Source organism: Lactuca virosa, chromosome 6, assembly GCF_052849685.1.
Source record: "Lactuca virosa cultivar CGN04683 chromosome 6, Lactuca_virosa_CGN04683_v6, whole genome shotgun sequence".
Classification (NCBI taxonomy): domain Eukaryota; kingdom Viridiplantae; phylum Streptophyta; class Magnoliopsida; order Asterales; family Asteraceae; genus Lactuca; species Lactuca virosa.
The window spans coordinates 120239052-120311140 of record NC_136431.1 but is presented as its reverse complement, the minus strand read 5'-3'; the positions used below and the strand labels follow the sequence as shown (position 1 = coordinate 120311140).

General features: G+C 36.8%; 1 protein-coding gene and 1 pseudogene across 1 annotated transcript; both read right to left on the bottom strand.

Moving 5' to 3' along the window:
* Positions 1–28513: 28513 nt before the first annotated feature.
* On the bottom strand, positions 28514–33978 carry LOC145119311 (uncharacterized). The gene is made up of 18 exons (XM_079054948.1): positions 33293–33978; positions 33082–33192; positions 32940–32996; positions 32765–32838; positions 32565–32664; positions 32314–32387; positions 32111–32211; positions 31900–32003; positions 31763–31816; positions 31605–31660; positions 31459–31497; positions 31219–31360; positions 30949–31133; positions 30788–30855; positions 30608–30680; positions 30431–30492; positions 29115–30309; positions 28514–29043 (listed from the first exon to the last, which is right to left on the bottom strand). The coding sequence occupies exons 1-18, from the start codon at positions 33371–33373 to the stop codon at positions 28782–28784; spliced, it is 2838 nt and encodes a 945-aa protein (XP_078911074.1). The 5' UTR covers positions 33374–33978; the 3' UTR covers positions 28514–28781.
* Positions 33979–47451: 13473 nt separating this feature from the next.
* On the bottom strand, positions 47452–47985 carry LOC145121906 (secreted RxLR effector protein 161 pseudogene; annotated as a pseudogene).
* Positions 47986–72089: the final 24104 nt, after the last annotated feature.

Genomic DNA, 72089 nt, shown 5'->3' with positions numbered 1-72089 from the left:
CTATGTCGTCATCTGTGAAGACGAGTGGTCAGAGGTACTTTGGATGGACAATCGCCGATCGAGAGAAAGAGAAAAAGTTCTTGGTGCGGCGCTGCAACTGAGAGGGGTCGAACGAAGCAGATGAGTTAAAACCCTATGCCGACAACATGTTGTCGGTATACAGTTAAGTCACATGACTTCGTTTACTCTTTTCGTAAATTAAAAGTAAAATAAATAAGAAATATATTTACCGACGACATGTCGTCGAGTCGACACGGAGTATCACACGGATCGCTATCATTCTATACTGACGTCTGGATAGCCCACAAAAACCGCATAAATACTTTTCTTTCCTGCCTAAGGTATACCGACGACTTAATGTCTCTATATATTATATATATTCTCAGGTCAAATACTTTTAGTGAACTCTATACGACGACATGTCGTCGGATACAATACCGATGTCGTCTACATAGGCCTTATTTCTTGTAGTGTCTGGAATGCAGGAGCACTCATTTTAACTTAGAACGAACATGACATCGCCATATTACTGCAGAACCAGGGTCATATAGATTTCCTCGGGTCATATAGATTTCCTCATTCGTTTACTTTTGACATTTGCTTTGTACGATCGAATAAATACACATAGAATACATATATGGGATAACTTTTGCCATAATTCACATTTGCTTTGTACGATCGAATAAATACACATAGAATACATATATGGGATAACTTATAAATAATACGTACATAATATATATTATACATATGTCGGCTAACATCTCCCCACAGTAGGAACGGAAGGTCACGAGCTAACGTTTATATTGGATCTGAAATCGGGAAATAGAGCTGAGTAAACTCCCTTGGTTAAAATGTAGGCATATTGTAAAGACGATGGAACATGGAGAAAATGAAAACGACAGATAACCACCATTAAAATTTATGATAATTACAAGTATGCCATCTTTCATCTAGACCATTAAAATTTTTGATCTAACGTTCCACTTTTAGCTCTCGGGTTATCGGGAACTAAAAGCGGAACGTTTTTAGTGGGTAAAACAAAATCTACGTACAACTCTAAAATTCCCAATATTATATGCTAACTTGGGTATTTTGGTTGGTAGTGGGTAACTAACTATGGAGTATACTAACATACTAACCAAAATACATTTAGGAGTAGAAGCCCCGGGTTCGAAGATCAAGGAGATTCTAACAAGGAGTATATTAACATACTAACCAACTAATCCGTTGTCCAAAACAGGAGCAACAAAGATTTGGCGAACAGGAGCAACAAAGATTTGGCGAGATACAGAAAGATTACAGTTTTAAATTGGTTGAAAAGTAACAACCATATATTGGAATGTATTAAGTCCACTTCTCGCTAGCTTTTATTTAGTTAAAAGTCTTGGTGTTCCAAAAAAAAATTTGTTCGTTAAAACAGTTACAATAAAAGGGATACATTATAATTATATGACTTTTACATGTTCAATGAAAAAAACACTATAGTTACTGATCAATACAAGGATAAGAGAAAATGTTGTAAAAAAGTTATGACGTGAATTAAAGTGAAGGATCATTTACTTCCAAGAAATAAGAACAAAATAATTTTTATACATGAAAAGGTGAAACGACGACTTGTCACCAACATAATTCTCAACACACAATCTCGTACAATGTAAAACCAGATGTAATGATCAAGTCATATAGCTTGAGTTAGGCACACTGGAAGCCACTTGGGACTTGGTTGCCACAAGCTTTAAGTAGCAAGCTGAGAGACAGTGGTACATCGAGATTGATACCTAACACGTTGGCTTTGATGGCAGTGCAAAGGCAGAGAGCAGCCTCAAGGTCGATAAGTCCTTGGATAAGAGAGCAGCAAGGCTTTACTGGTGGCGAACCCGCCTCAACACTAACCAACCCCCCAAGAAGATTGGCACACACTCCTAGTTTCAAGGCGTCTCTAGGGCATGTCGCCCATGGTGGGTTAATGTTTGTCGATGGGTTTGCATTGGAGGGGTTGGGAGTGGGGTTAAAATTGGGGGAGGAACTGGGATTGGAATCGGAGCTGGAACTAGGGTTGGAATCGTGGTTAGGGTTAGGATTATAGTAAGGGTTCATATTGGGGTTTGGATTTGGGTTTACGTTACTTTTGGAGGTAGGGGTAGTTTCACAACCATTAACTATGGTAAACAATAGAAGGTTGTTATCCAGAAAAAGAACTAATAAAACACTGCATTTTGATGCCATATCTAATTGATTGTCCAAGGGAGAATATGATGGTGAGTGTTGAGTGCTTAGAATGAGGATATTGTGGGTTTTTATAGGTGCCAATGGAGGGTGATATGCTTTATAAATGTTGACTGCAGGAATAAAAGTAAAATACTGCTTCATCATAACTGCTCAAAAACTACACGGATCTTAGCTCCAACTTTTTTTTTTTTTTTTAAAGATTAAGGAAACATTAACTTCATTAAAGCCAAATTAGAATCTAATTATATACCAGTAATTCTTTGATCTATTTATATCAAAAAGTTGTATAGTAGTTTTCATTACATAAATTTAACATGTAAGTTATGTTTATGTCTATGTTGTCAGTTTATCTAGTTTTTTTTACTTGTATGTGTATGCCATCTATTTATAACCATATACTGTAATACATATCTATACATTACAACATTCAATCCCCGGGTTATTGCTAGCTAAATGCTTTGTAATTGATGTTCATCACACAATCATTCCTGTGTTTCCATATCTCCCACAAGGGTAGAAACAAATAGATTTATCTTTTAACAGCCAGAAAGTACTTCTAAATTTTAATTAATATATAGCAAATAGGAGGAGAATAACAACAAAAGTTCACCAAAATTGAGAAGCCACGTGTTTGTTTTTCACAATTTTTTTTGTCAAATGACAATCATGCTATTATAAAGTAACCAGAGAATCATGATGCCACGATACAAGGATAAGAATCTCTAAAATAGATTATATGCATCAATAACCCTTTAATAAAATGTATACCCAAAAAATGCGTTGAAAAAATCTATATAATTAATATACAATATTCCATAGTGTTTTTTAAGATGTTAATATACAATATTTTAATGTCTGATTTATATATTATGTATTTCACATGATATGTGACATTCTATGTTTTTTAGGGACGCCAGTCTCAATTATAAAAAAGAGAACCATCAGGTGGGTGAAGTACACATAGTGATGTGTAAAAGAAAATCAACACTGTCCAGAAAAATCTGTAAAAGCATGAACTTGGAACCGATAAGAAAACAACGTCACCATCAAAGTCATCACTAAGTATCATATAAAGCAACTCATGTTTATGTAACTTCTCCTAAAGTCTCAACTCACATACTCTCACCACAAGGAGACCTATAAGGACGACACTTTCAACAACTATGCCGATGACATGTCATCGTAAAAACCTATACCGAAGACTTGTCGTCTGTACAAAGTCGTCGGTATAACCCCGTCGGTAAAAGTGGAAAATGTCGTCGGGATAGATGTCGTCGGTACAGAGCCACCAATGTCGACGCCATGTCATCTTCAAAAGGTCGCCAAAACTTATTTTCGAGGAAAAAAATTGTTATTATAAACCTATTCCGACGACCTACCATTGGTATATAGGTCACCTTTACCGACGACATGTCGTTATGACAGGGTGGTGCGGTGGTCGGAAGTCGCAATAAACATCGTAGGCATTTTCAAAGAATTATAACATGAAATCAATAACATATATCAAATTTTACATTTTCATACAACAATTTTCCAATAAAAAAAATTTACCTTCTCTGTGGCGGTGGGTGGTGTGATGGCCGGAAGTAGTAAGTCGGTAGTGGCTGGAAGTCGGAAGTCGACGTAATGACCGGTGTTCACCGGAAAACAACCGGTATTTGGGGAAAAATAACTGAAAAATCAAAAAACCTTACCTGGAATGGATACTCTGGTGGCCGGACATCGCAATAAACGTCGTTGCAGGTGGTCAAACCCTCCGGTGACAACCCTATGGAGACACAAATAAAAAAAAACCCAAAATCTCAAAATCGAACCGGAAAAAGAGGGAAATTGGAGAAGAAGGTGTGAACTACGTCACATGACGTCATTTACTCTTTTCGTAAATTAAAAACAAATTAAATCCGAAATATATTTACCGATGACATGTCGTCGTGATAGCCCACAAAAACCGACGTCGTTTCTATTTTCTTCAAAATGGAATATAAATAAATAAAAACTATATTTGGCGTAAGCTATACAGACGGCTTATGGTCTGCAAAAGTTTTGAGGAAACCGCATAAATACTTTTCTTTCCTGCCTAAGGTATACCGACGACTTAATGTCTCTATATATTCTATATATTTTCAGGTCAAAAACTTTTAGTCAACTCTATACCGACGACATGTCGTCGGATACAGTACCGATGACAGATGTCTTCTGCATAGGCCTTATTTCTTGTCGTGTCTTGAATGCAAGACCGCTCATTTTTAATTACAACGAACATGACATCGCCATACTACTACAAAACAAGGGTCATATAGATTTCCTCATGCATTTACTTTTAACCCAATCAAAAGCTAAGATCTAGTTACTCCAAGGATATCTTCCCAGAATTCACATTTGCCTTGTACGATCGAATAAATACACATAGAATACATATATGGGATAACTTTTAAATAATACATACGGAATATATATTATACATATGTCGGCTAACATCTCCCCACAGTAGGAACAGAAGGTCACGAGCTAACGTGTATATTGGATCTGAAATCGGGAAATAGAGCCGAGGAAACTCCCTTGGTTAAAATCAGGCATATTGTAAAGACAATGGAACATGGAGAAAATGAAAACGACAGATAACTACCATTATAATTTTTGATAATTACAAGTATGCAATCTTTCATCTTGACCATTAAAATTTTTGATCTAACGTTCCAATTTTAGTTCTCGAGTTATCGGGAACTAAATGCGGAACGTTGTTAATGGGTAAAACAAATGCTACGTATAACTCTAAAATTCCCAATAGTATATGCTAAGCGGGGTATTTTGGTTGGTAGTGGGTAATACCTCATGGAGTACAAGCCTCATTTTCGAACCTGACCAACTAACTATGGAGTATAAAGCAACTCATGTTTATGTAACTTCTCCCAAAGTCATCACTAAGTATCATATAAAGCAACTCATGTTTATGTAACTTTTCCCAAAGTCTTAACTCACATATTCTCACCACAAGGAGACCTATAACGACGACACTTTCAGAAACTATGTTGATGACATGTCATCGTAAAAGCCCATACCGACGACTTGTCATCTGCACAAAGTCATCGGTATAACCCCGTCGGAAAAAGTGGAAAATGTCGTCGGGCTAGATGTCAATGCTGACGACATGTCATCTTCTAAAGGTCGTTAGAACTAATTTCCGAGGAAAAAAAGTGTTATTATAAACCTATTCCGACGTCTTATCGTCAATATAAAGATCACCTTTACCGACGACAAGTCGTCGGGACAGGTTGGTGTGGTGGCATTTTCAATAGACGTGTGGTGGCGCCAGAAGTCGCAATAGACTTCGTAGGCATTTTCAATGAATTACAAACATGAAATCAAACAACATATATCAAATTTTACATTTTCATACAACAATATCCAATAAAAAAATTACCTTTTCTGTGGCGGTGGGTGGTGTGATGGCCGGAAGTAGTAAGTCGGTGGTGGCCGGAAGTGGGAAGTCGACGTGGTGGCTGGTGTTCACCGGTAAACTATCGTTATTAGGGGAAAAAACTGACAAATCAAAAAACCTTACTTGGAACGGATGCTGTGGTGGCCGAACGTCGCAATAGACGTCGTGACAGGTGGTCAAACCTCCGGTGACAATCCTATGGAGACACAAAAAAAAACCCCCCAAAATCTCGAAATCGAATCGGAAAATGAGGGAAATCAGAGAAGAAGAAGTGAACTACAGCATACCTATGTCGTCGTCGGTGAAGACGAGTGGCCGGAGGTACTTTGGACGAAAATTCGGCGATCGAGAGAAAGAGAAAACGTTTTTGATGCGGCATTGCAACTGAGAGCGGTCGAACGAAGGAGATGAGTTAAAACCCTATACCGACAACATGTCGTCGGTATTGAGTTAAGTCACATGACTTCATTTACTCTTTTCGTAAATTAAAAGTAAAATAAATAAGAAATATATTTACCGACGACATGTCGTCGAGTCGACACGGAGTATCACACGGATCGCTATCATTATATACTGACGACTTGTCGTCTGGATAGCCCACAAAAACCGCATAAATACTTTTCTTTCCTGCCTAAGGTATACCGACGATTTAATGTCTCTATATATTCTCAGGTCAAGTACTTTTAGTGAACTGTACACCGACGACATGTCGTCGGATACAGTACTGATTTCGTCTACATAGGCCTTATTTCTTGTAGTGTCTGGAATGCAGGAGCACTCATTTTAACTTAGAACGAACATGACATCGCCATATTACTGCAGAACCAGGGTCATATAGATTTCCTCGGTTCATATAGATTTCCTCATGCATTTACTTTTGACCCAATCAAAAGCTAAGGTCTAGTTACTCGAAGAATGTCTTCCCATAATTCACATTTGCCTTGTACGATCGAATAAATACACATAGAATACATATATGGGATAACTTATAAATAATACGTACAGAATATATATTATACATATCTCGGCTAACATCTCCCCACAGTAGGAACGGAAGGTCACGAGCTAACGTTTATATTGGATCTGAAATCGGGAAATAGAGCTGAGTAAACTCCCTTGGTTAAAATATAGGCATATTGTAAAGACGATGGAACATGGAGAAAATGAAAACGACAGATAACCACCATTAAATTTTTTTATAATTACAAGTATGTCATCTTTCATCTAGACCATTAAAATTTTTGATCTAACGTTCCACTTTTAGCTCTCGGGTTATCGGGAACTAAAAGCGGAACGTTTTTAGTGGGTAAAACAAAATATACGTACAACTTTAAAATTCCCAATATTATATGCTAACCGGGTTATTTTGGTTGGTAGTGGGTAATACCTCATGGAGTAGAAGCCTCATGTTTGAACCTGGGCAACTAACTATGGAGTATACTAACATACTAACCAAAATACATATAGGAGTAGAAGCCCCGGGTTCGAAGATCAAGGAGATTCTAACAAGGAGTATACTAACGTACTAACCACCTAATCCGTTTTCCAAAACAGGAGCAACAGAGATTTGGCGAGATACAGAAAGATTACAGTTTTAAATTGGTTCAAAAGTAACAACCATATATTGGAATGTATTAAGTCCACTTCTCGCTAGCTTTTATTTAGTTAAAAGTCTTGGTGTTCCAAAAAAAAAATTGTTCGTTAAAACATTTACAATAAAAGGGATACAATATAATTATATGACATTTACATGTTCAATGAAAAAAACACTATAGTTACTGATCAATACAAGGATAAGAGAAAATGTTTTAAAAAAGTTATGACGTGAATTAAGGTGAAGGATCATTTACTTCCAAGAAATAAGAACAAAAGTAAATTTTATATATGAAAAGGTGAAAGGACTGACTTGTCACCAACATAATTCTCAACACACAATCTCGTACAATGTAAAACCAGATGTAATGATCAAGTCATATAGCTTGAGTTAGGCACACTGGAAGCCACTTGGGACTTGGTTGCCACAAGCATTAATTAGCAAGCTGAGAGACAGTGGTACATCGAGATTGATACCCAACACGTTGGCTTTGATGGCAGTGCAAAGGCAGAGAGCAGCCTCAAGGTCGATAAGTCCTTTTGATAAGAGAGCAGCAAGGCTTTACTGGTGGCGAACCCACCTCAACACTAACCAACCCCCCCAAGAAGATTGGCACACACTCCTAGTTTCAAGGCGTCTCTAGGGCATGTCGCCCATGGTGGGTTAATGTTTGTCGATGGGTTTTGGTTTGGGTTTGCATTGGAGGGGTTGGGAGTGGGGTTAGAATTGGGGGAGGAACTGGGATTGGAATCGGAGGTGGAACTAGGGTTGGAATCGTGGTTAGGGTTAGGATTATAGTAAGGGTTCATATTGGAGTTTGGATTTGGGTTTACGTTACTTTTGGAGGTAGAGGTAGTTTCACAACCATTAACTATGGTAAACAACAATAGAAGGTTGTTATCCAGAAAAAGAACTAATAAAACACTGCATTTTGATGCCATATCTAATTGATTGTCCAAGGGAGAATATGATGGTGAGTGGTGAGTGCTTAGAATGAGGGTATTGTGGGTTTTTATAGGTGCCAATGGAGGGTGATGTGTTTTATAAATGTTGACTGCAGGAATAAAAGTAAAATACTGCTTCATCATAACTGTTCAAAAACATCACGGATCATAGCTCCAACTTTTTTTTTTTTTTTAAGGAAACAGTAACTTCATTAAAGCCAAATTAGAATCTAATTATATACCAGTAATTCTTTAATCTATTTATATCAAAGTTGTATAGTAGTTTTCATTACATAAATTTAACATGTAAGTTATTTGTTTATGTCTATGCCGTCAGTTTATCTAGTTTTTTTACTTGTATGTGTATGCCATCTATTTATAACCGTATATACTGTAATACATATCTATACATTACAACATTCACTCCCTGGGTTATTGCTAGCTAAATGCTTTGTAATTGATGTTCACCACACAATCATTCCTGTGTTTCCATATCTCCAACAAGGGTAGAAACAAATAGATTTATCTTTTAAAAGCCAGAAAGTACTTCTAAATTTTAATTAATATATAGCAAATCGGAGGAGAATAACAACAAAAGTTCACCAAAATTGAGAAGCCACGTTTTTGTTTTTCACAATTTTTTTATCAAATGACAATCATGCTTTTATAAAGCAACCAGAGAATCATGATCCCAAGATACAAGGATAAGAATCTCTAAAATAGATTATATGCATCAATAACACTTTAATAAAATGTCAACTCTTTACCGACAACATGTCGTCGGATACAGTACCGATGACAGATGTCTTCTGTATAGGCCTTATTTCTTGTAGTGTCTGGAATGCAAGAGCACTCATTTTTTAATTAGAACGAACATGACATCGCCATACTACTACAAAACAAGGGTCATATAAATTTCCTCATGCATTTACTCTTGACCCGATCAAAAGCTAAGGTCTAGTTACTCCAAGGATATCTTCCCATAATTCACATTTGCCTTGTACGATCGAATAAATACACATAGAATACATACATTGGATAACTTTTAAATAATACATAAGGAATATATATTATACATATGTCGGCCAACATCTCCCCACAGTATGAACAGAAGGTCACGAGCTAACGTTTATATTGGATCTGAAATTGGGAAATAGAGCCAAGGAAACTCCCTTGGTTAAAATCAGGCATATTGTAAATACGATGGAACATGGAGAAAATGAAAATGACAGATAACTACCATTAAAATTTTTGATAATTACAAGTATGTAATCTTTCATCTAGACCATTAAAATTTTTGATCTAACGTTCCAATTTTAGTTCTCGAGTTATCAGGCACTAAACGCGGAACGTTGTTAGTGGGTAAAACAAATGCTACGTACAACTCTAATATTCCCAATAGTATATGCTAATCGGGGTATTTTGGTTGGTAGTGGGTAATACCTCATGGAGTACAAGCCTCATTTTCGAACCTGGCCAACTAACTATGGAGTATAAAGAAACTCATGTTTATGTAACTTTTCCCAATAGTATATGCTAACCGAGGTATTTTGGTTGGTAGTGGGTAATACATCATGGAGTACAAGCCTCGTTTTCGAACCTGACCAACTAACTATGGAGTATAAAGCAACTCATGTTTATGTAACTTCTCCCAAAGTTGGTGTGGTGGCCGGAAGTCGCAATAGACGTCGTAGGTATTTTCAATGAATTACAAACATGAAATCAAACATAATATATCAAATTTTACATTTTCATACAACAATATCCAATAAAAAAATTACATTTTCTATGCCGGTGGGTGGTGTGATGGCCGGAAGTATTAAGTCGGTGGTGGCCGGAAGTGGGAAGTCGACGTGGTGGCTGGTGTTCACCGGTAAACTATCGTTATTAGGGGAAAAAACTGAAAAATCAAAAACCTTACCTGGAATGGATACTGTTGTGGCCGGACGTCGCAATACACGTCGTCGCAGGTGGTCAAACCTCCGGTGACACTCCTATGGAGACACGAATAAAAAATACCACAAAATCTCAAAATCGAACCGGAAAAAGAGGGAAATCGGAGAAGGAGTGAACTACAGCATACCTATGTTGTCATCGGTGAAGACGTGTGGCCAGAGGTACTTTGGACGGACAATCGTTGATCGAGAGAAAGAGAAAAAGTTTTTGGTGCGGCGTTGCAACTGAGAGGGGTCGAACGAAGCAGATGAGTTAAAACCCTATGCCGACAACATGTTGTCGGTATACAGTTAAGTCACATGACTTCGTTTACTCTTTTCGTAAATTAAAAGTAAAATAAATAAGAAATATATTTACCGACGACATGTCGTCGAGTCGACACGGAGTATCACACGGATCGCTATCATTCTATACTGACGACTTGTCGTCTGGATAGCCCACAAAAACCGCATAAATACTTTTCTTTCCTGCCTAAGGTATACCGACGACTTAATGTCTCTATATATTCTATATATTCTCAGGTCAAATACTTTTAGTGAACTCTTTACGACGACATGTCGTCGTATACAGTACCGATGTCGTCTACATAGCCCTTTTTTCTTGTAGTGTCTGGAATGTAGGAGCACTCATTTTAACTTAAAACGAACATGACATCGCCATATTACTGCAGAACCAGGGTCATATAGATTTCTTTGGGTCATATAGATTTCCTCATGCATTTACTTTTGACCCAATCAAAAGCTAAGGTCTAGTTGCTCGAAGGATATCTTCCCATAATTCGCATTTGCCTTGTACGATCGAATAAATACACATAGAATACATACATGGGATAACTTTTAAATAATACATACGGAATATAAATTATACATATGTCGGCTAACATCTCCCCACAGTAGGAACAAAAGGTCACGAGCTAACGTTTATATTGGATCTGAAATCGGGAAATAGAGCCGAGGAAACTCCCTTGGTTAAAATCAGGCATATTGTAAAGACGATGGAACATGGAGAAAATGAAAACGACAGATAACTACCATTAAAATTTCTGATAATTACAAGTATGCCATCTTTCATCTTGACCATTAAAATTTTTGATCTAACGTTCCAATTTTAGTTCTCGAGTTATCGGGAACTAAACGCGGAACGTTGTTAGTGGGTAAAACAAATGCTACGTATAACTCTAATATTCCCAATAGTATATGCTAAACGGGGTATTTTGGTTGGTAGTGGGTAATACCTCATGGAGTACAAGCCTTATTTTCGAACTTGCCCAACTAACTATGGAGTATAAAGAAACTCATGTTTATGTAACTTCTCCCAAAGTCATCACTAAGTATCATATAAAGCAACTCATGTTTATGTAACTTCTCCCAAAGTCTCGACTCACATATTCTCACCACAAGAAGACCTATAATGACGACACTTTCAGAAACTATGTTGATGACATGTTATCGTAAAAGCCCATACCGACGACTTCTCATCTGCACAAAGTCATCGGTATAACCCCGTCGGTAAAAGTGGAAAATGTCGTCGGCCTAGATGTCAATGCCGACGACATTTCATCTTCTAAAGGTCATTAGAACTTATTTCCGACGAAAAAAAGTGTTATTATAAACCTATTCTGACGACCTATCGTCGGTATAAAGGTCACCTTTACCGACGACAAGTCGTCGGGACAGGTTGGTGTGGTGGACGGAAGTCGCAATAGACGCCGTAGGCATTTTCAATGAATTACAAACATGAAATCAAACAACATATATCAAATTTTACATTTTCATACAACAATATCCAATAAAAAAATTACCTTTTCTGTGGCGGTGGGTGGTGTGATGGCCGGAAGTAGTAAGTCGGTGGTGGCCGGAAGTGGGAAGTCGACGTGGTGGCTGATGTTCACCGGTAAACTATCGGTATCAGGGGAAAAAACTGAAAAATCAAAAAACCTTACTTGGAACGGATACTGTGGTGGCCGAACGTCGCAATAGACGTCGTCATAGGTGGTCAAACCTCCGGTGTCAATCCTATGGAGACACAAATAAAAAAAACCCCAAAATCTCAAAATCGAACCGAAAAAAGAGGGAAATCGGATAAGCAGTGAACTACAACATACATGTGTCGTCGTCGGTGAAGACGAGTGGCTGGAGGTACTTTGGAAGGACAATCGTCGATCGAGAGAAAGAGAAAAAGTTTTTGGTGCGGCGTTGCAACTGAGAGAGGTCGAACGATGCAGATGAGTTAAAACCCTATACCGACAACATATCGTCGGTATTGAGTTAAGTCACATGACTTCGTTTACTCTTTTCGTAAATTAAAAGTAAAATAAATAAGAAATATATTTCCCAGACGACATGTCGTCGAGTCGACACGGAGTATCACACGGATCGCTATCGTTCTATACTGACGACCTGTATAGCCCACAAAAACCGCATAAATACTTTTCTTTCCTGCCTAACGTATACCGACGACTTAATGTCTCTATCTATTCTATATATTCTCAGCTCAAGAAATAAGGCCTATGTAGATGAAATGTCTCTATATATTTTATATATTCTCAGGTCAAAAACTTTTAGTCAACTCTATACCGACGACGTCATCGGATACAATACGGATGACAGATGTCTTCTGCATAGGCCTTATTTCTTGTAGTGTCTTGAATGCAAGAGCACTCATTTTTAATTACAACGAACATGACATCGCCATACTACTACAAAACAAGGGTCATATATATTTCCTCATGCGTTTACTTTTAACCCAATCAAAAGCTAAGGTCTACTTACTCGAAGGATATCTTCCCATAATTCACATTTGCCTTGTACGATCGAATAAATACTCATAGAATACATACATGGGATAACTTTTAAATAATACATACGGAATATATATTATACATATGTCGGCTAACATCTCCCCACGGTAGGAGCAGAAGGTAACGAGCTAACGTTTATATTGGATCTGAAATCGGGAAATAGAGCCGAGGAAACTCCCTTGGTTAAAATCAGGCATATTGTAAAGACGATGGAACATGTAGAAAATGAAAACGACAGATAACTACCATTAAAATTTCTGATAATTACAAGTCTGTCATCTTTCAACTTGACCATTAAAATTTTTGATCTAACGTTCCAATTTTAGTTCTCGAGTTATCGGGAACTAAACGTGGAACGTTGTTAGTGGGTAAAACAAATGCTACGTATAACTCTAAAATTCCCAATAGTATATGCTAAATGGGGTATTTTGGTTGGTAGTGGGTAATACCTCATGGAGTACAAGCCTCATTTTCGAACTTGCCCAACTAACTATGGAGTATAAAGAAACTCATGTTTATGTAACTTCTCCCAAAGTCATCACTAAGTATCATATAAAGCAACTCATGTTTATGTAGCTTCTCCCAAAGTCTCAACTCACATATTCTCACCACAAGGAGACCTATAACGACGACACTTTCAAAAACTATGTTGATGACATGTCATCGTAAAAGCCCATACCAACGACTTGTCATCTGCACAAAGTCATCGGTATAACCCCGTCGGTAAAAGTGGAAAATGTCGTCGGGCTAGATGTCAATGCCGACGACATGTCATCTTCTAAAGGTCGTTAGAACTGATTTCCGAGGAAAAAAAAGTGTTATTATAAACCTATTCCAACGACCTATCATCGGTATAAAGGTCACCTTTACCGACGACAAGTCGTCGGGACAGGTTGATGTGGTGGCCGGAAGTCGCAATTGACGCCGTAGGCATTTTCAATGAATTACAAACATGAAATCAAACAACATATATAAAATTTTACATTTTCATACAACAATATCCAATAAAAATTACCTTTTCTGTGGCGGTGGGTGGTGTGATGGCCGGAAGTAGTAAGTCGGTGGTGGCCGGAAGTGGGAAGTCGACGTGGTGGCTGGTGTTCACCGGTAAACTATCGGTATTAAGGGAAAAACTGAAAAATCAAAAAACCTTACTTGGAACGGATACTGTGGTGGCCGAACGTCTCAATAGACATTGTCACAAGTGGTCAAACCTCAGGTGTCAATCCTATGGAGACACAAATAAAAAAAAACCCCAAAATCTCAACATCGAACCTGAAAAAGAGGGAAATCGGAGAAGGAGTGAACTACATCATACCTATGTCGTCGTCGGTGAAGACGAGTGGCCGCAAGTACTTTGGAAGGACAATCGCCGATCGAGAGAAAGAGAAAAAGTTTTTGGTGCGGTGTTGCAACTGAGAGGGGTCGAACGAAGCAGATGAGTTAAAACCCTACACTGACAACATGTCGTCGGTATTGAGTTAAGTCACATGACTTCGTTTACTCTTTTCGTAAATTAAAAGTAAAATAAATAAGAAATATATTTACCGAAGACATGTCGTCGAGTCGACACGGAGTATCACAAGGATCGCTATCATTCTATGCTGACGACTTATCGTCTGGATAGCCCACAAAAACCGCATAAATACTTTTCTTTTTAATGTCTCTATATATTCTATTTATTCTCAGCTCAAGAAATAAGGCCTATGTAGACGAAATGTCTCTATATATTTTATATATTCTAAGATCAAAAACTTTTAGTCAACTCTATACCGACGACATGTCATCGGATACAGTACCGATGACAGATGTTTTCTGCATAGGCCTTATTTCTTGTAGTGTCTTGAATGCAAGAGCACTCATTTTTAATTACAATGAACATGACATCGCCATACTACTACAAAACCAGGGTCATATAGATTTCCTCATGCGTTTACTTTTGACCTAATCAAAAGCTAAGGTCTAGTTACTGGAAGGATATCTTCCCATAATTCACATTTGCCTTGTACGATCGAATAAATGCACATAGAATACATACATGGGACAAATTTTAAATAATACATACGGAATATATATTATACATATGTCGACTAACATCTCCCCATAGTAGGAACAGAAGGTCACAAGCTAACGTTTATATTGGATCTGAAATCGGGAAATAGAGCCGAGGAAACTCCCTTGGTTAAAATCAGGAATATTTTAAAGACGATGGAACATGGAGAAAATGAAAACGACAGATAACTACCATTAAAATTTTTGATAATTATAAGTATGTCATCTTTCATCTTGACCATTAAAATTTTTGATCTAACGTTCCAATTTTAGTTCTCGAGTTATCGGGAACTAAACGCGGAACGTTGTTAATGGGTAAAACAAATGCCATGTATAACTCTAAAATTCCCAATAGTATATGCTAACCGGGGTATTTTGGTTGGTAGTGGGTAATACCTCATGGAGTACAAGCCTCATTTTCGAACCTGGCCAACTAACTATGGAGTATAAAGCAACTCATGTTTATGTAACTTCTCCCAAAGTCATCACTAAGTATCATATAAACCAACTCAGGTTTATGTAGCTTCTCCCAAAGTCTCAACTCACATATTCTCACCACAAGGAGACCTATAACGACGACACTTTCAGAAACTATGTTGATGACATGTCATCGTAAAAGCCCATACCGACGACTTGTCATCTGCACAAAGTCATCGGTATAACCCCGTCGGAAAAAGTGGAAAATGTTGTCGGGCTAGATGTCAATGCTGACGACATGTCATCTTCTAAAGGTCGTTAGAACTGATTTCCGAGGAAAAAAAAGTGTTATTATAAACCTATTCCGACGACCTATCGTCGGTACAAAGGTCACCTTTACCGACGACAAGTCGTCGGGACAGGTTGGTGTGGTGGCCGGAAGTCGCAATTGACGCCGTAGGCATTTTCAATGAATTTCAAACATGAAATCAAACAACATATATAAAATTTTACATTTTCATACAACAATATCCAATAAAAAAAATTACCTTTTCTGTGGCGGTGGGTGGTGTGATGGCCGGAAGTAGTAAGTCGGTGGTGGCCGAAAGTGGGAAGTCGACGTGATGGCTGGTGTTCACCGGTAAACTATCGGTATTAGGGGGAAAACTGAAAAATCAAAAAACATTACTTGGAATGGATACTGTGGTGGCCGAACGACGCAATAGACATCGTCACAGGTGGTCAAACCTCTGGTGTCAATCCTATGGAGACACAAATAAAAAAAAACCCCAAAATTTCAAAAACGAACCGGAAAAATTGGGAAATCGGAGAAGAAGGAGTGAACTACAGCATACCTATGTCGTCGTCGGTGAGGACGAGTGGCCGGAGGTACTTTGGACGGACAATCGCCAATCGACAGAAAGAGAAAAAGTTTTTTGTGCGGATTTGCAACTGAAAGGGGTCGAACGAAGCAGATGAGTTAAACCCCTATACCGACAACATGTCGTCGGTATTGAGTTAAGTCACATGACTTCGTTTACTCTTTTCGTAAATTAAAAGTAAAATAAATAAGAAATATAGTTACCGACAACATGTCGTCGAGTCGACACGGAGTATCACACGGATCGCTATCATTCTATACTGACGACTTGTCATCTGGATAGCCCACAAAAACAGCATAAATACTTTTCTTTCCTGCCTACGGTATACCGACGACTTAATGTCTCTATATATTCTATATTCTCAGCTCAAGAAATAAGGCCTATGTAGACGAAATATCTCTATATATTCTATATATTCTCAGGTCAAAAAAATTTAGTCAACTCTATACTGACGAGATGTCGTCGGATACAGCACCGAGTACCGATGACAGATGTCTTCTGCATAGGCCATATTTCTTGTAGTGTCTTGAATGCAAGAGCACTCATTTTTAATTACAACAAACATGACATCGCCATATTACTACAAAACAAGGGCCATATAGATTTCCTCATCCGTTTACTTTTGACCCAATCAAAAGCTAAGGTCTAGTTACTCCAAGGATATCTTCCCATAATTCGCATTTGCCTTCTACGATCGAATAAATACACATAGAATACATACATGGGATAACTTTTAAATAATACATACGGAATATATATTATACATATGTCGGCTAACATCTCCCCACAGTAGGAACAGAAGGTCACGCGCTAACGTTTATATTGGATCTGAAATCGGGAAATAGAGCCGAGGAAACTCCCTTGGTTAAAATCCGGAATATTGTATAGATCTATACGGGGGTGACTCCCCCACACCTGAGCTGTTCGCTACAGTTAGACTCGGCCAGTCTAGGGTGACAAAATCTTGATCAAAACCGGCATTTAGAACAAATGCCAAGACAGGCGAAATAGTCATTATCATGCATGGTTATAACGACTCACATAGAGATCCGTTATCGTATCGTCATTTTTGGGAAAGCAACTTCATACATGGTGGCCATACAAAGTGATTTATGCGATAATACAAAACTATCATACTATTTAAATCGGAAAACATCGGGTTTTCCGGGGAACGACATTATTCACTTCCAACATACAACAACTACAATACTAGAAACAATTATAAAAGTCATTCACTTTTACATGTTCTGAAATCACATACATATACACTCATGGGATCATCACATCTTTTTCGTAAACAGTTTTTGTTACAGAAAATATCGGATTTTCTGAGTTTTACAAACAATACAAACTATTTTTATATCAAACATGCTTATGAACTCACCAAAATTATATATGTTGACCGTTTTCAAAATAACTTGTATTCTCAGGTAACCGTTAGAATGAAGAATCATCAAGCGTGTTTCTGAAATTTCTTTTGTGCAATGTCAATCGTTAAACAATTTATGTTCTGTGATGTTGTAATGTAAACAATATACTTGATGTGAACAAGGTCAGTTGTAATGTATTAATGCATGGTGATGTTTATGTTATGTTTCATGTATATTCATTGTGATGATATTTCAATTTAAGTCACATGAGCCCTCGGACTTTTCCGCCGTCTGGTTCGGGGGTGTGACAGGTTGGTATCAGAGCTTTGTTTATAGTGAACTAGCATATCTAACCATACATGATATGCAACTATAAACATAATGGGAATAAATAACTCTGAACAAAAATAAAATTTCATACTTATGTGCTTATATTAAAAACAACAATATAACAACATTTAAAAGTCTTTGGAGGATTCGAAGATTTTCGATTGTGCTCGGACAGTTATGAAGCCATATTGGGGGCAAATGTAGCCTGATCAACTACATTCACCCAAGGTACGACTGTCATGTGCCCGGGTGTGATTGTAATGATCGATAAAACAAAAACTTAATACCCAGAAGGAGAAAATTTCAATTCTACAAAATTTACCCTCTTTAAGCGTTCCTCATCACAAATTTCCCGCACAGTCACCATGGAGGAGGAGCATAAAGGCATTCAGTTTCACTAGGCCCTGGTGGCCCACGGAATGATTGAAGACGACCCCGAGGAAGGACAAGGGGCAGCACCCGGCATTGAGCCTGACGAGTACACTGATACGGACTACGAGTTTGATGGGACTGATGAAGACATGGAGGAGGAAAGAGACACAGATGAAGCCCCCATCAAACCACCTACCGACGAGGCACACCAGGACCACCCTGCTCCACCAGGGAATCCCGTTGGTGAGGATCGTTCTCTAGAGGCAGAGGTTGCCACACTTCGGCAACAGCTATTTGCCATGGAGGCACGAGCCGTGCAGGCTGAGCAGGAAAGGGATGAGGTCATCAGGGAAATGACCGAGATGGATCAGTTATTGGCACAACATTTTGGGATATGATTTCGCTACCACCGTTAGACACCTCCTAGTGTGTTTAGAATCAGTAGACTTCCCTAGTAATATTATATTTCTTTTATGTACTCTATGTTATGTACTACCGACTCTATGTTTAAGTGATCACACTACTCATAGAGTCGTCATGTTGCCACTACTCAAACTCCTTCCACACCACATGCTCCATCCTCATCAACACCCAATGATCCCCGACAATACACATGAAATCTCCCAAAATGCAACAAATGCAATTTCCATCACCACGGGGAATGTAAGGAGATGCATTGTACCAGTTGCAACCGAAAAGGTCATACGGCAAGATACTGTAGGACCTACCCTCCCCAGAACTAGCAACATGGAAACAACAACAACAACAACAACCGCAACAACAACAACAACAACAACAACAACAACAACAACAACAACAACAACAACAACAACAAAAACAACAGCAACAACGTCGGGGCCAGTCACACCTGCTATGGGTGTGGGAAGACTGGCATATCCGGCGAAACTGCCCCAATGTCAATAATAAAGGGAACGGAGGATCGGGAAGAATGTTGACCATGGGACAAGGAGAAGTTGTTCAGGACCCGACTGTCGTCACCGGTATGTTCCTCCTTAACAACGCATACGCATGCATCTTATTCGATAGTGGAGCGGAGCGAAGCTTCGTTAGTAACAAGTTTAAACACTTACTAAATCAACAACCTCAGAAGCTCAATGAAGCCTTCACGGTGGAAATGGCTAATGGGAAAACAGAATCAACTAGGGATATCTATCTAGGGTGCACGTTAACATTTAACGACCACATTTTCCAAATAAATTTGATGCCCGCAAATATTAGGAGTTTCGATGTGATCGTCGGCATGGATTGGTTGAGCCCCCATCATGCTGATATTATGTGCCACGAGAAGGTCGTTCTCCTTCACCTTCCTAACCACGAAACCCTAATCATCTATGGAGATAAACCTGGCGTCAACCTTTGTCTTATGTCATGCATTAAGGCACAGAAGTGCCTGCATAAGAAGAACTGCGCATTCCTTGCTCACATCATGGATAAGTCCAAGGAAGAAATAAACATTCGAGATATCCCAGTGGCATGTGACTTTCCAGAAGTATTTCCCAAGGATCTTCCGGGAATACCCCCCGATAGACAGGTCGAATTTAGGATTGACCTTGTACCAGGAGCTACTCCAATCGCCAAATCACCCTATAGGTTGGCTCCTGCGGAGATGCAGGAATTTTCAAGCCAATTAAGTGAACTCTTGAACAAAGGATTCATCAGACCCAACTTCTCGCCATGGGGAGCTCCGATTCTTTTCGTTAAGAAGAAAGACGGATCCTTCAGGATATGCATCGACTATAGAGAGCTGAATAAGCTCACTATCAAAAATCGCTACCCACTTCCACGGATCGACGATCTATTCGACCAATTGCAAGGGGCCAGTTACTTTTCAAAGATAGATTTGAGATCTGGCTATCATCAACTCAAAGTCCGAGAAGAGGATATTTCCAAGACCGCTTTCCGGACTCGCTACGGCCATTACGAATTTGTTGTGATGCCTTTCCGTCTAAGAAATGCTCCCGCCGCATTTATGGACTTGATGAATCGAGTTTGTCGTCCATTCCTCAATAATTTTGTGATCATTTTCATCAATGATATCCTGGTCTATTCTCTAAGCGAAGAAGAACATAACCGACATCTCCGCCAAATTTTGGAAACACTGCGAGCTGAAAAGTTGTATGCGAAACTCTCCAAATGTGAGTTCTGGCTCCGCAGTGTGAACTTTCTGGTCCATGTAGTCAGCCAGGAAGGGATTCATGTAGATCTTTCTAAGATCAAGGCCATCAAAGGCTGGGCAATTCCAAAAACCCCGACCGATATCCACCAATTTTTAGGACTCGCAGGCTATTATAGAAGATTCATCCAGAACTTCTCCAGGATAGCCAAGCCTCTTACCACGCTTACACAAAAAGGCATACCATTCAAATGGATAGAGAAGCAAGAAGTTGCCTTCCAAACCCTGAAGAAAGCCCTATGTAGTGCACCTGTGCTATCCTTACCAGAAGGAACCGAAGACTTTATAGTCTACTGTGATGCCTTAAACCAAGGTTTGGGATGTGTACTTATGCAACGAGGAAAGGTGATAGCCTATGCATCCAGACAACTGAAAACGCACGAAGTGCACCATCTTCACCGACCATAAAAGCCTCTGGCACATCCTGAATCAGAAAGAATTAAATATGAGGCAGCGGAGATGGGTCGAGCTGCTAAACGGTTATGAGTGCGAAATCAAGTATCATCCGGGCAAAGCTAACGTGGTGGCTGATGCCCTGAGCCGAAAAGAATATTCAAGTCGTCGCGTGAAAACTCTCTCGATAACCATTCGATCTCACCTAATCTCGCAGATCAAAGAAGCCCAGTTGGATGCATTGAAACCCGAGAACACTACAAGTGAATCATTACGCGGGATAGAGAAGAACCTTGAAGTCAAAGAGGATGGAGCATACTATTTCATGGATAGAATCTGGGTTCCTTAAATTTGGGGGATTCAGAGAAGTAGTCATGAATGAAGCTCAGAAGACACGATACTCCATCCATCCGGGATCAGATAAAATGTACCTAGATATTAAACAACATTATTGGTGGCCAAACATGAAGGCAGAAATCGCCACTTACGTGGGCAAGTGCCTCACTTGCGCCAAAGTAAAAGTGGAATATCAGAAGCCCTCGGGGTTATTACAATAGCCTGTAATACTCGAGTGGAAATGGGAAAGGATTACCATGGATTTCGTGACTAAATTACCCAAGATAGCGGACGGGTTGGATGCTATATGGGTAATCGTCAATAGATTAACAAAATCTGCCCATTTCCTGCCAATAAAGGAATCTTATAAGATGGAAAGATTGACCCGAATCTACATCAAGGAGATCGTGAGACTCCATGGGGTGCCAGTATCTATTATCTCGGACCGAGACAGTAGATTTACTTCATGATTTTGGCAGTCGTTGCAGAAGGCAATGGGAACACATTTAGACATGAGCACTGCCTACCACCCTAAAACGGACGGACAAAGCAAGCGCACCATCCAGACGCTTGAGGACATGCTTATAGCCTGTGTGATCGACTTCGGCAAGTCTTGGGACACCCACTTGCCTCTGATTGAATTCTCATACAATTACAGTTATCACACGAGCATCAAGGTTGCTCCTTTCAAAGCGTTATACAGTCGCAAATGCAGGTCACCTCTATGCTAGGCTGAGGAGGGTGACTCTCAGCTAGAAAAGGGGCAGGCATCGAGCAGTACTCTAACAGGACCAGAGATCATCCGTGAAACAACTGAGAAGATAGTTCAAATCAAAGCTCGACTTCAAGCATCGCGAGACCGACAGAAGAGCTACGCTGATAAACGGCGAAAGCCTCTGGAATTTCAAGTCGGAGATAGGGTGATATTAAAAGTCTCTCACTGGAAAGGGATGATTCATTTCGGGAAACGAGGGAAACTAAACCCACGATACATTGGACCATTCGAGATTCTTTCCCGAATCGGTCCAGTGGCTTATAGGTTGCAGCTACCTGCGGAGCTCAGCAACATACACCCCGTGTTCCATATTTCCAATTTGAAAAAGTGCTTATTCAAAGAAACTCTTTTTGTTCCCTTGGAAGAAATCGAAATCAACGAGAATCTCATGTTCATTGAAGAACCAGTTGAAATCATGGATGGGGAAGTGAAGCGTACTAAGCAAAGTCGAATTCCGATTATGAAGGTTCGATGGAGCGCAAAGCGTGGACCGGAATTCACATGGGAACGCGAAGACCAAATGAAGCTGAAGTACCCTCACTTATTCTCACATTCTCAAATCAAATTCTAAAAAGAATTTCGGGACGAAATTCCCTCTAACGGGGGGATGATGTCACAACTAGCATATTTGCTAGGAAATTCTATACTTTTGTAAACCGTATCAATGACAACAAATTGTAACCATAACTTGATATGCATATGATGTTATTCAATAACAGCAAACTTTCATCAAAAACCTAATTATAAAGCTCAAACTTCATGCAAAACATTACAAAAGTCAAGTTAGGGTTTGAAATCCCTAAGAATCCCGACCTAAGTCCATTTTGCACTAGGATTTCCTTATTGGGCTTAATGGGCCAATAAGCTTTCAATTCGATTGTTTTGGGCTTAGAACTCTTAATTGGGCTCTAATTGGATCCACATTCATAAAACCTAACCTTTTGGGCCATCATGGGCCTAAAATGAAATGGTTTACCCTAATGGGCCTTATTCGGCTATAATTGATTTAAACTAACCCTAAAGGACCATAAATCCATTTCTTTATACAATTTGGGCTGTGAACTACCTTAAAGGCCCAATGGGCCGAAAATCTTCTTATGGGCTTTATGATTTCGAGATAAGGCCCAAGCTCCTTCATGCCTTCCCATACTCGGCCCATTATTTAAAAAAAAATGTGCATGGAGTAAATGGTGACACCTCAAGTTTACCATGTGGTTCTCCATGCTAATTACCCACTAAACAAAGAGTCAATTCTCATACTTCTAAGCACCCATCAACTCACACCTCTCTCCTCTTCCCCTCTATTTACCTTCGGCCGAGAGGAGCACCCACACACACACATACACACATACACTTCACTTGCAATATTCTCTCAAATAAACTCTCAAACACTCTCAAGAATAACTCTTCCTTCCTCTCAAATTTTCGAAGATTTGAAGCAATTCAAGGAGGTTTCAACAAAAAATCACTTCAAGTTACATACTAGTGGTAAGATATTACAAACATATTTTCTTTCTACACTCATTCTCTCCTCTTACCACCTTGTCTTCATAAATCATACTCTTAAAACTTCCTAGAATTCGAAGATCCCATCAAAGAAGCAAGCTAGGCCAAAAGCAACACCATCATCTTCCATTCTTCCTCAAAACCGAGAACAACAAACAAAGGTGAGGTCATACCCCCATGTTTTCGGTTTTTACTTGTTTTTGGGGGGAGAATACAAGTATTATGTGTTGATCTATGTGTGTTTGCATGTTATATGTGATTTTTTTTTGGTTTATGTTGTGATAATGTGTTAATACTTATTATATTTCGAGATCTATAACTAAAATGTGAAAGATTCATAAACAAAAACATAATAAACAACATACATCATAGATCTAAGAGTCCTTAAGTTTAATAAGTGAAAAACAAAGCTAAAGATCCTTACAAGTGTCATTTTTGCAAAAATAACAAAGATTTGGTTGAAAGATGATAATTTTCGGTTTTATGAGGGTTGAAAGATGATACTTTTCAAATGGCCAAAAATATAAAATTTTGCTTAATGGGCTTATATTTGGGCCTCACGAATTTTTGGGCCCAAAATTGTGAAAATGAAGAGTTTTTGGGGTTGAAATTGTCAATTCATTAAAGTATGAGTCTAAAAATGTAAAGAAACCAAATTCAGGGGCTGAAAATGTCTTTTATTCCTAAATTGGGTTAAAAATGTAAAGTTTTTGGATTTTGAACCAAAATTGTAAAACTTACGGAATTTGGGCCAAAAGTGTAAACTTTTTACAAATAAGGGCTGGAAATGGAAAATACAATAGTTTTGGGCTGAAATTATTATTTAAATTATGTTTGGGCCGAAAATGTCAAGAAAAATGGTTTAAGGACCAAAAATGTCAATTTTCATCAAAAAGGACTAAAAGTGTCATTTTTATTAATAAGGGGCTGAAACGGTCAAAATCAATATTTTTGGGTCAAATAGGCTAATATTGAAATTATTGGGTCAAGAATATTAAATTTATAACGCATGGTTTTTAAAATGTTTATATATATATATATATATATATATATATATATATATATATATATATATATATATATATATATATATATATATATATATATATATATATAACCAAAGCTTCGTTATAAATCAAACGTCAAAGTATTTTTAACATCGCGAATAAATATTTGGTATACAACAAAACCTACACTACGAACTTAAAATTGATAAACAGATAAATGATACAATGATTGGGCCCAAAATCTTCTATTCGTGCTATATGGCCTTTGTGGCCCAATTTCATGATTATTGGGCCCAATATATTCAAACATGTTTATTGGGTCCTGGTGACCAAATTACATACCCAATGGGCCTTTATCAGCTTTAACATGCTATTGGGCCTTAGTGGCCCATTTGCATTGCTAATATGGCCCTAAACATTCATCATATGCTTAATGGGCTATAACGTGTCCGTAGCATACTCGACAGCCTATATTAACATACATGATTAGTGGGCCACCGTTGTCCTCTTTCGTGTCTGTTAGGCTTACTTCATATTCACGTAAACATCAATCGGGTTGTAAAACAATGTCATTCAAATTCAATGGGATTTAGTGAGAAATATCGGGTGGTACCAATAAGTGTCGGTCGTAGCCTGTAGTTATAATCAGAGTCTCTTGGAGGGAGAGCGAGAGTTTGTGTATAGATCTATACGGGGGTGACTCCCCCACACCTGAGTTGTTCGCTACAGTTAGACTCGGCCAGTCTAGGGTGACAAAATCTTGATCAAAACCGGCATTTAGAACAAATGCCAAGACAGGCGAAATAGTCATTATCATGCATGGTTATAACGACTCACATAGAGATCCGTTACCGTATCGTCATTTTTGGGAAAGCAAATTCATACATGGTGGCCATACAAAGTGATTTATGCGATAATACAAAACTATCATACTATTTAAATCGGAAAACATCGGGTTTTCCGGGGAACGACATTATTCACTTCCACATACAACAACTACAATACAAGAAACAATTATGAAAGTCATTCACTTTTACATGTTCTGAAATCACATACATATACACTTATGGGATCATCACATCTTTTTCGTAAATAGTTTTTGTTACAGAAAATATCGGATTGTCTGAGTTTTACAAACAATACAAACTATTTTTATATCAAACATGCTTATGAACTCACCAAAATTATATATGTTGACCGTTTTCAAAATAACTTATATTCTCAGGTAACCGTAAGAATGAAGAATCATCAAGCGTGTTTCTGAAATTTCTTTTGTGCAATGTCAATCGTTAAACAATTTATGTTCTGTGATGTTGTAATGTAAACAATATACTTGATGTGAACAAGGTCAGTTGTAATGTATTAATGCATGGTGATGTTTATGTTATGTTTCATGTATATTCATTGTGATGATATTTCAATTTAAGTCACACGAGCCCTCGGACGTTTCCGCCGTCTGGTTCGGGGTGTGACATCCGGGGTCTACCTTCCCGGGTTTGGACTCACTCTCATCCCTAATTACAACAGTAACAATACAAGAGAGAGAGAGAGAGAGAGAGAGAGAGAGAGAGAGTTCAATACTCCCTCCCCAAGGTGAATATTCCATTAAATTTTTGCATTTCCTTAAGCCGTTATTTCATCTTTGACTTTGTAATTATACTTTCGTGTCGTCCAATTATTACAAATTGAACAAAACATGTATACTTATTTAACGTCAACTGTATACTATGAGATTAGTTGTATTGTATACTTAAGAATAAATTATAATTTTTAATGTCTAACGCATTCTATCAGAATTTATAATTTTATTCTTTTAGAATGTTTAGAATTTAGAATGCTCATGTTGAATGTATAGTTTGATTTTTTTTACTATTTGTATTTTTTTTGTAATTACAACTTCAAAGAATTCTACATCATTCTTATAAAATGCATCTTATTCTGTGTTTACAGGCAAATGATAGAGTATTATTTCAAATAGGAAGCTTTGTTTTTGTGTTTGATTACATACATGTTGAAAACGAACTAAGAAGAAGATGTAGATTCTTTTAAGAATTGCAAGAATATATTTAAGATTTTTTATTTTTTTGATGTATTTTAGCTTCTAATTGTACTTCAAGTTCATTCTCATAAAAATGTAAACAAATTATGCAAAAATAGCTTTTTCATAATCATTTTTACCATTAAAGTATTATGGTACTCAGACTCATTCTTGGAGAATGATTAAATCAGATATTCGTTCATACCAGACAAAACCTCAAGTTTTCAAGATTCAAGACTATTTATTAGTTTATGGTTGACACTCTAATAGAATATCATTATAACATAATGTTATTCTGACAAAAGAAGACGGTTATGATTAAAAATTAGGTAAGAATTAAAATGAAATTGAATTAATTTAAAAAATAAATCAGAATTCAAAATTAAGATAATTAATTATCCTTTAAAATCCGAACTTTTCCTTTTTTTAAATATAGTTTAATTGACTAAAATACATTTGTATTCAAAATTGTGTGAATATATGGTATATGCTATGTTATTGTACTATAATATACCTTCATATCATAGTCATTCATTCATTTCATATATATATATATATATATATATATATATATATATATATATATATATATATATATATATATATATATATATATATATATATATGGTAAGCATGTGTTAATGGTAAGCATCTCTTTAAACATGAAGTTAACCTTAGATTTCAATAACAAAATGTGTTTCGGTTTTTTTTGGAATTAATAATTTACAAGACAACTATATGAGCTTGATGGAAGAAGAATTACACCAATTTCACATGACCATTCTTCACCAAGCACCTTATTGCAAGTAACTTTTGATAGATATGGACCACTGCACCATTTTCACATATTTTTAAAGAAAGATTGTGTTTTATGTTTTGCAAGCAATTGCACCATTTTACTATGGAACTTACGAATACCCTTTTGAGTCTTTATTTTCATTGTGTTTCGAAACATATGTTTTTATGCTTATGTTGCGGTGCTTGATCACAACTTAGAATGACATAAAAGAAACCAACAAGTCATTGACTCTATGGAATGCATGTAATATTTTCGTTTGCATGATCCAACCATTATTGGTGCCATACTTATATGGACGCTTCAATCCAACCATGATTTAATAGATGGGGCAATGAAATTGACTTGGGTTTGAAATTTAGAAACATTTGCATTGCATTTTGATTATGTTGATTTGAATTTGTGAAATTGATAAGAAGGTTTTGGCAATGTATTTTGAGATGTGATCAATTTATAAGATTTAATGAACATCCAAGACAAATCTAGCTGTTGGACATGGTTAGAGATAAGGAGAATTTGTAGGAACATATAAGGAAAAAAGATTAGAAACTACTCCGAAACCATGATGAAAGATCTTACTCATTGATTCATAAGGAACAAGATATACAAAATATATACACGAAATATTATGCCCAAGGCTGCGGCTATGCATAAACCTATACGAAAAAGGCTAAACAATAATAAAACTAATAATATATGGTCTAAGAATTTTGTATGTTTTCTAAAAAGTATGTTGTGAGATGATATGTATATATGCTTATTTTAGTGTATATTTTTCTATAAAGTCTGTTGTTAGATGATATGTATATATGCTTATTTTAGTGAATAAATCATAAATACGTATGCAAAATGATAAAAACAGGATAAATTAGTGTAATATGAAACTACTAAATATCTCTACAATGAACTTCTACAAATAGATAGACAAGCAATTTGTGACATTGGAACGAAGAGCAAATTCGAGCTGTATGTATGATGTACAAAAATGCAAAATAATTGAAAAAAAGTGGATACATACTTAATCACCTTGTTCAAAACAATAATAATAATAAAATACTCGATTCGATTCAACCAGACATTATAATATATTTCTTTTCTTCAACTTTATATTACTTACGTAAATCAAACATACGATAGCCCTAAAAAGTCAAAAACCACCCTTTTTTGAAGCTTGAAGCCGGAAGTATTAATAAGATTAATGGTTTGTACATTTTACAAAAATCAATTAGATTAAAAGACTACATAACAATAAATTTACCCACCCACGAACAACACCACCACCTCATTTTTATTTAACAAAAGATTGGTCAGGTTAGCCCCTTTTCATCACGTACACTGCCAGGTGTCAGTCAGCAAGTACAAGGAAACACCAAGCACTTGCCTTTATGAACCATCTTCCTAACTCCCTCTCCTGTCTCATTCCTTGAAGTCTGTCCATCTTCTTTTGATTCATGTAATCTTCTGTCCATCATGTTAATCGAAGGTGCATTCAAAACCACCTTTATAGGATTCAACGCCCATTGCATCCCCCAAATCGCAAGCGGCCTCATATACACAAGTGACCGAAAATGCCCATCCATTGTCCACCCCTCCGGTGTCTGAAACGCATACCTACATAACCACACGTTGTGAATTATAAAATACTTCGAAAACTACTTTCTATATTTTTTTAATAGACTTACCCAAAACCATCCTCAGACCAACCAGCAGTAAAAATCCCTTCAGCAGTAGCAAAACCCTGTTCTTCCATTCCCGCATGAATCATAGTAGCAGCAACCCCATAAGTAACCCCGGCCCACACCTCCCTCGACTGCATACAACTCTCATCCACTTTCCCATTCGGATGCATCCCATTCACAGCCCCCATCCTCCCCCCTCCCACTTTCCCAACATTAAAATCATAAATCTTCTGCAAACAACTCCTAATCTTCACCTCATCAAACAAATTCCCCAACCCAGAAGCCGCCATATACCATTGACCCGCTAACTGATCCGCTTGAATCGACTTACTATTCCCACTCGACCCGCTATCATAATTAAAATAACTCCCGTTCCATAGCTTCGCTTCAAACGCCGCTTTCGCTTTCACAAATTTACCTTTATACCCTTCCGCCGTCGCCACGTCACCCAGCTGCGCCGCCATGGCCGCGGTCGCTTGCAGGGCGGCGAGCCAGAGACAACCGCAGTACGCGCTGACGCCGTGGACGGTCCACGCGTCGTACGTTTGATCCGGGAAGCCGTCGTTTTCGATTAAACAATCCTGGTCGCGGTCAAACTGTTCCATGTAGGCCATGGCGGCGCACACCGCCGGAAAAACCTCCGCCCCGAAGGATAAGTCTCCGGTGGCGGCAAAGTCGCGGTAGACTTGGAGGACGAATTTAGGGTTTAGGTCTTTCCATTTGGAGGTGTCGTGGATGTTGTACGCGTTCATTTCGTGCCATGGGTCGTGGGTCCCGAGGTCGTGTGGGACCGCACCTTTGACTTTCCGTATCCCGCATTTACCGTCTGCTAAAAATTTGACTTTTCTTTGGTCTTCGAAGAGGACTGCGCGCGCGAATTCGCGTTGGATGCTCAGTTCGATTTTTGGGAAGAGGGCCAGGAGGGCGAAGGACGCGTAGAAGTGGACGTCGTATGTGCACCACATTATGTATTCTACACCTTCTAAATATAGAAAGCTTCCCACGTCTGATTCTGAATCTTTTTCTGAATCTGGATTTAAAGGTTCTAGCTCGTCTTCTTCACTAGAAGTTGTGAAATTTTCGTCTTCATATGTGAAACTGTTGTTGTTGATACCATTTTGATCACTGTTTGTGTTGTATGTTAATTTGGGTTTAATTGTGTTGTCATGCACAAAGTCGGCTGCTGGTAGTGGTGTGTCTGGAAGAAAAAAAAATGGTTGTTACAAGATACAAAATTGTAAATAACATAATTTTGAAGATATTTAAATTAGTTTTGTTTTAATTGAAAAGAAATGGTTAAGATTAAGATAGATTAGTACCAATCCAGATTGTGCCACCAGCAACCAAGAAGTAGAGCTCGTTGAATAATGTAAATTTGTACCTGAAAGGTTAAGTTTTTTAATACATTATATGAAAAGATGAAGATAATAAAACCCAAATAAGATTATAATTATAAGATGAATTATCTGGTTATTTTTAGAAAATGAAACACTTACCATTCAGGTAACTTGTCATTTTTCAAGATTGGATTTTGCCATTTCTCGATCTCTTCTTCCCACCTCTTGTAATCTGATAGCAAGATGCAACAAACAAGCTGTTAATGTTGCAAAAAGATTTTGTAGAATAACATTAATTTCAGTATTATTTATTGAAGTGTAGAAGATTAGCATGCCTACTTGTTAGAGCATCATGAACCAAGTTCTCAGCTGCCCTTTCAGAAGTACCATAGTATCTAGTATACCTCCTGCAAAACATATAACCAATTTCATATAATTAAAAACTCAAGATATACAAATATGGTTGTGAAAAGTTTGAAACTTCAGTAAAGATGAGCAACCTGTGATACGATTTCCCCTTCATAAATTTAACTTTTGGGGATGACCATGAAATTGCAAATGCCACAGTGCACTTCCCATTTGGTTCAACCCATGTTGAAGCAGACACTGCTGCACAATTTGCATCCCCAGCTGATGAAGGAACTGTGGGGCCCACATTGAAATTTCCCTGATCAAATTGTCCATCCTACACATAATCACAATAGATTGTTTTAAGGTTTAAGGTTTAGGGTTTAGGGTTTTAAGCAGACATAGGTAATTTTAATTTTTACCTGTGCCATTTTACCCCACATTTCTTTTGCAGTAACATTGCTTCCTTCTGACAAACCAAAACTCGGTAAAACCGTCACATTGACATTTTGGGTTTCACAGGCAGCCACTGCAAAAGTTACAGGATGGTTCCCTTTTGCTGTTCTGTAAATTATATGGATAAAATGGTAAAAGTTATAAATAATATAAATGATTAACCCTAAATTGCAATTGTCATGAAGAAAGATGTATAGGTGACTTACTTGTGATGTAGAAGCACGCCAGACACTCCATCTTTGCCTCTGTTGTTCACAAGGGTAAAGTGGTCATTTAATCAAATTCAGACACTTCAAAAAAAGAATCAAACTTTGTGTATACAAAACTTTAACAAGCCCTAAATCATACTCACATGAAAGGCTCATTCACATGATCTCCTGAAAGATGTGAAACACCTCCAATTGAGTTCTGTAAAGTAAAAAGTAAAAACAAAACAAATAAATATTCAAGAAACTGATGTGGAAAAATGCTCAAAATAGCAGTGAGTTGAAGAAGGAGAATTAAACTTACTGCCCATGTTAAAAGAAGGCTGACTTGTGCCCTTTCCTTCCCAGTATTCACCAACTAACAAAAAAGAAAGTAAAGATTTTGTAATTATTAAATTACAAAATGTATAAATTTTGATAGTGGGTTATTGAATTTAATACCGTATAAACAAAAACAGAAGTGGGAAGGCTACTATCTCTATAATTATGAGGCAAAAATGGTGAAATTTGGCGACATGAAACTTTTAGCTCAGGGTCTGGTTCACCTGACAATAAGCAAAAAAAAAAAATAGTTCAATTTCATATTATGGGGTTTATAAAACAAGTTAATATAACATGCTTTTCTAGTTGAATATAAGAAGGCAAAATGCACCATCATAAACTGTCCATGCACGTGGGAATAATGCATGATATGTAGAATGTTGACCACTCAAATTCCAGCCCCATGATGATAAACCTTGATCTGTACATTTTCTGGAATATAAACAAACAAATATATTATTACTTATGAAGGAAAATATGTTAAACACAAGAAAAGAGCAAAAGGGGTTTAAGAGTTGGAATTTATCCCCTTACCCTATCCCTTCATGTTGACCAGGGGATAAAACTGATGCGTATTTTTTATGGCCACCTTCTCTGGATATAAAAATCTGCAGTTATATTGTATATGATGGTTTAGAACTAAAAGAATCCAGCTTGATGACCTTTGAATAAACAAATAACATCTAAAAGCCGCTTTCTTGAGTTCAAAAGAAGGAAACAAACAGATATAAGAAACAAATGATTAAAAAAAAAAAAAAAAAAAAAAAAAAAGGCATGAGCTTTACAGAGAATTGATTGGCCATCACAGGAGAAGCCTCACATGTACCCGGGAGGATTTGGAATTGCCTGAACTCTCCTCTAAAACCTCTAGTTATGCTGCCACTTCTGTAAAAAAAAAAAAAAAAAAGTCAAAATTGGTCAAATGGACATTCAGTATGATCACATCATGAACCACAAACTCCATGTTTGCTCAAAACTAACTTACCCCATCCCACCAAGAGGAACCCCTTGGCTCGCTAATGGTTTTCCTTCACGATTGAAAGGATCAATGGGTGCTCTCTGTGAATATTAACCCAAAAATCATGCGTAAATGAATCCAATCAAACCACAACAAATGATGGAAAAGATGAAGATAGTTGAAACTTGAAAGAGTTAGTTACCCTTCCATGGGAGGCTTCTTCTCTTACATATGACCACAAACGTATACCAAGGGTAATCTGCAATTTATAGAACACGAAATTTCAAGCCATGGAAATCTTCTTGTGAGTTGATAATAAAGATTCTACAGAAACTGATAATCACCATTTTTATTGCTTCCTTGAAAGTAATACTGAATTCCTTGAGAATACTGGCATGAGTGTTTAACTTCCTTCTCCATGCTTGTTCGGGAGGTGCACCACTATCAAAATCAAGCTGTATTCGAAAATTAAAACGAACAGTTAACAAATGTTATATTTGCATTTTGATCACTATAGCAAATGAAAACGATATTAAATCTAACGATTTAACTCACCAGTTGCAGAGTCGTCCGATTTATATATTCCTCAGGCGGCCATGAATTCTTTCTAAAATGGAAAATATTCCCACTAACCATGTCGACTAATTTAAATGATTTTTTTCTATCTGTATAAATGTATACGGTATACCCCTCTTTGAAACTTTTACAGAAGAATGAAGAAAAAACCTAGATTCAATTGGAACCCTTTTCTAATCATCAAAAAAAAGGTATGAGTACAACTTGTAACCTAATCAATATACTTTTCAACACCTACAAACAAGTGTCTTCGACTCCAACCCAACTTCCATATCCAAATCACGAAATGAAAACCTAAATTCGTCAAAACTGTGAGCTAAAACCTCAAATGGGGGTTATGGTTCGCCGGCGGTAGGTGTGCAAGTAGCAGTTGAATTCAAGTGTGAAGACAAAAACAGGATCTCGGCCACCAATTGTGAAAGACATACATTAACCGACTCCAGTGAAATTGGTTTAAATAGTCTTAGATTCGGATAGACGAAGAAAAGGTTGTATTATAGACGCCATAAAAAGGGATCGAGTTTCGAGGAGACATAATATAGCATTGAGTTGGGGGAGGAATTGGATGACCGACGTCGGAGGATGTTACACCTGGGAAGCACGACGTGCAACTTCCGCCATGTGTGATCCGAATTTAGCAAAAAGAACTTCTCAAATGGCGTCTACCACACACGAATTTTATAAATTAATATGTAGCTGAATAACAAAATTTGAAATTGGGACCTTAGTTTTTATTTTTTATTTTATTTTATTTTTTGAAATATTAGAAAAAAATTAGTTATATTTTTTAAAATTTATAAATTGTATTAAATTAAAAACTAAAAATTTTAAAAATTATTTGAAAATATTTTTTGATTAAAAGTTCTTTTATTTAAAATAAAAATTTTAAACTTAATAAAGCATTTTCTTTAATTAAATTCAATTTTTAATCTCAATAGGTTATTGAATGTCCAACAGATCCTAATTTGTTATTCGCTTTCATTGTTCAAATAAAAAAGTAAATTGATAAAAAAGAAAAAAAAAGTTGGGCATATGGGGTGTCATCATACAAACTAGAGATTATATAAAATTGAAATTTGAATTCGTATTTGTGTTCGGCATTTAACATGATATTAGCATTTGCTTTTCATGTTTTATGAGATTGATTTTAAATTAAAATAAACTAAATATTTATTCTATTTTTTATTTTGTTGTGTTAGACGTGTTGGTCGTTTTTATGGTGTTTTAATTAGATGGTTTTGGTGTTAATAAAACAAAACACGGCATTTTGTCGTGAATGTTCGTAATATATAAAAATTGTTGTATTATATCTAAAAATATAACACAACTGTTCGGTTTTTTCTTTATGACATTTCTATGTTGATGTTTATCATATTAAGAAATTATAATTAGATAGAAACAATGTCTTACATAAAGTTACTTTTTGAAAAGAACAAAATCGGTTCACGAAATATTGTAAAAGGCAACCACAAATCGTCAAAAGAGATTTTAATATCGTCACAATGGTCGTTTCAAAGTACATGTTCTTACTAAAGGTGAATAATGCTAAAACAATTTAATTAAGATAAGACGGTGTACAATAAAGATGTATGTACTTTTTTATCATCCCATACAAAATTATTTTATTTTATTTTTAAAATTATTTTAACATGTTTAGATGAGTGTTTCTTTAATCATCACCGTCATCTATAATTAATGGGAATATTTAATTTATAAATTATGATTTCCACCGTCACTTCTACTATGTCCAATAAATTTAAAAATATATTTAGTAAAAGGAGTAGATCTAACGGTTTACTAGGTTCTTTTAAGTTTTAAAAGATTAAACAATGGATTCATTCGATGTGTGTGGAGTAACAAAGTCAAAATAAATCATTAAATAAGATGTATAATAAACTATAAACAATATTAGTAACCAAATATATATATATATATATATATATATATATATATATATATATATATATATATATATATATATATATATATATATATATAAGAATTAAAAATCATAATTTTATGGATAGAGGCTCGGGTCCGGGTTCGGTGGGTCAAAATGGAGCGTAGTTGTTAACGTTTTATTGGCGCGGTTTGTAAAAGGCCCCACCAAGCCCATGTTGAAAAGGTACGACAGCCGACCACTTTCTCCGACGGTGACCTTTCCAAATAATAATACCAATATTTCCAAGGCTACCCCGACGAGAAAAATAAACATTTTAAGTTTGAATTCAATTTCATAACTCTAAAAATCAATTTGATGTAAGCTTAGATTTATTTGACTCGAGTAATACTTGAAATTTTGATTAGTTTGAACTTTGAATAAACTATCAACGTTGTATTTAATAACTTAAACTCGATTTGAAATCTTAAAATTATCCATTAAAACTATACTTAATAAAGCAACCATATTCATGCTAGACCCAAACCCAAAATATTGGTACCAATAGATGACGTGTTCAAGTTGAGTTATCGTGAAATTGAACTAGATATAGGGTAGGAAAACAAAATATTGGTATTCATCCGGATATATCACGTATTGTTTCCGATCGTTATTCGTACTCCCTTATAATGTTTAAGGTTATGGAGAAGTTCAACTTCAGATAATGTGTGAGGACACTCAAATTAGGCACAAAAGGAAAGTATATAGATTGTTAAATTCGTAAGTGTTCCCAATATGCGGAATATGAATACATATACACATCTATCTAAAAATTAGATAAAATCAATGGAAAATACGAAATTTGCAAGTAGAAAACATTTTTCTGGAAAAATAAAATTGCCCAAATAGATCTAGGTGAAGCTGCCATATTCAACTTGGCCACGACCATATATGTGAGTTGTCAGTAGATTCATCTACCATACATCTTGACTAACAAGCAGAATGGGTGATCCCCGAGCATATCCAAACTTGTGTATTTCTTCTTTGTTTCGTTTTGTGCATGTTTTCCATAATATTCCATGTCCAAGATTTTATAGAGGTTTGGGTCACGGCCCCCACATTCCGTCATGTTCTGGATCAGACATGCCTAGTATATGTTAGGGGCAGGATCCTTGAATCATATTCGGGATCCTTAAATAGAAGCCACAGGATCCTTAAACATATCTCGGGATCATGACTATTACCACTAATACTTCTAACACTTATAACAGCTATATTTTCTTTATTTTTCTCACATGTGCAGAACTAGTCAACACAAGACACATTCTCAACGGAGGGTCATCTCAACCAGGCAAGACTTGGAATACCAAGTCAAATAACGTTCATATGTTGATTCTGGAGGATCCCAGAATTATCGGACTTCTAGTTACTTACACTAGACTATAAATAGCACATGTATCTAGCACACAATTGTAATACATGTTTCTTAGCATCGAGACTTATATTATAATTGTGTTTATTATGAATATAAATTGTGACATATGTTGTGATAAATTATGCCTAATTGAGTGTTCTTGGGTAAAAGAATTGAAACTTTAGGTATTATAGTTTAGAGGATAGTTTAAGAATAAAAAATGTGTGAAATCTAGCAAAAACAAGGAGTCACAAATCGATTAAGGTTTCGTCTATTTAGTGTTGATATGGATGAAGTCATCCGCAGATGCAGAAAGTTAAACAACCCACACATACTCTTCAACGATGGAATTGCACTCTTTTTTTATGCATTCTAATAATTACACATGCAATTTGTTTTCTATATTTGTATTTGTTTATATTAAAATTGTATGATTACTTAATGTATTTCAGGCGAAGTATTTTTTGTTAAGAGAAGATGAAGCAGGGAAATAGTTGTTTCAAGATGCAGCCGATAAGGGACAGTTGGATGCGATATTCATTCTGGGAATGTTGTTGATGGCCGAAGGCAGTGAAAGGAAGCAAGAAGCTCTGATCATGTTGAATAATGCTTACATTAATACAAGAAGAAGTTGGAATCTGAAACAAACCTGTTACAAGGTTCGAAACCACTTGGTTAGGGGAAGGAGATCAAAGCAGATACAATTCCATGGCTTGCATAAAAGTTGTGCAAAGCATCCTTATGTGAGCAGATATGGAAAAGCTTTTATGCATGAATATAATTGGTTGCTTAATTATGATATTTGTTTGTAGGATGCATGTTTGGTTGAGTTTGCTAAGATGTTTGACATTAGTTTAGAGTAGTTATATGATGGTTGTTTGATTCACACAATTAGTGATGCATATTATATATGTATTTTGGTATAATGTGAATATATACTTGTAATTTGGTGAAATGTTAATATATATTTGTAATTTGGTTTAATATCAGTACATAAATGTATTCTATTTTGGATTTGGTAATTAGAATGTGCACTGTGTATGGTACATAGTAAAGTAGTAATGGTAACACCCATAGATGCCATATGTGCACTGTGTATGGTAACACCCATAGATGCCATATGTGCCATGGTTGTGATGGTAACACCCATGCATGCCATATGGGTCATGGTAACACCCATCGATGCCATGTGTCATGGTTGTGATGGTAACACCCATGGATGTCATATGTGTCATGGTAAAATTAAATGGTTGTGCTGTGATAGTGTTTATATTATGTTAGTAAAATTAAATTGTTGTGTTATAATTATGAATTATGATATATATGTTATTTTAGTCTTTTTCATTTAAATAGTCAAAGTTCCACTTTTACCATAAAGGTTATAATGTTTGAATAATGTGTTTTGACACAACTACCCTTAGTAATCACATATTTGGAATGTTATCTGCCAATTGATAAATGATGTGTTACCGGAGGAGAATAATATGGTAGGTAGTTTATACGAGAGCAAAAAGTTAATACAAGCACTAGGTTTGTCTATGGAGATGATTGACTGCTGCAGGTATGGATGTATGATATATTGGAGGGGAGACAAAGATCTTTATCGATGCAAATTCTGCAATGTAGATAGGTACAAACGGTCAAAAATTTTGGCCAGATGTTTTCGCGTATCCTTTAAGAAAATGCATTACTTTCCTTTGACTCCAAGGTTGAAGAGGATGTATGCTTCACAAGCCACAGCCGCTTCCATGCGATGGCTCTCCGATAATTATGGACATGATGCTGGAGTAATGTGTCATCCATCCGATTAAGAAGCTTGGAAGCACTTTGACAAAATCCATCCTTCATTTACAACAGAAATATGTAATGTTAGATTAGGCCTAAGTACAAATGGGTTTGCACCACATGAAGTATTTGGAAAACAATATTCATATTGGTCTATTATTATAACACCATATAATTTGCCACCTTCTATGTGCATGAAAGAGCCTTACATGTTTTTTACCGCACTTGTGCCAGGACCGTCAAACCATAAGCATAAAATAGATGTATTTTTGCAACAAGTTGTTGCAGAATTGGAGCAATTATGGGAAGAAGGTGTAGTAACATATGATATATCTTTGAAACAAAACTTTCATTTACGAGCAGCTTTTATGTGGACAATAAGTGATTTTCCAGCATATGCAATGTTGTTAGGATGGTCTACAGCAGGTAAGCTAGCATGTCCACATTGTGGGAAACATACACAAGCATTCAGACTAAAGAATGGTAACAAGATGTCATGGTTTGACTGTTATAGAAGATTTCTACATGTAGATCACCCATATAGAAAGGATAAATATAAGTTCAAGAGGAATTGTGAAGTGACAGAAGGTCCTCCTCCAAGTAAGAATGGCGAAGAAACTTTAAGGGAGATTGAACAATTAGGTTTGGTAAAAGTGACTGAACTAAATGCTGATGATGTAAATAAAAGATGTGGTGATCTTGGTTGGAAAAAGAAAAGCATATTTTGGGATTTACCATATTGGAAAACAAACCTCATTAGACATAATTTTGATGTTATGCATATTGTGAAAAATGTATTTGAGAACTTTTTTTACACTGTAATGGATGTCAAAGGGAAGACGAAGGACAATGTAGCAGCGAGAAGAGATCTGAAACTCTGTTGTAGGAAGAGAAAAGGAGTCGAAGATAATCAAATAACGTACTATGCTCTGGACAAGAATCAAAAGAAAGTCATATGCGAATGGGTGGAGAAATTGCGTTTCCCCGATGGTTATGTTTCTAATTTGGGGAAGTGTGTTGATTTAACTAGGTGTAGACTGTTCAGAATGAAAAGCCACGATTGTCATGTTTTTATGCAAAGATTGATGTCAATTTCATTTCGTGAGATGTTGCCAAAACATGTGTGGGAAGCATTAACAGAGTTGTGTATTTGCTTCAAAACATTAACAGCAACATCAATCACAACAAAAGACATAAAGGGGATTGAAACCGAGATCCCAATAATTCTATGTAAATTAGAGACCATCTTTGTCCCTGGTATTTTTAACTCCATGGAACATTTACCAGTACATTTTTCATACGAAGCAAAGATAGTCGGTCCCGTCCAATATCGGTGGATGTATCCATTTGAAAGGTTTGTATGTTACATCATAATGTATGTTGCTATTTTTGTAAGCTAATGTAAATATTCTTTACTATAGATATCTAAATCAGTTGAAAAAAGATGTGAAAAATAAAGCTCGAGTGGAAGGGTCCGTTGTTAACGCGTACTTGCTTCATGAAGCATCAATATTTTGCTCTTATTATTTCGAGATTGGTGTCCCCACACGTAATAGAAAGTTGCCTCAAAATGATGATGGAGGAGGAGATGAGCAACAGGATGATAACAACGAAATGTTAGATATATTTTCATACACTGGTCGTCATTATGGAAGATTCATGAATATAATGTTGTTTGATGAGGAACTAGATTATAGCCCGCGTTAAACGCGGGAAGCGCATAAAAAACATATAATTGACTACAGATATTGTATAATGATTATAAAAATATATATATATGGTTATTAGTATTATTGAAATGTGTAGAAAATACACTGAAAACGATAAATATATATAATCATTGAAGGACCTCTTTGTAGACAACATTTTTTGTTTTATTAGTTGAACGACCTTCCTCGTCTCATATAGTTATGATATTGTTATATAATTATAAGCATTTTAATTAGACGTTCCTTCCATAATAAGGTTACCTAATTTAAACATATATTGACAACCAATATATTGTTTTTTCCATTGCATTAAATATTGACAACTATTTCATTTATTCAAATAAAGTCATATAATATAATTTATAGAATGTTAAATGTTATATAGATTTAATTTTAGTATATCATCAATGGAGATTCTTTTCTAAATCATGATTGGTTTATTTTAAATTGATTATGAATATAAGTGCTAGCTTTATGTTTGTTCTTATTTACTTGGTGTTCATTAGTTTTGGCGCAACTTTGAATAATTTTAGTATATCATCAATGTAATTTTGTATATCTTTCAATTATATGAAATATCAAATAATGACATTTCATTACTATTGTGATAATTTAGTTTATATATTGTATTTTTACTAATCTTAACGGTCTTATTTTTTTCTAATAACCGTAACGCTTTTACTAATTGTACTTTTTACAAATCTCCTAATATCTTATAATTTTTATCTTACTTTATAATTTTTCATAACTATGTTATTTTCAAGATTGACTGTCTTAATAGTTTTTTTTTCAATCTATTCAATTTTATATTTCATTGTACAACATCATCGTTTGTATGTGTTCTGAGATTTCACTTTAAAAATGCTTAATGTTTACACCTTGATATTAATTTTTTTTAATAAACCCGTGTAATAATTATGGAATATATATATCGTTTTAATTAACATTTACTTCCTTCATTAAATCAAATTTCTCATTAAACGGATATATTTTTGGAAATTAATAATTATAATGGGGCAGCATTATCTAAGACGTAAATGTTTGATATACTTTTGGAGGAAAAAAATCAGGATCATTAAAAAAATTTATATAAAGAAAATACAAATTTAAATTTGGTGAAATTATGGATGAAATTACCGGCGAAAATTATTTTGGAGGGAGTTGTATTTTGTAAGGTATAATAATATTACAAAATTTGAAATATGTATATTTGTTGTGTAAATTTATAAATTTTATTGTTACTATATAAAGATAAAAAAGTAGGTTGATATGATATACAAAAACATAATAATTTCAATGGTATTTTAAAATCATGTCAAAATTAACCGGATTCTTATGACATAAAAATTAAAAAAAATCATAATCATCTCTAATATATAACAGTAACATTTTCGTAATTAATGTCAGTTCCCAAGATAGTTAATTTCTGTTTTGTTAAAGGTACGTAATATCTTTTCCTGTTTATTTGAAAAGTTTCAAAAAAGTAGTTAATTGATTTCATGTAATTTGTGACAAAGAAAATCAAAATATATGAATACATATATTTGATATAGGAACAAAAAAATAATCGAAAAAAATATAAAAAGCGAAAGAAGATACTGACCTTCTAGTGCACAAGAGCGAATGTTTGAAGCAGAGAATGATGATGGAAGTTATAAGCAATAAGAATGATGTTGTAGGAGAAGGTTTGAAGAAAAGAAACGATTGAAAATAAGTGTGAGCCGCGGATTCAAGGATGAATCGTATATGTATGTGATAATTTGAATATGATTTTTTTGGTATTAATGATTTCCTAATAAAAATAGATTTTATATTAATGTTTTACTAATATAAACGGATTTATATTAATGGTTGATATTAATACCTTGATTGAAATGGTTTGTTAGTAATATGCTTTTAAAATTGACCATATTAAAATCTTCATAACCGGAAATTCAAGATTTAAAATATGGAAAGCTTTTATTGGAATTAAATACATTCCATTTCAACGAATGTAAGTTACTGTTTGACGATTGGAAAGCATTTATTGGAATTAAATATATTCCATATGGGGAAGATGATGTCAGCAATTTGATCTAAGGGTGGAAAAAATAAGATTGAAATACAATCAATGGTCTAGATTATTTAAGATGATGTCGTAATGTTTCTCTTTTAATAATATTTAGAGATTGCATGGTGCCCATACTTACATACTCCTTAACGAAGATAAGATTAAACATTGCATCAGGTAAGTAACATATACTTCACTTTTAATTATAATAATCATTTCTAGTGTAATTGCTCTAAATAATATTTACATGCATGATTTTGTTTATTACAACATAATAACTTTAAAAATGTTATTTAAATGGTAATACAGAATATTTGAAGAAGATTTGAATGAACTTATTGGCGATATGGACGAACAGGATCTCGCAGCTGAAGTTGAGAAGAACTTTGCAGTATGGTTTGAAAACTATGTGGGTGTTATTTTCTTATTTTTTTTACTTTTCTTATTTTTTTGTTATGATTATAATTAACTCTAATTAAGTGTTTTGTCATTTGTCATATAGGCACGTAAGATCCAGATAAAGAACAAGTATACATCTGACCTTTCCAAAATGCCATTCAAAAAGTGAAATTATATAGTGTATACTTTGTCAATGATTACAAGTTTCACACATAAGCTCATGGTCTGAACAAATCAACAATCAGTAGCGGATTGTGTTAGTATCCAAGGAGGTGATTATTACGGTAAGGTAGAGGAAATTTTAGAAGTCGAGTACCCTGGTTACCCAATTAAAACCACAATTTTGTTTAAATGTCATTGGTACGATCCAACACCTAACATAGGAGTTAAGGTTCACAAACAATATAACTTGGTCGAGATAAACGTCAAAAGAAAATACAACAAGTTCGATCCGTTTGTTTTAGCATGCAAGCCACTCAGGTGTGTTACATTCCTTACCCAAGTTCGAAAACAAACAACTCGGACTGGTGGGTTGTATTTAAAGTTAAACCTCGTGGTTGGACTGATGAAAATCATCCTTAGAAAGATGTTGCTTTCCAATAAGATGAAGTTGAATCAAATGAAATCATTATACCAACTACAGCCGACACAAACAATTATGATGATCGCGACATGTCAAGCAGCAGTTCAGATAATGAAAATAACATTGACGAAGAAGGTGAAATTCATGAGGATGACAATGATGGTATTCCTGAAAGCAAGGGTAGTTATGAGTATAGTACATAGAGCAATAAAGAAGAAGAGGAGGAAGAAGATATTGACTAGATGTTTTTGTTTCTTTATAAAAGGATAGTTACATTGTATAATTTTTAGTTTTTATATGCGAATCGGTAAATGTGATGTTATGTATTAGTGCCTTTCATGAGAATTAAATAAAATGAAATTTTATGATTCTTTGGTACATTGAAAGCATTTACTAAAAGGGGATATGTGTTTTTGAGATATTTGTATGTATAATATTTTCATTAAATATCCAACTAAGTAATCGTTTATGTTATAATCCAGTTTTTTTACATTGAAATAGTAAAAAATTATTCAAGATAACATAAACATATATAATAGCAAATGTTTATTCTTTCCTAGTATTAAAGACATATAAAATACAATAAAACAAACAAAATATATTACCAATTTAAAAACATATCATTCAAACCATATCTTACCAATTCTATTGATCATAATAATAATTCATGTATAGAATAAGAAAATTAATTAAACATACAACATCCCAAAAAAGAAACAAACCAAACACACCATCATGAACTTGATGATTCCACGAATTTTATTGCCAAATATCTATGAATTTGAACTACTCCTTATCAACGTTCCTATGGAATATAATTTTGTAACAAATGTCGTCACAAATTAGCTAGGCTTTTTGTTCCATAGCAAAACAAGCAAAGGAAATCAAATTCCATAGCAGAATTCCCTAGAAAATACCTGCGAATGGTACTTCCATAGCAAAGCAACTATGGAATTGGTTTCCGTCAAAAAGTCTGTTGCATAGTAACCACGATAATTAATTACCTAGCAGCAGTACAACGGAAAGTGATTTCGTAACAAATTTCGTTGGAAAATTGCTATAAATTTTTTTTCCATAGAAATATCGGTAGCATTATACTAACATATATGGAGTCGGTAGCATTTCCCTAGCAAGTCTCATTCTCGCTACGGGAAATAAAATTCGTAGACAATGCGGTAGCAACCTTCTATGGAACGACATTCCATAGCACGATCCATTGCAGATTAACAATGAAAATACGTTCCATAGCGACCTTCCCTAGCAAAATCGCGTTTTTCTTGTAGTGTTTTAGGTGTTAGGCCAACTAGCAAGCATGTTGCGCCATTAGGCAACATGTTGCACCACTTTGGACCAAGTTGCATCAAGCTGGTCCATGTTTCGACAAACTAATAGAAGTTGCACCAAAGTGGTTGATGTTACACAAATTTGAAGATGTTGCTCCAACCTGGAAGATCTTGTGCCATGCTTGAAGGATATTGTTCCATCCTTGCACAAGATGGGCTATCTTGGTGCAAGGTGCGTCATTTTGGTTCCTTGATCAGCCATGGTATCCCGGATGAGCCACATATGATATGAAGTTCTCTATGATGCTCAAGATTGTTCAAGGATGCTCAGAAGTTGAAGATACTCAAGGAATACATCGTGTTATGCCACCATGATGGATGTTAGGCCGCTAGTGTTCATGATGCGCTACATGTACATCATAATGCTCCAATATAGCTCATGGTGCTCCATCATGTGCATTGTTGATACTCATGTGTTGTATGTCCTGGAGGAATGTTCCAGAAGCTATTACATTGCAGATTGTGATTGGTTGACATAATTCGTGGGCCAATAGGCTTGACCCATTAGGGTTTTAGGTATGGTTCCTTCAGTATAAATAGGGATATATGTTAAGTCATTGGATGTGTCTTGAATTTTAGAGTCATAGGCGAATCTCCATGAATTTGTACTTGTAACCTCTTTTTAAGAACTCTAAAATAAAGAATACTCCCCTCATGCCTGTAGATATAACCTTGACCAAACCATGTAAATATCGTGTCTTGTGTGCTTTGGTTTTGCTAGTTATTCGATTTACTTCTTATCAGTCTAGTATTTGTTAATTCTAAGGGATGATGGTTATGTGCCTACAGGCTCACTAGAATGGAAGTTGGAAGTTCAACATGTCTTTAAGATGATGGCTATGTACATATAGGCCCACAGAGGTGTTGACTATGAGTTACGTTTGGGTGGAAATTTTGCATGTCTTTAGGATGATGGATTTGTGCCTATAGACGCTCTGAGGTGTAGACTATGCATATGGTTTGCATGCATCGTGTATGTAATGTGATATATGGTATCTTGGGGAATTCACTAAACTTTGTGCTTACAATTGTTGATTGAATGTTTTCAGATAGTTTTGTTGATCGTGGGAAGGGCCCAACTTGACTGTACTACTGTATCGTTGTTGTTGTATGAATTAGACCTTCGTTGATTTTATGATACTACTCTATTTTGAAAAACTATGTTTTATTTACAATGATCGAACAAAAAGGGTTTTTATATTACATTTGGAAACACAGCTTCATATTATATTATATTTTGAAAATGAAAATTTTGGTTTAAAATTTATGAAGTTTCGGGAAGGGGAAGGGGGGGGGGGTAAAGGGAGGGTGTGAGGATGTGTTTTATTAATGATTTAATTTCTATGATAATTAAAAAGAGATTAAAAAAAATATAATAATAGGTAAAATAGTCATTTTAACAAAATTAGAACCAAAGATAAAAACAAAATATAAAAATTGTCCGAATTAAAAAAAAATAATGATCAAATACATAAATTATTTAAAACCAATTCTTTTAGCTTCTCTGAATAGTACAATCAACTAATTATTGAAATCAATACAATGCCTCTTATACAACTATTACAATTATTCATGTACACTAAATCATTATCTTATAAGAAGAAATGACATCTTGTCCCTCTTATACAATTCATTGGCACTAGTAGTCATACTTCCAAATTAGTCATACTTCCAAATTGATCACTTTTTATCATCCATTTAATCACAAATTTCTTGTTATTTAATAAACGTTAGATTATGATATTCAAACTCAGGCTTCTAGATTTTAAATTATTTTAAAATTTTAAACTAACTATCATAAATGATATAAAAAGACAAATAGTGGATCATTTTCTTGAAAACACTATTGTCGTACATCATAACAAAAACAAGTACATAAAACCAAGGGAATTTGATGCATATGTCCTAATCAAAGAATAATTACAGGCATCGTAACGCTCAATGACAATCAAAAGTAGCAAAATTTGGCCATGACTTGTATAAATATATTTTTCTATTTTAGGTTGTATTTAAGATAAACTTAAAGACGAGTTTAGTTAAAAAAAATTAAGTTGTTATATTTGATAAGCCAAAATAATAACATATAAGTTATTTTAACAGAAAAAGAAGTATATAAATTAGTTTTTTAGAAAAACTATTCAAAATAACATCTCAACTTTTAAAATTCTCCTCAGTATTTTATAAATTATAGATAAATATAAATAGGTCGTTTGAAAATTTTCGACGCTTTTAGCAAACTATATTGATGATGTTATAAAATATGATTAAATAACAAGATAAATTATAGAGTAAAGAAAGAAATGAGAGTGTAGATCATTTTTATTCCAATACTTGTGATCAAATCATCAACTTTCTAATACATATGACTCACTATTTATACTATCAAAATAAGATGAAAGATGAGTTATAATATGAATGCACATTATGATGATGCATTATTACATTCATAAAACACAACTTTTTAATACCTATGACTCACTATTTATACTATCAAAATAAGATGAAAGATGAGTTATAATATGAATGCTCATTATGATGGTGCATTATTACATTCATAAAACACATTGAAATCGTTGTTACTAATGTTAAATAATGATAGAGAATTATGAGAAATGGGGAATCCAATGGTCTTTCACAAACTAATATTTTATAATACTCCCCCTTGAATGACGATTGTATCATGCCTCGTTAAAACCTTAATAGGTAAAACCTCATGTGAAAAACCCTTTATTAAGGAAAAAGAGTACATGATTAATAGATATTAGAAAGAATTGTCTCGTTGAAAACCTTTCTAAGAAAACCAAGTGGGAAAAATTTCAACTCCCCCTGATAAACACATCACTTGATTTCCTTGAAGCGTCGCATAAAAATGTTTCGTACCATCTTTTCAAATTTGGATGTAGGAAATGCTTTAGTGAAAAAATCATCCAAGTTGTTACTTGATTGAATTTTCTAGATGTTGATGTCACGCTCCTTTTAAAGATCATGAGTGAAAAAGAATTTTGGTGATATATGTTTGGTTTTGTCTCCTTTGATAAACCCTTCTTTGAGTTGGGCTATACAAGCCACATTATCTTCATATAGTATGGTTGGAACGTCCTTATTACAAGTTAGACCACAATTCTCACGAATGTGATGAGTTAAATTTCTTAACCAAATACATTCACGGCTTGCCTCATGAATTGCTATAATCTCTGCATGGTTAGAAGAAGTAGCAACTAAAGTTTGTTTAACAGAACGCCATGAAATTGCGGTACCTCCACAAGTGAATAAATAGCCTTTTTGGCATCGAGCTTTGTGTGGATTAGACAAATATCCAACTTTTTCATAACCAATTAACTCCACATTTGATGAATTTGAATAGTATAAGCCCATATCCTTTGTACCTCGAAGATACCGAAGAATGTGTTTGACTCCATTACAGTGTCTTCTTGTTGGGCAAGAACAATATCTTGCTAATAAGTTTACATCAAAAGATATATCAGGTCTCGTATTATTAGCAAGATACATTAGTGCAAAAATAGCACTAAGATATGGTACTTCGGTACCAATAGGTTTTTCATGTTTTCACAAGGCCGAAATTGGTCATTTTTTGGCATCTAAGTGCCTTACCACCATCGATTTATTCAATGGATGTGAGTTATCCATGTAAAAACCTCTTAAACACATTTTCTGGATAATTGATTAATGTACAAAAAATTCATTTTTTTGTGTGCTCAATTTGAAGACCCAAACAAAATTTCGTTTTACCAAGATCTTTCATTTCAAAATTTTCTTTCAAACAAGAAGTGGCATTTTCCAATTCTTCAGGAGTTCCAGTTATGTTCAAATCATCTACGTACACAATAATTATCATAAATTCTGATCCGGATCCTTTTATGAATACACATAGGCTTAATGGATCATTTTTATAGCCCTCTTTCAACAGAAATGTATTTAAACAATTGAACCACATACGACCAGATTGTTTCAATCCATACAAAGATTTATTTAATTTTACCAAATATACTTCTCGAGAATTAGGAGTTTGTGCTTCTGGCACCTTAAAACCTTTTGGGATTTTCATATAAATATCATTCTCAAGTGAACCATATAAATAGGCGGTAACTACATCCATCAGACGCATATCCAGTTTTTCATGTGTTGCCAGACTTATTAGATAACGAAATGTAATTGCATCAACCACAAGAGAGTATGTTTCTTCATAGTCAGTTCTAGACCTTTGGGTAAAATCTTATGCAACAAGTCTTGCTTTATGTCTCACAACTTTATTTTTCTCGGTTCTTTTGTGCACAAATACTCATTTGTATCCCACTGGTCTTACTGTTTGGTGTACGGACTACATGTCCAAAAACTTTTCATTGAGTAAGAGAATTAAATTCTTTGTTGATTGCATCTTTCCATTCTAGACAATCTTTTCTATTTCTACATTCCTCTATAGATTTAGGATCAATATCCTCATTTTCTTCCATAATCTCGCGTGCAACATGATATGAAAAAGTATCATCGACGTCTATCTTATTTCGGTTCAATCTTATTCCTGTCATGACATAATTTATTGATATCTCTTCATTTTTATAATTTTCAGGTACCTCAGTTTCTTTTTTTATGTCATTGGGCTCTTCTAGAGCTTCATTAATCTTTTCAAGAGATCATATTTTCTCTTTTAGACCATTAATTATATTTGCTCCCTTTCGTTTTTGAGGATTTTTATCTTTGTAACCGACTGGTCTTCCACACTTCAGGCATGCATTAGATTCATTTGCACTTGCAGTTTTTTTCCTTTTGGGATATCAATTCTAAATGGAACATTTATAGCCGGTACATAAGACTTTGTTACTCTCATAGGGTCAGTAAATGCATCTGGTAGTTGATTTGCTACATTTTGTAAATGAATTATCTTTTTTATTTCAAGTTCACATTGACTTGAGCGCATCAAAATGACAATTGTCAAATCTGGCTGTAAATAAATCTCCAGTTGATGGTTCTAAATATTTTATTATAGATGGAGACATATCCAACATAAATTCTCATTCTTCTTTGAAGACCCATTTTTGTACGGTGAGGTGGATAAATGGGTACATAAATTGCACATCCAAACGTCCTTAAATGGGAAATATTTGGTTCCTGACCGCAAACTAGTTGAATAGGGGAGAACTTATGATAACTAGTTACCATGATGCGTATAAGTGATGTTGCATGTAAAATGGCATGTCCCCATATCGATGTAGGAAGTTTAGAATGCATTAGTAATGGTATTGCAATTAATTGAAGAAGTTTTATTAACGACTCAGCTAAACCATTTTGTGTATGAACATATGCAACAAGATGTTCAATAGTTATCCCAATCGACATGCAATAGTGTTGAGTATTTTAGTGTTGCGTCTTTTGAGCCTTTTGTTTAGTGTTTTGTGTATCCAGGTTGGGCCTGTCTACCCATGATTAATGATTAGGGTTTTACTATTTAAGGTGCATGCATGCATCGTGTATTTGTTAATGGTGTCATTGTAAACCCTACACACCTCTACAGTAACTGTTCTTGATCGAGCTCTTCTGAGGTTGTGATATATAATCATTCGACACATTCTTGATTCATATTCGTGTTTGATTGTTATTACTTGTTTGAATCTAATTGATCTTTGGAGTTTTTAACTCATCAATTGGTATCAAAGCAGGAGACTGTGTAATCTATACACATCTCTTCTGTTGAAAAGAGTTTTTAGGGTTTCCGTTATTATAGGATTTGGTTCAGCCATCATCATTGTTATCGACGCTGATCTTTGATCTTGATATTACCCAAAAACCATTTAGTTTACACATCTGATTCATACAGGTTTTATCGATCTCTAAACATGTCAGACGATTCACACGTTAACTCAATAAATCTTTCAAGCAGCATTGGATCTACAACCAGAATTCCTATTATGTTTCCCAATGATTATGAAGTGTGGGCGTTGCATTTTGAAGACTACTTCCTTGGGCTTGAAGACAATGGCTATTTGATATGGGAATCCATTACTGTCCAGACGTTTACTCATATAGGAACAAAAAGAGAAATCAAAACTTAAACCGACTATAACAACCTTCTTCTTGATGTTAAAGACGTATCACAAGATAAGAAGGACATACTGATAAGCAACATTAAAGCAATGAGAATCATCAGGTTTGCCTTGCCACCAGACACTTTTCATTTGATTAGTTCTTATGACACATCAAAATCCATTTGGGATCGGCTTAAGGAACTATATTCAACTGATGCTGATCTTCAACATTCTACTCAAACTCTACTGCTTTCAGAGTTTGGAGCTTTTGTTCAAAATCCTGAAGAGAGTCTTGATCAAACTTTCAATCGATATAATCATCTTCTCAGTAGGATGATGAACCACAAGATTGGACGTGAACTAATCGAGCAAAAAGTCACGTTCATGAACAGGCTGAGATCTGAATCGAAGGTTGTAGTTTCTACTGTAAAAGCGCATGAGCAGTTCAAGAACTACATGTTGGCAAAGCTGGTTGGAATACTGAGGTCACATGAAAATGAAGTGACGAAAGAAGGGAAGATAGTTTATGGGATGGGATCACTGGCCCTTGTTGCGAATGGTAAAAAGGTTGTAGATGGTGATGGTTCGGAGTCTGATCTCTCCGATTGTGAACTCTCTAAGGATGAATTTGCTTTGATGGTATCTAATCCAAAGAGATTCGCAAAGAAGAACTTCAGTTGTAACAAGAACTGAAACTGGCAGGGCAGTTATAGCTCTGAAAAGGTAAAGGAGGAGAGTGTGAATAACTCTCAGAAAGAAGAAGCGAAGAAGGATAAAAATCTTGTGGGGGACTCTGGCTATGATTGTAATTACTGTAATGGCAAAAACCATCTGGCCAAAGAGTGCATGCTGAGAAGATTAAACGAGAAGAAGGAGGGAGAGGATGATGATGTTGGATTAGTGTTTAAGTCCATAACTATATTTGGTATGTACTTGACCTAGTTGTAGCATGGTCCTTTTGGGTTGCATTCACCAAAGCAACTTGACTGGATGATTAATGGAGAAAGAGGTTATTATGGTTTATTAATATATTATAATAATAATATATTAAAAGAGAAATCATATTAGTTAATTAATATTGGTCAAGAATTAATTAAGAAATTAATTATGTGATCAAAAGAGATTAATTGAACTTAGGGGACTGGAATTGCAATTATAAGATAATTGAATTTTGGGTTGTGGATCTTATGGATTAAAGGGGTGGACGAAATTAGGGTGGAAGCCCACCTTGAAATCGTCCAAGGCCTTATTCCATAAGGTTCTTGGTGCTGCTTAAGGCCTAAGCTATCCAATTAGGGTTTTGACAGAAACCCTAGCAGCTCAGCTATATAAGGACCCCTAGGGCATCCAAAATCGGCTAGCAGAAGAACCCTAGAGTCCTTAGAGCCCATTTTGTGCCTCCATATCATCTCTCCAGTATTATCCTTCTTGCCTTGGTGTTTGTGATCGATTAGAGGTATTACATTTGTGATACGAGGCTCTCAAAGCTTGAAGATTCTTGCAACAATCAAAAGGTAAACATCTAAACCTGTTTTATATGTTATTTCGATTTTGATATGCTAGATCTAGGGTTTATAATCTTTGAATAACTTACACGTAAAATAGAGAAACCTAGATCCAAAGCTTTAGGGTTTTGCATGTGCACCATAGGATTGTTGTATTGCTCAAAACTCATCAGTGGTATCAAAGCCTTGTTTGGTTTCTATTGTATTTGATGTATTAAGTGTTTATTCATTGCTTAAAATCGAAAATTATGCCTTCTGCCTGATAGACTCGTCAAGTCACCAGATGAACTCGACGAGTAAGATGAACTCGACGACTCCAAAAGGTGACTTGGCGAGTCGGAGTGTCAGACAGAGGGATTTTTGGGATTTTGGCTTATTTTGACTTGAGATAATTACCAAAATTGTTTTTGATTGATAGAATCCGATTTTTATTAATATGATGTGATTATCCTTGTCAAAATAAAAGATATTTATCAATTAATTAGATAATTATTGCCTTATTTGATAAACCTTAATTATTTGAATTATTTGATTAAATTATCTTGCATGGAATTGGATTAGGTCAAAATTAGATAATCACCAATTAATTGCTTAATTATATTATTTGAATTTTGATCTAGATAGTTTTGAAAAGTTTCAAAAACTTGCCCTCAAGTTTTGGAATTTAAATTTTGATTAAAAGTTTAATTTTGAAATATTTAAATTCTAAACCCTAGAATTTTACAAGTTTAAAATTCAACCCTTATACTATTATAATATTATAAGAGTAATGATTATATATATGTATAAGATAAATCCTATTCTTACCGTTAGTAGGCCTCATTCACGAAGTCGGTCTATAAGGGGGGGGGTATAAGGTTGCTGCCTATAAAATGGTAGTTTAATGGGTGTCCATTCTCACCCACCGCTTCCTTGATTGGTGGAGGGTCGTTAACCGAACGGGTAGGATAAGGCAACTAATTCCTCATTAAAAGTGTAATGATTAATAAAGTAACTAAATGTTTTTTATAAAATTTCCAATCTTAGTTACTTTAGGAAAAATGTGAAAATGATGCAATTTCATGAAATTACACTTTGTACCCTTGTCAAGTCGTTAGTGGAGCGTGCGTGGATAACCGGCACACTAATATGGACTAGCAAAGGTGGAAAAGGGTGAGTAGATGTTTGTCATAGATCAATGGAGCGTGTGTGGCTAACCGCCACATTGATTAGGTGACTGTGACATTGAGGGCACCAAGTACATTTGCATGGTTATTCACACCTTGTTTGTGATCCTCGGTATCCCAGTCACAAACTTGAAGGGCATATTGAGATTTAAACATGCCATTGAAAAGTTCAATGAATCTCAAAAGATCTAGGAGTTTCCAATACATTTAAAAACTTAATTTCTTTTTTTTTCATGGTGGAAATTAGTGAATCGTCATTCACTTACCTTCAAATTATTTGTTGTTTAGATTACGACATCCCTCTTCTAAATTGCAAATAATGTTGTTGGATCCTAGCCCTAATTTCTTATTTGGGTGTTTAATTGGGGATTCTTATCTAATCAAGCTTTGTCTCTTTTCTTTTTCAGATGTCGAACTCAAACAACAACAACGCTTCTGGCTCGAACTCTTCCGGCTCATTCTCACTCATGAATTTGTGTGGGAGGGTGATCTTCGATGGGACCAATTTTAATGGATCCACAACATTCGAATGGTTACCCGCTACGAGGACAAGGAGTATGTCCTCGACAAGGAGCTGAAAGAAGTGAATGTTAACACTGCTACTCCCGAGGAGATCACTGCCTTTGAGACCCACGAGCGAGATGCTACGAAAGTCCATTGCATCATGCTCACAACTATGACTACAGAACTCCAAAACTCCTACGAGGACTACTATCCCTATGAGATGCACCTGGATTTACTAGACAGGTACCACCAAAGTGCCAGGCAGGAGAGGTACGAGATCATCACTTCGATGATCACGACCAAGATGAGAGACGGAGAGTCTGTCACTGCTCATCTGCAGAAAATGCAGAGATATGTCGACCGCCTGCAGAAGTTAAGTGTTAACTTCGATGAAGAGATGGCGATTGATATTATTCTTCATTCACTGCCTCCTTGATACAACCAGTTTCGCATGACCTACCACATGAACAAAGAGGAGGTCACATTGAGCAAGCTTTAATGCCTGTTGAGGACTGTTGAGAGCAACCTCAAGGAAAAATATGTTACATCAACTCCTAATACTGTTGCCCCTGTCTTGGCTATTGGACAGGGGAAGGGTAAGAAGAGGAAGGCTCCTTCCAAGAGCCACCATAAGGGAAAGTCCCATGACGACACCTCTTCTAGTGGAACCAAGGTTGGTCCCGCTGCACCCACCTCCAACCCGAAGGATGCATAGTGCTACTACTGCCACGAGAAAGGGCATTGGAAACGAAGCTGCCCGAAGTACTTTCAAGATATCATGGATGGAAATATCAAGCCGTCCTTCGCAGGTACTTATACTATTCAATCTAATAACTCATCGCATGCTATTTCTTGGGTTCTCGATACAGGATGTGGTTTTCACATTTGTTCTGATTTGCAGGGCCTAAGAAGAAATAGGGATGTGGAGCATGGGAAGATAAAATCGATCATGGGGAACAGAAGAGCGTCGCCTGTCACCAAGATTGGAGTTTACTCTTTTGTGCTTAGTAGTGGGTTAGGACTAGATTTGAACAATTGTTGCTATTCTCCAGAAATGGAAAGAAACATCATTTCTTTTCATGGTTTATATAAACAAGGATTCAATATTTCGTTTGATAATGAAAAGGGTTCTATAAATGCTTTCTTTAATGGTGTTTTCTATTTTGAAGCATTGCCTTGTAATGGAATACATGAAATTGTGATGGTTGTAGACAATTTAGGAAATGATGTGTTGTGTATCGATTCTTCCAATAGGTTGGACAAAGCATGCTTGTGGCACTGTCGTCTTAGACATGTCAACAAGAAGCGCATAGCCCAACTCCAAAAGGATGGAGTGTTGGAGTCATTCGACCTTAGGGACGATGACGTGTGCGAGTCTTGTTTACTTGGAAAGATGACCAAGTCACCCTTCACTGGTACCTGTGAAAGGGGTGAGGGGTTATTGGATCTGATACACACTGATGTGTGTGGGCCCTTTAGATCCACCACAAGGGATGCAAGCCGCTTCTATGTGACTTTCACCGATGATTATAGTAGGTATGGGTATATCTACTTAATCAAGCACAAGTCAGAAACCTTTGAAAAGTTCAAAGAGTTTAAGCAAGAAGTGGAGAATCAGTTGGGCAGGAAAATCAAGATGCTTTGATCCGATCGAGGTGGAGAGTACCTTAGTCTTGAATTCCACGACTACCTTAAGGAATGCAGAATAGTTTCGCAATTGACGCCACCTAGGACACCGCAGTTGAATGGTGTAGCTGAGAGGCGTAATCGAACCTTGCTCGATATGGTTCGTTCCATGATGAGTTGTGCTTCGTTACCTATCTTATTCTGGGGGTATTCCTTAGAGATTGCCGCTCATATCTTTAACCTAGTCCCTATAAAGAAGGTTGCCAAAACACCTCACGAGATGTGGACAGGGAAAGATCCCTTGTTGGCACATATCAAGGTTTGGGGTTGCGAGGCTTTCGTAAAACGTGAGACTCACGACAAGCTCGAACCTCGTAGTGAGCAGTGTATTTTCATCGGCTATCCACAAAAGTCCTATGGATATCTCTTCTATAGACCGGGTGACAATGTTGTCTTCATTGTGAGGATAGAGGTTTTCTGAGAGCGAGAACTCATAAGCCAAGGAGACAGTGATGACTTATGGGTGCGAGGGTATAGTGACGCCAGCTTTCAGATAGACCGAGATAATTATCGATCTCATTCAGGATAGGTCTTTACCCTGAATGGAGGAGAAGTGACTTGGAAAAGTTCCAAGCAGGAAACTGTAGCTGATTCAACGTGCGAATTCGAGTACATAGCAGCGAGCGAAGCGTCGAAGGAGGAAATATGGTTGAAGAACTTCATTGGAGACCTTGGAGTTGTTCCAGCCATAAAGGAGCCTATGGAATTTTTCTGCGATAACGAAGGTGCGGTTGCCTTGACCAAGGAACCGAGGGATCATGGCAGATCCAGGCATATCGACAGGAAATATCACTTTATCAGACATCGGGTAGAAGAGGGACTCATCGTAGTGAAGAGGGTATCGTTAGAGGATAACCCAACAGATCCCCTTACGAAGGGACTGGGTAGGGTTAAGCACTTGCAGCACGCTAGGAGCGTTGGGCTGAAGGACGATATTAGTTTAGATTAGATAGTTTCGAAACGTGTAATAGATAAATTGTAATTAACATTTGATGATTAAATAAAGGAGTATTATTTATAAGTAAAGTTACTGTCTTGTGTTAATTATTTACCTATTGTTTCACTTTGCATGTTTTGACTTCCTAAATAATAGGAATATTCGAACCGTCCCCAATCGTTCATATGTTGGAAGTAGATATGAAAGAAGACTGTCATGAATTGGTTTCTAGACTGTCTAAAGTGTATTAGACATAGCAAAAGTTTGCTACAACGTTCATGAGTGCTTATGAAATAAGATTTGAGCATTGGATTAAACCCACGCTTGCTGGCATCACTTCATGGAATTTATCACGAGTGATCGCAAGACGATAATATCATATAGTCTTTAAACCTAGATATATGGTTTATTGTTTGCAAGTTGGTTATGTATTGATAATGCGTAAACGCATCAGTAACTTGATGTTATAAAACGCATTGTTGTGTATGATTTGATGAGTGAATAGTAAATGTATATAAGTCGAAGTTTATCTGTTCCTTTTATCCTAAGAGGGTAAAAGCGATATCTGGGCCCCTCGATGATTTGGTTTGACTTATGTGTCGGTCCCGGTCATGACTAAATTGATGTGTTCAATTAAGTTCTATGTCAGACATGTCAGAGATCGAGAAACTAACTGCTGGACAATAAGTATGACTATGTTCCATGTAATTGTCCGCACGATATCTTGAGAACGGAGGACTATACGATCCCTTATCTGAAGGACGTGTTAGAGTTCGACAGCGGCTTTTGAGAGCTACGATTGCTAATCGGATTTTGAAGTCATACTTGCATTTATAGTTATTAGACTTATCCAAGTGGGAGACTGCTGGATTATTGTCTAAGTCCATAACTATATTTGGTATGTACTTGACCCGGTTGTAGCATGGTCCTTTTAGGTTGCCTTCACCAAAGCAACTTGATTGGATGATTAATGGAGAAAGAGGTTATTATGGTTTATTAATATATTATAAGAATAATATATTAAAAGAGAAATCATATTAGTTTATTAATATTGGTGAAGAATTAATTAAGAAATTAATTCTGTGATCAAAAGAGATTAATTGAACTTAGGGGACTGGAATTGCAATTATAAGATAATTGAATTTTGGGCTGTGGATCTTATGGATTAACGGGGTGGACGAAATTAGGGTGGAAGCCCACCTTGAAATCGTCCAAGGCCTTATTCCAGAAGGTTCTTGGGGTTGCTTAAGGCCTAAGCTATCCAATTAGGGTTTTGACTGAAACCCTAGCAGCTCAGCTATATAAGGTCCCATAGGGCATCCAAAATCGGCTACCAGAAGAACCCTAGACTCCTTAGAGCTGATTTTGTGCCTCCATATCTTCTCTCCAAGATTATCCTTCTTGCCTTGGTGTTTGTGATTGATTAGAGGTATTACATTTGTGATACTAGGCTCTCAAAGCTTGAAGATTCTTGCAACAATCAAATGGTAAACATCTAAACCTGTTTTATATGTTATTTCGATTTTGATATGCTAGATCTAGGATTTATAAGCTTTAGATAACTTGCGTGTATAATAGAGAAACCTAGATCCAAAGCTTTAGGGTTTTGCATGTGCACCATAGGATTGTTGTATTGCTCAAAACCCATCAGATGAAGCTTATTATCTCCGAAAGCTGGAGGAGATCAAAAAGAAGATGAACGTCAATAACACCATGTCTGCTTTGATTGTGCAGGAAAACGAAGCTGAAGATGAGTTTGGGAGAGTCGAAGTCTGGTCGACTGACTGTGAAGATGAAGAGGTTCACAGACCTACTCATGGAAGGAGCTTCGTAGCGAAGGATGAAGTTTCACAGTTCGATGGAAGGTGTTTGATGGTTACAAGTGAAGTGTCAGAGATGAGAGGCTATGAAACTGATGGTGGACACGGCGCCGATAGTTGTTTAGCTGTGAAACCAGTTGTTGAGCATATAAGTGAATACGAGTAGGTGATCAACAAGGTAAACTCCATTCTTGAATCTTTGAATATACCTCTATCTAGATATGAAACTGAATTGAACGACTTAAAATACACATTTTCAAGTTTCAGTGGTAGTTTAAAACAAACTCGCTTAACAAATTCTAACTTCACCGATCAACTCGGCAGGGTTTCGTCAATAGACTTTACTTTAATATTACTCGGTTTGTCTAAGTCTAGGGATGATTCTATTTATTTGGAAAGAGATAATTTAGCTCTTTTAAAACAGCGTCACATTTTCTGTTTGATTGTCAATAGACTTTACTTTAATATTACTCAGTTGCATCTAAATTGTGATATTGGAAAGAAAATTCACAAGATTAGTTTGACCTTTCTTGAGTTGAAAGAGAACGAAATCGACGCAGAGTGTTATAGGTGCGAATCCATCTTCTCATCAGACAAAACCTCAGATGCTTACAGAGTAGGACTGGACAAAATTGAATCTTTCATAAAGTCCAAAGATCACAAAAACATGCTTAAACAGCTTTTAGATGAACAAGATAAAGAGAAATTAAATCTGAAACTGTACAGAAGTTTGACTCATTAAGCACCAAGTTAAATTCAGAAAATAAACTTAATGTTGAAAACGTTTCTGAATTCGACGATGAAAGTGATATGAGTGAAATCTTTGTGGAGGATGAGGTTGACTGCTCTGAGTTTGTTAAAAACAAACCTCTACCTACGAAAGTCCTAATTTCTGAAAATTCAGTTGAGTTCGCTCGTGTTTCTGAGAACAAATCTAAAGTTTTGAAAGCTAAAGCAACTGTTTTCCCAAAAGTTCAAATTGTTCCTAACCAAGTTTTTACAACTAAAGGACTGAACAAAAATCAAACAATTGAATTATCGTCCATGGTCGAAGATGATAACAAAGATGGTTGTGATGAGTTCTTCTGGTCTACTCCAATCGGCAATGCAGACGAAACCAAAGGTCTATCTGAAATGACCTCATGGAAAACGAAGAGCCGATACGTAGAAGAACCCCTAAACAAAGTCAATTCAAGCTACGAAAAGAGTAGTCCACGTGGGACTAAGAACGTTCCAAGTGACACATCGTCAGTTCGGACCGAAACCCCTACCAGAAAGCCAAAACGTAGGGCTAGTATTCACAAATCCTCTGAGTAGTTCGCAGCTCAAAAATGCCAAAGGAATGCTAGATACAACAAAAATCTCAAGGAAAGAAAGCAGTTCTGGCTGTCCAAGAATCCCAACTTCGTTCACAGAGAAAAATCCAATCCAAATGCGAAAGTCTCTTCCCCTGCGAAACCTAAGAATTTCCAACAAAATCATGCTCCACAAGTCTCGAATCAAAAAGTTTTTCAATAACCATCCTTTCCAAATCATGCGAAACCTGTGCAGAAATCCAACTCTCACTTCTCTCCTAATATGAATGTTTCGGATTCTGCCAAGACTTCACGTGATGTCAAAGGCAAAGGAAAGATAGTTTCAGAGCCTAAAGTTCCTCTCAAAAGATCCGAAGCTAATCCTAAGATAGTTGAGAAAAAGATTGTTAAACAAAAAATTCAAAATAAACAAAAGAATCTATCCTCCAAGGATAAGAACTCAAAAGAAAATAGGATTACTGTTTTGCAAATCATAAAGAAAGATAAAACGAACTTATTTGGTTGATCCTGCTATTTCTTTTCCTGTGAAAAACTCACGAGGGCCCAAACAACTTTGGGTTCCTAAATCTGCTTAACTTTCGCATGTAATTCATGATGAGCAGTTTGACTATGAATGGTACATCGACAGTTGTTGCTCACGTCACATGACAGTTAGGAAGGAGGAACTGCGAGAGTTCAGAGCACTAAAGGATGGAGGCAGAGTGAAATACGAAAACAATTCACTTGGTGAACAAAGGTTATGGGATGATAACCAATGGAGAGTTTTCAATGCGCAAGGTCGCGTACGTGGAAGGACTGCAACACAACCTCATTAGTGTATCGTAGTTGGTGGTAGAAACAGGCCTAAAAGTTTCATTTGACGACGAAGGATCAGAAATCATCGAGAAGAAGTCCAAAACTGTGCTCCTGAAATCAAAACACAAAGGCGAAATGTATCTGCTGAAACTGAATCCCATCAAAGGGAAGCCAACAATTTGCTTACCCGCGAAGGCTTCGGCTGAGGATAGTTGGCTATGGCACAGGATACTCTCGCATCTCAATTTTAAAGATATCAACAAACTTGTTCTTGGTGATCATGTGTGAGGATTACTACTCCTGAAATTTAACAAAGAACATCTTTGTGCAGCCTGGGAAATGGGAAAACAGAGCAGGAAGAGTCATCCAACGATTGTGAACACGAAAGTCATTGAAATCACTTGAACTCTTGCACATAGACCTTTGTGGTCCTTCTATAATTGAAAGCATTGGTGGTAATAGATATATTCTCGTAATAGTAGATGATTTTTCCAGATTCACTTAGGTGCATTTTATTAAACAGAAATCAGAAGCCACTCATAAGCTCAAGGACTTCATAAAGCAGATAGACCTTCAACTATGAAAGTTGGTTCGTAACATTCGCAGTGACAATGGTTTGGAATTTAAAAACCAAGCGTTTGAAGAATTCCTGACTACGAAAGGAGTAACTAACAATTTTTCAGCTCCTTATACTCCTCAACAAAATGGGGTAGTAAAAAGGGGAAACCGTTCATTGTGCGAAGCTGCGAGAACCATGCTGTCATTTGCAAATCTGTCACTTTACTTCTGGGCAGATGCGATAGGAACTGCTTGCTTTACCCAAAACCGATCCATTCTCAATAAGCGATTCTCTGTCACCCCATACGAAATTATAAATAATCGAAAACCTAATGTCAAGTTTTTCCATGTTTTTGGTTCCAGGTGCTTTATCTTCAACTCAAAGGAACAAAGGAACAAATTCGATGTGAAGGCTGACGAAGGTATCATCCTAGGGTATTCTCAAACTTCTTAATCATACCGGGTTCTCAACAAAAGATCCAAAAGGATTTAAGAAACCTACTATGTTACGTTCAACGATAATTACATGAAGAAGTTTCAGAAGAATGACAGTCCTACACAGGAGATCTTTCCTAAACCGAATCCTGCTACCATCCCACTCTCCAACCTTTATGAGGAGTTCCTGAACTTATTCGATGAGCTAGAAAAGGCAATCTCCTCAGAGTCCAAAGCAGCAGACAACAAGGAAGACGAATTGAAGAAAATCATTGACGATGCTGCGAAATAAATGGAACATGAACAAACCACTATGAAAGATCCTAAAGTTCCAGTTCAACCTACAAATGCGAATGTTCCATCGCAGGGGGAGGGTTCTACTTTAACCTCCTCATCTGATACACCTATTCAGGGGGAGAACGAACCCCCTGAAGTCAGCTTAGAGCCACCTTTTCAGAGGGAGAATCCGAATTCAGAAGATGATATTCATACATCATTCAAGGGGGAGAATGGAAATGTGAATGATGATTCGGATGTACAATCCGAGTTTGAAGAAGTGAATGATGAATTAGATCCAACATATGATCCAAATTACCCTCCATTGGCTAAATGGACCAATGATCATCTGAAAACTCAAGTCATAGGAGATTTGTCTTCAGGTGTTCTTACGAGAGCTCAACAAAAGGTGAATCGAACTGCATGGTTCGACTACGAAGAAACCTTCGCACCCGTTACAAGGTTAGAATTTGTTCGCATCTTTTTGGCATACGCAACACACAAGAACTTTGAAGTTTATCAGATGGACGTCAAGTGTGCATTCCTAAATGGTGAACTCAAAGAAACAGTGTATGTGGAACAACCACCAGGGTTCATAAACGAAAATATCTGAACCATTGTTACATTGTGGACAAGGCAGTTTACAATTTAAAGCAAGCTCCAAGGGTCTGGTACGAAACTCTAACTCGTTTTCTAAAACAGGCTAAATTTAAACAAGGATCAGTCGACCCAACCTTCTTTCACAAGAAAGATGGTGACCATTTGATGATCGTCAAAATTTATGTCATCATATGTTGATGACATCATCTTCGGATCAACTAACCCCAGCTTAACAGCTGATTTCCGAAAGTTGATGGAAACATAATTTGAGATGAGCTCCATGGGTCTAATTAACTTTTTTCTTGGCTTGAATATAAGACAAAGTCAGGAAGGGATCTTTATAAATCAGGAGGATTATACAAAGACCTTACTCTCCAAGTTTGGAATGGTGGGAGATTCAAAAGTGAAGGTTCCAATGGCATTCGGAACGAAACTAACACCATCTCTGGATAAACCAGCAGCTGATATGACTCTTTATCGTCAGATGATAGGGTCATTGATGTATCAAACTGCTAGTCGTCCAGATATCATGTTTTCTGTTTGCTATTGTGCTAGGTTTCAAGCTAATCCTCGCGAACCTCACATGACTGTTGTTATGAATATCTTAAGGTATCTCAAGCGAACATCCTTAATGGGAATTTGGTACCCCTCTGGTTCAGGTTTCTTTGTGCAAGTGTTTGTGGATGCTGATCTTGGAGGTTGCGGTCTAGATAGAAAAAGTACAACGGGAGGATGCCAATTTCTTGATGGCAAACCCGTGAGTTGGCAATCTAAAATGCAAACTTGCATCTCCCTATCGACTGCTGAAGCAGAGTACATTGCCGCTGCATTTTGCACTTCACAAGTTATTTGGATTCAGAGTCAACTTCGTGACTATAGCATCAACATGAAACGAATCCCCTTATATTGCGATTCTGAAAGCGCCATTTGCATTTGTCACAACCCAATGCAACATTGAAATATGAAACACATCGCACTAAGGTATCACTTCATCAAAGATCATGTGGAAGATGGAAATGTCGAGATACACTTTGTAAGATCCGCTAATCAGTTAGACGACATCTTCACGAAATCCTTACCTGAACAATCATTCAATCGCATTTTTCAAGGCTTAGGAATGATAGAAGTTGAATCCGTTCCGAAACCACCTTCACAATTATAAGTTTTTGATTGGCCTGTGAATTGGTGCGAACGCTCGCAGTGACTCGCAGTCATCTTTTTTCCTGCGAATTGGTGCGAATGCTCGTAGTGACTCGCAGTCATCTTTTTGTCTTGTGAATCGGTGCGAACGCTCGCAGTAACTCGCAACCAACTGTTCACACTATGAATTGGTATGAATGCTCGCAGTGAATCGTAGTACACTGTTCATTCGTGGTTTGGAACTATTCGTATCCTTTGTACATTTTCTTTTATCTTTCTGTCTTTATTTATTTTTCTTTTTCAGAAATATCAAAAATCCAAAAATATTTTATTTCTTTCTGTTTTTTTTTTTCAGAAATATCAAAAATCCAAAAATATTTTATTTCATTCTATTTTTATTTCTTTTTCAGAAAAACAAAAATACAAAAATATTTTCTTTATTTTCATCATTTATTTATATCATAAAATTATAAAATACCAAAAATATTAGCAAATTGAGCAGGTTTTAAGGCAAACATCCTGGTGATCTCAATTACGAATGATAGGGCAAGTATAAATTCCGAAACTTTGCACTAGTTAAGTGTCCCTAGAAGCATGTTGTTGCATGTCGACCACAGCCTTAAAGACTTTCTATGTTGAAGCCTTAATGATTCGATAACACCAATCGTTTCTTCCCAATAAGGCTGTGTATTCACATAAGTCAAGAGCTACCTGAGTCTTCTCACATTGAGTTAAGAGTTAACTATTTTGTCACTTTCGCATAGCAGAGGTACATTCATTCCTTGGAACCACCTCATACCATTTCTCCATAAACTTTCGCATTCACAAACGTAACCCTTGAGACTCTCAGAAGTTACCACTGAGGTTTATGGTTACAACCAATTCTGTGTTCATGATTTTAAATTCGTTATAACCATGAATTGAGTGAAACCCAAAATCCAACACATTTATATGAATTGACGGTGAACAATATACATGTTCTAGATATTTCACCCTGGAATTAACCAATGTCCACTTTCGTGGTCAGTGCCAGAAAATCTCTTTTTCTTTTTGTGTGATCTTAATGAGACGTTCTAGACCTAATACGTTTCTTCCCAATAGATATAGTTTTTATTTTTCTTGAGATTTCTATACTTATCCTTGTCACTTAAAATAATTCCACATCATACTTGTTCTTATGGCTACACCGGTCAGACAAATACTTCATTGAACGTTTGAACTTATATCAAGTTTCGTAGTTTGGTTGAAGGGTAAACCACCCTTAAAGCCTAATCAAAAGATACCTTTCACTGTTTCTTAACAAACATGTGATCGTAATTTAACGGGAAACCACACAGACACTTTCGAGTCTCTCTTGACTCCGAAGGAAGGGTCATTGCCCGAGATCAACTGCTTTGTGTCTTTATGAGACATCACAAAAATCCCACTAAATTTTTGATTTATTTCTTTATCTTTGGCACACTGTTGCACGAAGATCCTTGTGATTTTCCAAAGTCTAGTTCGTGGCGCTTATATTTACTTTTAGTTTCGCAGACATGCTGATATTTAATCACTACGAAAGTTCATAAAAGAGTCAACTGCGAAAGCGCGTAACTGACGCGACATCTTAATGGATAAGATTGGGCGCGAAAATTTGAAACGACACTGATTTGAACCGACGCTGATTTCATGCCGCCTGACACACGTCACAGCTGTCAGTCACACCTTTTTAGGCGCCTTTTCAGTAACCAATGCAACAAATCGACGGTTTTCTCTCACCTCCTACTCCGTATAAAAGGATTTCGATGCTTCATTAATTAATTACCACTTTCAAAAAGCAAACAAATCCTCCGGCGATTATTCTTTACTGTTCATCATCTTCTTCATCAAGCTTCAATGGCAGCCACATCAGAAACTCCTTCAATTGCAGAAAATGTGGCCCAGTCCTCAATCCTCAACCTGAAATCCAATCAAAACCTAATCCTTGTCACACCCCCAAACCAAGGATGGCGGAAACGTCCGGGGGTGGAGGACTTCATGTATAGTATCATAACAACAATTGTAATAGTAATTGAAGCAAACACAACCAACATATATATAATTGAAAAAGTGACATCATTGTATGAATTACATGTTTACGAATCAATTACAATATGTTGACAAAATATGAAATAGTAGATGCCTTAGCGCCCCATCCTCAAAAGCACTTGGTTACCTGTTTAATGATTTCCTGAGAATACAAGTTGTGTGAAAAAGTGTCAACACAAAGGTTGGTGAGTTCATAAGCTTTTGTTTGGTATTATTAAAAGCCTTTCGTTTGTAAAAGTAGTATTTGTGTTAGAAAATCCAATATTTTCCTTAGTGTGTAAATGTAGTCTTAAAACCCAAAGACCGAAATGTACAAGTAATTTGTCATATTTATAGTAAAACAATGCAAGTTTAAATCGACATAAACTCGTTAAATTTTAATGAAGTTCGCGTAAATTCCAATGTTTATTAATACTTTATGTGAGTTTATTATAACCATACTATGACCAAGGTTGCCTAAAACGACGTTCTTCAGGCGTCGGAAATGTTATGACATTTGTCACCCCAGACCTATCGGTCTAACTGTTGCATGCAGTTTAGGTGTGGGTTTGTCAAACCCAATATAGATCTATACACAACTATTACGCTCTCCCTCAAGAAGACTCTGGTTACAATACAGGACTTAATGGTAATTTGAAGTAAATGTCTCACAAAGTCATTAACGGAATTACGTGTTATGAAAACTTGGTACCGTATGGCCGTACCTTCCTTAATGAAAATATCCTTTGTATAAATGTACCCTTTTTAAATGTATGTGTTATGTAATGTATCATAAACTATACTTATTATAGTTTATCAACCAAGGGTAGTACGTAGTAATGTATGCAAACTATATTCAAAATAGTTTATTAAATGTTTGAATGTATCGGTTGTACTTTGATTATAATCACTTGTTATTCTTTATATTTTTATAAAAACCCTGGAGATTTATATATTTTGGGGCCTTAGTTTATAAAATAAAGTTTTGGGTGAAAATCCCACGTTAAAATAATGAAAAACGGAGTTAAAACGAAGTCGTAGTCGAAAAACCGGTAAAAAGGGGCCGTGTGCGAGACCTCTCGCATGGGCTGTCTGAGAGGCTTCTCATGCGAGGCTTCTGTCCTGAGAGGCTTCTAATGAGAGGCTTCGGTCCTGAGAGGCTTCTAATGAGAGGCTTCGGTCCTGAGAGGCTTCTCATGAGAGGCTTCGGTCCTGAGAGGCTTCTCATGAGAGTTTTCGCTTCTAATAGGAGGGTTTTGGTTCCTTAAGTTATTTTACCCGTTTTTACCCCGTTTCAAGTGGTTTTTGACCCGGTTAAGGGTCGAGATGACCCAAATGATTACAAAAAGTTAAAGTAACTTTTGAGAGAGATTCGGGAGAGATTTGGGAGAGATTTGGGAGAGATTTCAAATAGAAAGAGATAGAGTGAAAACGATTTAGAGAGGTTTCGTTTGTGATTAATTTGAGTGTCCGGCTTCACAACACAAGGTTCGTAAACCCCGTTAAACCGTGTTTTAGTGTCGTACACAATCCTGATGATTGTGCAATAGTGTTTTATCGCTTTGGTTCGTTGTTTAGCACTGTTAAGGCTAAGGAAAATCAAACACATGAACTTTCCAAATGATGATTTCTCATTAAAATAGCGAATTGTATAGTGATTACATAACGTAAACCCTAACATACAAGGGTTATTGGAGTTGACCGGTTTGACTTGTTGACTTTGTTTGACTTTGACTTGACCGAAATTTGACGGTTGTCACATCGTCCCCCCGTTAGAAGGAATTTCGTCCCGAAATTTTCATTTTGACTGGGATTTCAAGAGTTTGGGAAGAGATGTGGATACTTTTGTTTCATCTGATCCTCGCATTCCCAGGTGAATTCGGGTCCTCGTTTAGCGTTCCAACGGACATTCACGATGGGAATACGACTTTGTTTCATTCGTTTGATTTCCCGATCCATGATTTTGACTGGTTCCTCCACGAAGTGGAGATTTTCGTTAACTTCGATTTCGTCAAGTGGTATTACGAGTGTCTCATCAGACAAACACTTCTTTAGGTTCGACACGTGAAATGTGGGATGTACTTTGTCGAGTTCCTGAGGTAATCGAAGTTTGTATGCTACTGGCCCAATCCTAGCAAGGATTTCGAATGGCCCGATGTACCTTGGATTTAGTTTCCCGCGTTTGCCGAATCGTATCATTCCTTTCCAAGGGGAAACTTTTAGTAGTACACGATCACCCACCTGGAATTCCAAGGGTTTGCGTCGTTTGTCTGCATAACTCTTTTGCCGATCGCGAGACGCTTTCAGTCTTTCTCGAATTTGAACGATCTTTTCTGTGGTTTCCCTTATGATTTCAGGGCCAGTGAGGGTACTATTAGAGACTTGCCCTCTAGCTAGCTGTGTATCCCCCACCTCAGCCCAACACAGGGGTGATCTGCATTTGCGACCGTAAAGAGCTTCGAATGGAGCGACTTTGATGCTAGTATGATAGCTGTTATTGTAGGAGAATTCGATAAGCGGTAGATGGGTATCCCATGCTTTGCCGAAGTCTATCACACAAGCTCTTAACATGTCTTCCAATGTTTGAATGGTTCGTTCGCTCTGTCCACCGGTTTGTGGGTGGTAGGTCGTACTCATGTCAAGCCTAGGTCCCAATGATTTTTGTAGAGACTGCCAAAACCGTGAGGTAAATCTACTATCTCTATCGGAGATAATGGATATCGGCACACCATGGAGTCGTACAATCTCTTTGATGTACGTTCTAGTCAGCTTCTCCATCTTGTCGGTTTCTTTTATCGGTAGGAAGTGTGCTGATTTGGTCAATCTGTCTACGATTACCCATATGGTGTCAAGCCCGCCCGATGTCTTAGGCAGCTTGGTTATGAAGTCCATGGTTATTCGTTCCCACTTCCACTCAGGTATATCCGGCTGTTGTAATAGCCCGGATGGTTTCTGATATTCGATTTTGACCTTGGCGCAAGTCAGACACTTGCTCACATAGGTAGCAATCTCAGCTTTCATGTTCGGCCACCAGTATAATTTCTTGAGGTCCAGATACATCTTATCCGACCCGGGATGGATGGAGTATCGAGTCTTGTGTGCTTTATTCATGACGACGTCTCGGAGTCCACCGAACTTCGGTGTCCAAATCCGGTTCATGATATAACGTGCTCCATCATCCTTGACTTCTAAGTTTTTATCCATTCCCCTTAATGTCTCTCCTGCCACCTTTTCTGGTTTCAAAGCTTCCAGTTGAGCTTCCTTGATTTGTATGGTCAGGTGGGAATGGATTGTCATTGTTAATGATTTTACTCGGCGGCCCGAGTACTCCTTCCTGCTTAGAGCATCAGCCACTACATTGGCCTTGCCCGGATGATAATGAATTTCGCACTCGTAGTCATTCAGCAACTCTACCCATCTCCTCTGTCGCATGTTGAGCTCTTTCTGATTGAGGATATGCTGAAGACTTTTGTGATCAGTGAAGATAGTGCATTTCGTGCCGTAGAGGTAGTGTCTCCAGATCTTCAAAGCGAATACTACTGCTCCTAATTCCAGGTCGTGCGTAGTATAATTAACCTCGTGCGTCTTAAGCTGTCTTGATGCATACGCGATAACCTTCCCTCTCTGCATGAGCACACATCCGAGGCCTTGATTCGAAGCATCACAGTACACTACGAAGTCTTCGGTTCCCTCTGGGAGAGACAAGATCGGTGCGCTGCATAGGGCTTGTTTTAACGTTTGGAAAGCAGTTTCTTGTTTATTTTCCCACTTGAATATCACACCTTTCTGCGTCAAGGTGGTGAGTGGTTTCGCAATCTTGGAGAAGTTTTGTATAAATCTTCGGTAGTAGCCAGCAAGCCCAAGGAATTGTCGAATTTCGGTTGGCGTCTTGGGTGCTGACCAATTCTCGATTGCCTTGATCTTGGAGGGATCCACATGTATGCCTTTCTTACTTACCACATGGCCAAGGAAATCCACTTCTCTAATCCAGAATTCACACTTAGAGAACTTAGCATAAAGCTTCTCCGCTCTTAGTGTCTCTAGCACTTGGCGTAGATGTAGGCGATGCTCTTCTTCGCTTCGCGAGTAGATCAAGATATCGTCGATGAATACGATTACAAACTTGTCTAGGTAGGGTCGACACACTCTATTCATTAGGTCCATGAATACCGCAGGTGCGTTTGTTAAACCGAAGGACATCACCACAAACTCGTAGTGCCCATAGCGAGTTCTGAATGCAGTTTTGGGAATATCTTCTTCTTGAACTCGTAGCTGATGGTAACCTGACCTTAGGTCGATCTTTGAGAAGAAATTTGCTCCTTGGAGTTGGTCGAAAAGGTCGTCGATTCGGGGTAGAGGATATCGGTTCTTGATGGTGAGTTTGTTTAGTTCCCGATAGTCGATGCACATGCGAAAGGATCCGTCCTTCTTCTTTACAAAAAGGACTGGTGCTCCCCAAGGTGAGAAGCTTGGTCTGATGAACCCTTTGCTCAAAAGCTCGTTCAACTGACTAGACAACTCTTGCATTTCTGTTGGTGCGAGGCGGTATGGAGCTCTGGCTACGGGGGTAGCTCCGGGTATTAAGTCAATTCTGAAATCGACTTGTCGTGCGAGTGGTACACCAGGAAGATCTTCTGGGAACACATCCGGGAAGTTACACACTTCGGGGATGTCTTTGATGTCTTTCACGTCTTGTTTCTTGTCTACTACGTGGGCCAAGAAGGCGTGGTACTCCTTCCGGAGATACTTTTGGGCTTTGATGCATGAGATGATTTGTAAATTCGCACTAGGTTTGTCACCATAGATGAGAAGGGTTTTGTCATTTGGTAGATTGAGGCGAACGACCCTTTCGTAACATAGAATGTCGGCACGGTGAGGAACTAACCAATCCATCCCGATGATTACGTCGAAGCTTTTTATGGTGACCGGCATCAGGTCAATTTTAAATGTATGGTTGTCTAGAGTGAGAGTACACTCTGAGTATATATCGCTAGTGCGTTCTACTTTCCCATTTGCCATTTCTACTACATAAGTATCCTTTAGTGATTGGGGATTTTGTTCAAGTAATTGTTTATATTGGTGGCTCACGAAACTCCTCTCCGCTCCACTATCGAATAGTACGCATGCATAAGAGTTATTGAGGAGAAACGTACCGGTAACCACCGTGGGATCCTCGACTGCTTCCCCATGTCCTATTGCCAGGACTCTTCCTACTCCACCAGCATTAGGGGCTTGTGCTTTGGGGCAGTTTCTTTTGAAGTGACCTGCGTCTCCACAGTTGTAGCAGGTTCGGGTTGCCCCCGTACTGGCGACTTGGTTGATTGGTCGAGCCGACGCTTTACAGAAACGAACAGTGTGCCCCTTCCTGTCGCAGTTGTTACAGTGCATCTCCCTACAAGCACCATTGTGGTGAAAGTTGTACTTGTTGCACTTGGGTAGGGTTCCAACATATGGCTTCGGTGGTGCAGTAGTGGCAGCATTAGTGGCAGCATGGACATCAACAGTTTGTTGCTTCTTAGCGGGGTCCTGTGCTGGTTGGCTCTTCTTTTGGTTCCAGAACTTCCTTTTGTTGTTTCCCCCTTTTGATTGATCAGTGGTGGTGGTTGTAGTATTATGACCGGCTCGGTGGTCAACAAGTTGTTGTGCCAGCTCCCTGGCACTGTCAAAAGTAGTTGGCCTTGAAGCCAGGACACTACTTTGCACTTGGGGAGACAGTCCCCAAAGGTATCGCTCCACCTTTTTCTCCTCCGGAGTAACCATTGTTGGGCAGAGGAGAGCCAATTCATTGAATCGGGTGGTGTAGGTTTCAAGGTCGGAGCCCGTCATCTTGAGGTTCCAAAGTTCTTGTTCCAGCTTTTGAATTTCACCTCTCGGGCAGTACTCCTTCATCATCAAGGTTTTTAGTTCTGCCCAGGATATGGAGCTAGCCACTTCGAGAGTAAGTGAATTAATCCGACAGTTCCACCAAGTAAGGGCCCGGCCGGTGAAAGTGAAGGCTGCGAACTTAACTTTGCTCGCTTCGGGGCAAGAGCACACTTGAAAGACTACTTCAGTCTTTTCAAACCATTGCATTAAAGTGATGACTCCCCCGCTCCCATTGAAGTTGTCGGGTTTGCCATTGGTGAAGTCTTTGTAGGAACACTCTCTTGTACGCCACGTACTGTCTCCGTGGTTAGAGTTTGTAGCACCCGATCCAGAACCACCAGCTTCGTTTGTCCCTATCTGCGATATTGCGGCCGCTACGGCTGCTGTTACTGCAGCCTGGAACATCGCAGGATCAAACTGTGGAGGCAGCGGCGGAGGAGGTGTTGCTGTGTTGCTGGAAGGTCTTGGTCTTCTCCTTGGCGGCATGGTTCTGTCATAAGTCGTAAACCAATGTACTTTTAGTAAAAGTATATTTATAGGAAGAGAAATCTTTTATACATAAAGTATATTATTACGTTGTTTTCCGGTATGTTTACGATACATACGATTTTATACTTTTAATTGACCCAATACATTGGGTTATGAGGTAAAATGAAAGTCTAAAATATTTTATTTGAGTTTCCTTGTTTCCAAGTATATGACCATTTGTAAGAGTTTCCCATATACTAATTTAGTCGGGACATAATTAATATATTTATTATAGTAACACAAAATACTCCTATAGTATTTGTAAATATTTAGTTTTTGTGTTCTTAAAGTATCCTTTGTACTGTGATATTAGGTTGTTAGATTTGTTGCCCATCCTGACCATCCCCTGGTATATGCAAGTCAATTCTCGGACAGATATAGTTGATCAGGCTATAT

What these genes read in the sequence shown, in the direction of transcription:
- LOC145119311 (XM_079054948.1), bottom strand. Translation starts at nt 33,373, where the DNA reads ATGGTTAGTGGGAATATTTTCCATTTTAGAAAGAATTCATGGCCGCCT. An exon ending in TGATGGCCAATCAATTCTCT is followed by an intron (nt 32,388 to 32,564) that starts GTAAAGCTCATG and finishes ATATAACTGCAG; the next exon opens with ATTTTTATATCCAGAGAAGG. An exon ending in AATGACAAGTTACCTGAATG is followed by an intron (nt 30,493 to 30,607) that starts GTAAGTGTTTCA and finishes TTAACCTTTCAG; the next exon opens with GTACAAATTTACATTATTCA.